The 72089-nt window shown below is 44.2% G+C and overlaps 3 non-coding genes across 3 annotated transcripts; all 3 read left to right on the top strand.

Moving 5' to 3' along the window:
• The first annotated feature begins 33482 nt into the window (after nt 1–33482).
• On the top strand, nt 33483–33564 carry trnal-uaa (transfer RNA leucine (anticodon UAA)). The gene has a single exon. It is a non-coding gene; the product is annotated as a tRNA-Leu (tRNA).
• A 21320-nt stretch (nt 33565–54884) lies between these two features.
• Nucleotides 54885–54966, top strand: trnas-aga (transfer RNA serine (anticodon AGA)). The gene has a single exon. It is a non-coding gene; the product is annotated as a tRNA-Phe (tRNA).
• Nucleotides 54967–58606: 3640 nt separating this feature from the next.
• Nucleotides 58607–58688, top strand: trnas-cga (transfer RNA serine (anticodon CGA)). The gene has a single exon. It is a non-coding gene; the product is annotated as a tRNA-Ser (tRNA).
• The last annotated feature ends 13401 nt before the right edge of the window (nt 58689–72089 follow it).

Below are 72089 nucleotides of genomic sequence, written 5' to 3'. Positions count from 1 at the left end.
CTACGGTGTTGCCCTGAATCCATCCCCTCTATCCCAGAAGAATGATAGATTCCTCCTTGTCCACACTTCTTCCTGCACGAGAATCCACATTCCCATAATCATCTTACGCCATTTCCACCATCGCCAACAGGACAGCACCATCAAATGCATCTTCCCCTCCCGCCCACTGTCTGTATTTCGCAGGAACCATTTCCTCTCTGTCCCCTCCATCACCCAGAACACTTCCCCACTCCCCCATGGCACCTTCCCATGCAATTGCAGAAGCTGCAACACTTGCTCATTCACCTCTTCCCTCCTCACTGTCCAAGGCCCCAAACATATCTTCCAGGTGAAGCAGCATTTCACTTGTAAACTTTCAATCTGATCTCCTGTCATTGCTGCTCATAATGCAGTTTCTTTATATTGGCGAGACCAAACAGAGATTGCTTTGAGGACCACTCCCACTCTGTCTGTAGGAATAACCCTGACCTTCTCATTGCTTCCCATTTCAATAACGTACATTGCTCTCATGCTAACATTTCAGCCCTGGGCTGCTGCAATTTCATAACTTCACAGTCTGACCCCATTATAACTGTACTCCAGTTTCCGTACAATCTCCCTCCTGGCCTCCCGATGATCTTGTGTGGTTGCATCTTCTTTATCTTTCACTGAATCGAGAGAACCCCTTTTCCCCATTCACATCTTAATATAAAGCTATTTCACATGATCTTCTCGTTCACCACTACTAAAAGCATGTTTATCTTTTGCCACACCCTCTTTTACCCGTCAACCCACTCCGCACATTTGTCAAGGGATTATAAAGCTCATTTTCCAATCCATTTCAGTTCTGAAGAAGTATCATACTGGACTTGAAAGTCTAACTCTGTTTCTCTGTCTCTGCAGATGATGCCAGACCTGTTGAGTTTCTCTAGAAATGAATAGGCTCAGAACAAGTTTTCAATTAAACAAATAACAATGGATACTGGAAATGAAAATGCAAAAATTGCTGGAGAAAATGGGAGCTTTGTAGAAGGGTCACTGGTCCTGAAAGATTAACTCTGCTTTCACTCCACAAGATGCTTCCAGACCTGCTGAGTTTCGTCAGCAATTTCTATTTTTGAACAAGTTCCATAGACGTGTGTTAAAGCTGCTCAAACGGCCTGGCGCACACAGAATGCGCTGGGAAGTGACCGATAATGCAAGGTGCACAAATTCCTTGATCTGAAACTGCATAAGGCTGGCATCACTGACACTGCAGAGCTCTTAATCATGCTCATCTAGAGAAACAGAGGGGAACACATTCACATCAAACACAAAAGATGGCATTGGGGGAATGGAAAAGATTCAGATGCATATGTGAAGGGGTTTGAGTAAAGTAACAAATTGGAGGTGTGACACCAGAGAGAGACCCTCAGCAGAATCAGAATAGGAAAATGGAAGTGTTATCACATCAGAAACCAGGTTTAGACACTGAATACAGAGCTGATGGGTGAATGGGTATTGGTGTGAACTGAGGGATAGTTAGTAGAATTGAATTGAACATATTGGAGCTCAAAGTGGGCATTCATGTGATGCGGTAGAGTCACAGCAGCAGCAGAATTGTATTCAACTACAATCTGTAACATTTTCCCCAGGATAATCACTCAGCCTACCATTACCATCAAGCTGATCTATGTTTCAGCGACGAGTGTGGGTGAACATGATTGGGTCGGAACCATGTGTACCTAAACCTGATGACAATCCATTAAAGCTACCGCACTTGACTGGTTATATTCGAAACAGCAGGACTAACATCTGATACAGAGGACGAAATGATCCCAAGACTAACAGATCATATCGAAGTTGTGCAGTGCTGCCACATCCAGACATAAATGTCGCTGGACTATTAAACAACTCACTGGAGGAGAGGACTCCATAAATATCACCAACCTAAATAACGGGACAGCCCTGTACATCAGTGTAAAAGACATGATTGTATTACCTACACCTTCCTCAGCCAGAAGTGTTGAGTTGATGATCCACCTCACCCTCGCCATGCTGCCCGTAGAATCACAGATGCCAGTCTTTAATCGATCTGATTCACTGCACGTGACATGAAGAAACAGCTGAACACAGTAAATACGACAAAGGCAATGGGCTCTGACCCCATTCCTGCAATAGGACTGAAGACTTGTGCTGCACAACAAGCCGTGTCCGTGGGGAAGCTGTTTCATTCCACCTCCAACTCTGACATCTCCCTGGCAATGTGGAAAATTACTCAGCTATGTCTAATCCCATAACAAGGGAATAACTACAGTTTGACTATTTACCACGCCCTGAGTCCCGTCGCGATAGTCACATTGGTGGGAGTTCTTTTTGACAGAGCTGTCAAGCAGCACAGAAATAACCAGCTCAGTGTGGTTTCAGAGAGGTCCCCATGTGGAGATGATGTTTTTGTGGAAAAGTCACTGGATTACTAATCCAGTCCAGGCTAATGCTGTGGCAGCTGGTGGACGTTATAATTAATAAAATATGGAGATGTAAAACCTGGAGTCATTAACAGTGACCTTGAAGCCAATGTCGATTGTAAACACCAATATCCTTCCTCAATGTACTTTCAGGAAGTGAATCTCCCGTGCCTTCCTGGTCTGGCATAAACGTGACTCCAGACATACAGACATGTGAAGCACCCTTCAATGGTCTCGGAAACAGACAAGCAAGACACTCTATTGTATCAAACTGTTCCGGGGTCTTAAACTATAAAACTGTACAGGTCACTCGGCACCAGCCTCAGTATTGGAACGGGAAATACTACCGTGTTGACTCTGCAGAGATTACCTTCCTAACATCTGAGAGCAGGTGGCAGGATCTGCAGAGCTTTCCCACAGACTGCACAGAAACATCGGGAAAGGAGTAGGTCATTCAACACACTGAGCATCCTCCATTCTAGTTCATGGTGAAAATCTCCTCAATTCAGTTTTCCCCACACAGTGTTCGTATCCTTTTAGTATATTTAAACATCGGAACATATAAAATCGGAACTGCTGTATTCCCTTTGGTCCATCATTTTTGATCCTCCATTCAATATACAGGCAGTTATCCAGTAAAGGTGTGTTTATTAAACGCAATTTCGCTGCAACACAATTAGTGAAGTGGGCCCCTTTCTTGATAAAGTGAGCTCCCGTTCACCAGTCGAACAGTAAATCCCAGCCTTAGGATCTCTCTGTCTGCCAAATGCACCCTCAGTATGTTCAGCTAAAGCAGGAATATAATCCGCTCTGCAAGCCTTGAAACTGGGCCTCAATGTGGGATTTGTAGTCTACTTTTAAAAGAAAAATAATTTCAAAACCGGGAGAGGAATATCTTGGAGAGAACTGGAATTCCGCATCGTCATCACGTGGTCAGTCAATTCGCCTGCTTTCTGAAGAAGATCTTTTTGAAAGGTTCAGGGTTGTAGTCAGTAACTGTAGTGTTAAAGTGTGACATTTACTGTACTAATTCATTACAATATACAGTTTAAAGCTTTATGCAGCCTCGGTTTGGATGGAATGGATGAGGGTTGCTGAGGGATAGACCATAAATCTTTTAATCTTTTTAATCTGTCTTCCCTGTATGTGGGAGTATTGTTGGAACAGTGCACCGTTGTATATGTTTCACGCTGTTTATAAAAGGAGGCAGGAATAAAATAACACTCGGGCTGCATAAAATGTTTGGTGGAGAAGTTTCCAGATCCCTTTGTCTAATGGTGGTCCAAGTTTGAAATTCCCTGTTATCAAGTCCTTTCTTAACCTAGTGACATCATTCAGAGCATTCAAACTGCTGCTCAGGAACAGGGAGAAACAGGAGGTAATCACTCAACTGCTCGATTCTGGGACATAGGGACAGGAGACAGTCTTTCAACTGTTCGAGATTGGGACACAGGAACAGGAGGTAGTCACTTAACTGCTCAATACTGGGACACAGGAACAGGAGGCAGTCACTCAACTGCTCGCGACAGGGATACAGCTAAACATGGAGGCGAGTGAGGCCTCAGATTTCTGTTCCCCAGGAACAGGAGACGGTGACTCACTACCCACCAGTCTGGGGCACTGGGAGAACAGGGAAATCGGCGTGTTACTAACAGAAAAATCTGAGTAAGTTGCATGAACGAGCCATTTAATCCTGCTCCAACATTCTTCAAATCCATGACTGATCTGATTGCAATTCCCTCATTCCATTTTGCAGCGACTCCCCTCTCTGCAGCCTCTGCTCCATTTGTTGGTCCTGTTGCAGATCCAGATGCTGCAACTACAGTCACCATGCTTCATCCAGAGTTGGATCACCAAAGCCTCTGGTCTTCCTGAATTTCGAGAGCAGTTTAAAACATAGCCTCCCGGAAACCATCCACAGCACTTTCACGAATGTACAAAAACTAGAGTTAAGTCAAATGTCAGTGAAATGCAAGTGAGAAGACTGGTCTGAATCACTAACAGTTGTGGGGATTCCTCATGTTACTGAACACCTGAGCAGCAGAGAATGATTAAAACAGGCGTTCAATGGTAGGCACAGAGCAAGTTACAAAGATGTGCCTCAAAACTGCTAAAACCCCATTCTCCAACATGGAGCACAGGGCAGGACACTGGAACACACACAGAGACAACACATGCACACAGACCCACACGGACACACAGACACATTAGCATCTTTAGGATATAACTAGATAAGCTATGCTTAATGATGGGATCAAGGCTTGTTGTGAGAAGGTAGGAGAATTGGCTTGAAAAGCATGTCAGCCATGATCAGTAGCTCAGTCGACTGGATGGGCCAAATGGGCTTTTTTTCTGCTCTAATTATTTACGGTCTACGGTATATGCATTTGTCTGTGCTTGTGCACATACTTGTATGTGCATGTGTCTGTGTGTGTGACCGTGTTTTTGTGTGTTTGAGTGTGTCTGTGTGTGCATGTCTGTGTGTGTGTGTTTGAGTGTGCTTGTCTGTGTATGTATCTCTGTGTGTGTGTGTGTGTATATGTTTGTGCTCCTCAGTATTTTCAGAAACTGAAATTTCAATGTACATTTTTTAAAAAATTCTATTCTGTTTGACATTCCCCTTTCCATCATAGTTGGAGGAACTTTGTTTTCGTCATGATTTTGTTATTTTAACAAATGAAGGAAATCAACCTGACCTCCTCCAAGGATGACCCTGACCCAATGTGAGACCTATAACATTGGCCATTTCATCAACCTGGTTACAGCGATAATTTATTGTGACCAATGGAAGAGTGGCAGTAGAAAATAAAATAGTTACCCAACAACACAATAAACTCTGGACCAGTGAGCCTGACATTAGTGGTGGGTGAGTTGTTGGAGGGGATTCTGAGGGATAGCCAATTGCATGCATTTTCAAAGGCAAGAATTGATTGGGGATAGTCACCATGGCTTTTTGCATGAGAAATCGCGTTGTACGAAATTGACTGAGTTTGTTAAAAAGGTGACAAAGCAGATCGATGAAGGCAGTGTTGTAGATGGTTTGCATACAAACTGGAACTAATTGTTTGACAAGATTCTGCATATTAGGCAAGTTAGTAAGGTTAAGTCACATGGGAACCAGCGCATCCAAGCCAATTGAATACAAAATAAGATTGCAGGGAGGAACAGAGGTTTGTAGAGGATTGCTTTTCAGACTGGAGGCCTGTTTTAAGGTACGAGGGGAAATATTTTAGAGGGAGGTGTCCATATGGAATTACTCCCAGAGGAAATGGTGGAGTCTGGCATCTTGATGGGTATTGGAATAAGGAGGTTTAGAGGAATATGAGACAAATGCTCGCAAATAAGACTCGATCATAATGGGATGTCTGGGCAGCACTTACACATTTGCATGCTTTATGACTTTATAAGAGGGATGAGCAGAAATTCTAAACAGGCATTCCAAGTGGGAATTCTCATCCCCACAGCTTTGAGATGTCTCTTTGTTTTATTTATTCAACGCTGAGTTAGTTAAATATTGGACAGAGAAGTGATTCTTGGATAATAGCACACAGACAGAAAAGTGGAGCTGAGACCACACCCTGATCAGCCACAATCTTAGTCCCTGGTACAGAAGGCTCAAAGTGTCCAATGACCCACTCCTGCTCCTCAGTCCCATGTTTCTGTGTTCCATTCAGCCCATCAAACCTACTAGATGGAGCAATTGGAGGCTACTTACTCCTTTCACAGAAACAGAGGAGACCATTCAGCCCCACAACACTGTCAAACCCAGTTTTGAAAGTGGTTTTGAAAGTGTAATAGGAAAACCCAGGCAGTGGTATGAAAGAGGGTCGTCATCACTCCTGACTGAGCTTCTCCTTTCTGCAACCTGTGCTTTGTTTGTTGGTCAAGTTGTAGACCCAGTTCCACTGTGAATACAGCCCCCATTCCTCACCCAGAGATGGTCCAGACAATCTGGTAATACTCAATTACACAGCCTCCAGGAAAATAACAGCCTCTACTTTCCAATAATAGAATGTGAGAAGGCCACAAACAGGGATATGTCATTCATCCACACGCCACCCACCTCCCTCCCACTCCCCCCCCCCCCCACCCACAAGCAGGTCTTCTCCCACAGTAAGATCATAAGATCTAATATCCTCTTTCGTGTCCAATTCGTGTCAGAGCCCTCAACTCTGACTGGTCAAAAAGCACTCCCTGCCCCACACTGTGGCCTATTGATATGAGCAAAAGACGTGAACACAAGGGCTCAGGGAAGAGAGAACGGACCTGACATCAAGGCATCATTTAACTAAGGACGGTCTCAAGGAGCCTGAGCAGGATTGCACTTAATGGGAATGAGTTGTAAACTTCCCTGGTTAGAATGATTTAAAGCATGAAGCACAATGATTGTGGTTTGTGTAAAGAAATCCATGCAGTCCTGGACATGTCTGCAAACGATCCTCAAGGTAGCTTCCTCAGCACAAATATCTTCAGCTGCTTAATAAATGTCTTGCCCACACCATTAGATTAGAAGTGCAGGTGTTCACTGAAGATCACACAATATTCAGGAAAAAATGTCCCCCTTCAGCTCCTGAACTAGTCTGTATCCATGTGCAGCAAGACCTGGACAACATTCAGGCTTGTGCTGTTGGAAGTATTGGTAACATTCATGTAACAGTGCTGCTGGACACGGCACATTTCCACAGTTAAAAGGAGGAGATTTTCAGCTCCTCACGTTAGCTTCACAGGAATATGAGGAAGTCATTCAGCTCAATGAAATTATTAGAGAAGTGTAGAGATAGCCCATTTAGTGCATCCAACCAATTGTACAGGAAGAGAAGGAGTCACGTGTTATGGACGACAGCAGAGCTCCACAAAAACATTTGAAGGCCTTGGCCTAGACGCTATTAATAATTAAGTGTTCTGATACAGTAATATCCCATAAACATGCACTTGGCAAGAAGGAAAGATCAGACACAGATTCTCAAATGCAGTTCTCCAATCGAGGAGGGAAAGCAAATCAAGTGAAAATTTAGAGAGAGTTGCAACTCGGAGAGTTCCACTGAAGCTTCCAACTCTGTGAAGACCCCAATAGCTTCTGATGTTACTGAGAAACCAAAACCCTTCCTGTAATGTGGCTGCCAGAACTGCACACAGTATTCTATCTATGGCCTAATCAATGGCGTGTTTAACTCATATTATGTCGCCTCGATGAATAAACACTGTGCCTACAGTCCCGTGTGATTTTTTAACTGGCTATTACACTGTCCAGTCACATTCACGGATGTGTGGAGAAACACACTCTGACGTCCCTCGTGTTCTGTTATTCATTGAATTCTCCCCTGTCTGGTTACTTCTTACAAAGTGCATCACCTCATATTTATCAGGGTTCCATTCCATCTGCCATTGATCTGACCATCTGACCCTTCCACTTGTATTTTCCTGGAACATAAGACCTTCCTCCTCACTGCCAACCACCTGGCTAACCTTTGTGTCAAACACAAAATTCCTTATTATGCTCAGCCTCCACCCGCACCCCCCCCCCCCCCCCCCACCACCACACCCTCCGCATTCACATTTACATCATTTATGAATACCACAAATAATCTGGAATCACAAATAATCTGTCTGTGGTACAACACGAGGCACTGGTCTATCTCTACCACCTTTCCAGTAACTTGGGACCACATAGCTGTTCTCCAGTCCTCTAGCACCTCCCTTGTGTGGTCAGATTCGTCTAAAACATTTTGGTCAGGACATTTCCTTTCTTGTCTCCAACAGCATCCTGCGATACAACTCATCTGGACTTTACATTATCCCAAACCATCAATCCCAACTTGCATCTTACATCAATTTGTTCGAGAGCTTCCCAGTCCATCTTCTTGAATTCTGTACCAGCATCTTCCTTATCCCAACTAAAACAGATGTGAAGCTCTCGTGTTACAGTCTATCTATGTTTCCCAGTTTCACATACTGATTACTCGTTTGGTTTCGAAATGGATCCTAATTTTACCCTGGTTATTCAGCAATGGAGGAGACCTGAACCATGCTGGAACTGATCTCAACCAAGCTGCAGAAGCATGACCAGGAGATCCAGTGTCTCGGGCCACATGTCGTGGAGGTGGAAGAGTGGACTGCGGCTTTGGAAACCATGGCAGAATCCTCAGCGGGTCGGGTCCAAGCCCTAGAATGGTAGGTACAAACCTTAGTAGAGCAGGTCGAGGACCTCGAAAATTGGAGCCATCAGAAGAACATCAGCTTGGTCAGGCTGCCGGAACGATACAAGAAAGCCAGCTCGTCAGCTTCTTGGAACAGTGGCTCGCACAATTTTTGAAACTCTAAGTCAGGGCAAACTGGGTGCAGGTCGAGCGGGCCCACCGGGTCGCAGTGTGCAGGCCCGGATCAGACCAGTATCGTTGTCTGGTCCTTGTGCAACTCCAGCACGATAGAGAAAAACAGGTGCTGGAAGCTTCTTGAGCCTTGGGGCACGTCGTACAATTAAGGAGAAACTTTAACTGACGTGTGGATCCGGAGGTGGATAAGATGTCGAGGGATATCGGAGGTATTTCCCCGCCACCCAGGCAGCTGATGGACCTGAACAGGGTTGGTGGATGTGTGAGATGTCTTCATCCTGAAGATAGGGACTTCACCTTCTTTTCTAACCCACATAAATGCTACACTAGGATTGACATGTTGTTTGCCTCATTGCTCTTTTTAAATTCGATGCTGTCCGTTAGAATTGGGAACCATTTCTGATCATGTGGCATTGTACATGGAGGTCAAGGATAGTGGCGATGGGACAGGCTCACTGCACTGGCAAGAGGATTCTTTCCTCCTGAAGGATAGCAAATTCATTGAGTATTTTTCGGGGGAATTTAATTTTTTTTGGAACATGAACTTGTGCACGACTAGTAATCCGACGGTGCTCTGGGAGACTGCCAAAGCCTATACAAGGGATTTGATTATTTCTTACTCGGTGACTCAAAAGCGGCAGAAGGGAGAACAGCAGTATATGCTTGAGGCTCGGCTGAAGAGAGCTGATACACCATATTTTGTCAGATTGTCCATAACTTAATTGCAGCAGATTACAGCCCTGCGGACTGCTCTGAATGCTGCACTCGCCCAGAGAGCAAAGAGAGAGATTTCCTTTGCGAAACAGAAGGTATTCGAGCATGGTGATAACCAGGTAAATATTAGGCCAGAAAGAAGATTACTGCTATTATCACCCGCGATCTCCAAAAGATTAATGCAGCGTTCAGGAAGTTCTACTCTTGGTTGTTCCAGTCAGCGGGCTGGGAGGACTGATTGGCGACGGTGGAGTCCTTTATTAAGATCTTGGACCTCCCAGGTGTAAGTTCAGAGCAGGCGTCTCTTTAGAGTGCCCCTCTGATAATCCGAGAGATACAGGAGACAGTGAGGCAGTTCCAGAGTGGTAAAGTCCACAGCCCAGATGGATTTTCAGAGTGAGATTTAGAAGGAGTTCATAGACATGCTGGCTGGGCCAGTGTTGGATATGTACACTTATTGTACAGTCAGGATTGCCTCCCATCCTCTCTGAGAGAAGGAAATATTCATCTTATTCTCAAGAGAGGGAAAGTCGCAGAGGATTGCACTTCGGCCTATTTCATTATTAAACGTGGACTTTAAAATTCTGTCGAAAATGCTTGCTTTGAAGGTCCATTGAGAAAGAGGATCATTTTTTATTAGGGGCCATAGGTCCTCTGATAATATTAGAAGAGTGCGAAATATGGTTCCAGTGTGCCAGCAAGGTTCGATTCCAGGCTCGGTAGTCTCCCTGGATGCAGAGAAAGCAGTTAACCGGATGTGCACCTTTTATGTCCTTGAATGGTTTGGTCTTGGAAGGGTCTTCGCCAGGTGGGTGGCAGTGTTATATAGTGACCCAAAAGCAGCGAATTTCACTCATGATATAAGGTCTGACAATTGTAGTATTGACAGTGGCAGCCAACAAAGTTGACCTCTTCCACTGTTACCATTTACATTAATGATTTATCCGCTGGCAGAAGCCAGCCGGAAGGACGCCAATATCACTGCCATGGAGGTAGGATCAGGAAGGCATAGGATCGCCCTTTAAGCAAATGGCGTTCCTCTCTTTCTAACTAACCCAATGATATATGTGTCCTGTTTAATACGAATGATTAATTTATTTGGATCTTTCTCAGGACATAAAATCAATTTAATGAAATCGGAGGGCATCCCTGTTGGGGGTCTTTTTGGAGTACCCGACCTTGGGGTGGAATCTGATTCCCTTCCAGATGGTCACAAGGAGGTTTAGGTATTTTTATCATCCAAGCCTTTGATCAATTATATAAAGCTAACTTCGTGCAGTTTCTAGAGAAGATAAGACAGAATTTTCCAATATTCTGTTTTGGTTAGCTCTGGTTAAAATGAATGTCCTTCCTTGTGTATGGTACCCCATGCCAATTCACCCTTTGACGCTGCCCAGGCAGGCGCTACGGAGGCTTAACAGTTGGCTTTGATTTTTCATCTCACGTCACAGATGTCGTCCTATTAACCTGGACAAATTGCAGCTTCCACAGTGAATGGGGGCGTGTCGATATTCCAGACTTTTTAGAAATACAACCAAGGTCCTTGCTTTCCGATGTGGCTGATTGGGCTTGTCAGTACCCATGGTAAATTTGGCTGGACATCGAGGCCTTTTTGGCAAATTGTCCCCTCATTAATCTGTTGTTCATGAACAAGATGAGGACTGTTGTGGAGAATTGCAGAAACCGATTGTCCTTAACACATTGAAAGCATGGAGAATGATGGGACAAGTTGAGGGCACTTTACAAAACAATAACTTCGGCTTTCACTCTCATTGTAGGATTGGTAGGATTCCAGCCGGGATTGATGGATTCTGGCTTAAGGCTCTGGGAGTCCAGATGAGTTTCATGTTTGGGAGAATTTTTTGACAGGGAGGTCATGATGATTTTTGAGCAGCTGAGCCAGGAATATGAGGTATCTGGGAGGGGCCTCTTTAGTTACTTTCAGCTTCAGGACTTTATCCAGAAAAAATATTAATGGTTCGTCTCTGTAAGTCAGATATGGAGACGAGAGTGCTTCAGAGTACGGGCACTCTTTCGTTCAGCACCTTCTGTCATTTATTAGGATGCAGTGTGTCGAAGGACATTGACTCTGTTCCACCAGAACAGGAAGAGGCTATTCAGCCCCTGGAGCCTGATATAGTTACGGGAGGAGGCCAGTCAGCTCCTCGCGTCGATAACACTGGACCCAGAGTAGGCCATGCAGCACCAGTACCCTGTTTTGCAGCAATAGGATCAGTCTATTCAGCCTCCTCAAGTCTGCAACTTCGGAACTCGAAGAGGTCACACAGGGACTGGAGATTGATGCAATGGGATACCAGGAGGATATTCAGTCCCTTCGAGCCTATTGCACGGAAATTGGAGAAGGATGCAAACTGTAAGATGTCTTGTGGGAAAGGAGGACGAAGTTTATCTCACATGTCTGGTATATGGGTGCAGAAGAAGGCCAACCATTCCCTCAGTCCTGTATCAGGGATTCAGGAGAGACCGTTCAGTATCTCCAGTCTGTGATGGAGGAATATGAGTAGGTTTTTTTCAGCCCCTCAAACTGTTACACAGCAACAGGAAGATTGCATAAGCCCTCACGATTGTTATGCATCAACAGGAGGAGGACAGGCAGACCATCGAGATGGTGATGTGGAACACCAGAAATACATCAATCAATCGATTTTGTGCACAAGGAAGAGAATGAGTCCATTCAGCGACTCAGACCTCTTAGAGAGCAATCAGAGCAGGTCCTTTCACGCCATGTGCCAATTATACAGGATTGCAGTGAACAAAGAGATTATAATGAGGTAAGAATTTAGAAATATCACGTTTGCGATGGAATATATAGTAGTGATAAAACTGTTCAAATTTTAAAAATGTTATTAAAGTCGATTCTTCAGGAATTAATGACAAGAAATTTGAAAAGTCAAATCACAACCCAACAGAATCAACATGATTTCGATCATGGGGATCCGAGAGACGAAATATTTGGACTTCCAGAAGGCATTGAATACCTCTGCACAAATGATTAATCTGCAGAATAAGATCGTTTAAGATTAAAAGTAGTTTATCAGCTTGGATACAGGCTTAGTGAAGCAACAACATGCAGTGAGATGGAAAGAAATATCAGTCATTTTCTGTTTGGCAAAATTCAACTTTTAGGAAACCATATGTCTTGGCCTCCAGGCCCCAACTATTTACAATCTATCGTCTTACGTACTTGAGAGGACAGAACATGTTATAACCAAATTAACAGATGACTCAAACTCAGGTGAGAAATTGCAATGAAGATGGAAGAAATTAGAAAATGTATATGGATAGGTTGGGGCAACACTTGACAGAAGAAACTGAACAACGAAAAGCATGAGTGTATCCGTTTGGATCAGTGTAGCAGAAAGGCAAATTATTATCCAAATGGAGAGAAACTTCAGAGTGATTAGCTGTAGAGGAATCTGGCTGCCCGCGTCCGTACGACAAAATACTCCGCTGTAAGTACAGCAGATAATGAGAAAGGCAAGTGCAACTTTGGCATTTATTTCTTAAACAATGGATTATAAAGGGAGGGAGGTGTGAGATCGCAACTGAGTACTGTGTGCAGTCTTGGTGTCCTCACTGTAGGAGGGATGTATTTGCCATGGAGGCAGTTCAGAAGTGGTTTAGTCGATTGACTCCAGAGATGAGGAGTTTGTCCTCTGAAGAGAGATTGAGCAGTTCAGGCCAACACTGCCTGGAGTATAGAAAAATGAGAGGAGATGTCAGAGATCTGGACGATGTTAAAGGTGATTGACAATGTAGATGTGAAGTGGATATCTCCTCATGTGGGACAATCTCGAACGATCCTAAAACCATAGTTTTAGGATGAGGTGGGGGAGAATTTAAACTGGGGTGAGGAGAACGTACCTTTGCCACAGGGTTGGGAATCTGTGTAATTCACTGCTCCAGAGTGCAGTAGGTGCTGGGATGATATATCTGTGCAGCATCTAGCAGTGTTCAGACCAGGCTCAATACAACCCAGCAATCTGTGCAGACCACACCAGTCCATGAACTGGGAGCTATGTAGTGAACAGCAGTAAATTGTTGTGTAAACCAGGAGCAGGTAACCTCCCAGCATGTAAAGCAGTGTACACCACCCCAGGGCATTGATCTGTAACCCAGGAGCTTTTATTCTCCCAGCATGTAGAGCAGTGTACGCCAGCCCAGTGCATTGAACTGTAAACCAGGAGCAGTTACCCTCCCAGCACGTAGAGCAGTGTACGCCACCCCAGAGCATGGATCTGTGAACCAGGAGCAGTTACCCTCCCAACATGTAGATCAGTGTATGCAAGCCCAGTGCATTGAACTGTAAACCAGGAGCAATTACCATGCCAGCATGTACAGCTGTGTACTCTGGCCCAGTGCATTGTTCTGTAACACTGTGTTAGATCACTGCCCAGCGCGGGGAAACTTGCAGCCATGCTGGAAGTGACAGGATGTGCAGCTCATATCCATTTACAGCTCCATATCTCCATTTTGTCAATAGAAGTAGGATATCTCAAGACGAATGAGGAAGATGACTTAAGGCTAAGTAGGTAAGAATCAGACAGGGCTCTAGATGGTTAAAAATTAGTCACGAAGGAAGTGAAGAATAATCTCAGGAGAGCAAGAAGCGGGCATGAAAAAGACTTGGTGAATAGGATTAAGGTAAAACTTAAGAATTTCTACAGTTGTGTGAGGAACAAGATGATGGTCTAAGTGAGGGTAGGGCTCATCAGGATAGTGGAGGGAACTTGCGCCAGGAGTCGGAGAAGATAGGGGAACATAGAACATAACAGCGCAGTACAGGCCCTTCGGCCTTCGATGTTGCGTCGATCTGTCATACCAATCTGAAGCCCATCTAACCTGCACTATTCCTTGTACGTCCATATGCTTGTCCAATAACGACTTAAATGTACTTCAAGTTGGCGAATCTACTATTGTTGCAGGCAAAGCATTCTATACCCTTACTACTCTCTGAGTAAAGAAACTACCTCTGACATCTGTCCTATATCCACCACCCCTCAATTTAAAGCTATGCCACCTCGTGCTCGACGTCACCATAATTGGAAAAAGGCTCTCCCTGTCCACCCTATCTAACCCTCTGATTATCTTATATGTCTCTATTAAGTCACCTCTCAACCTTCTTCTCTCCAACGAAGACAGCCTCAAGTCCCTCAGCCATTCCTCGTAAGACCTTCCCTCCATACCAGGCTACACCCTAGGAAATCTTCTCTGCACCCTTTCCAAAGCTTCCACAACCTTCTTAGAGTGTGGTGACCAGAACTGTACACAATACTCCAAGTGCGGCCACACCAGAGTTTTGTACAGCTGCAGCATAACCTCATGGTTCTGGAACTCGATCCCTCTCTGAATAAAAGCTAGAAAACTGTAAGCCTTCTTAACAACTCTGTCAACCTGGGTGGAAACTTTCAATGATCTGTGTACCTGGATACCGAGATCACTTTGCTCACCTACACTACCAAGACTCTTACCATTAGCCCAGTAATTTGCATTCTGGTTACTTCAACCAAAGTGAATCACCTCACTCTAGTACGCATGAAACTCCATTTGCCACCTCTCAGCCCAGCTCTGCAGATTATCCATGTCTCTCTGTAACCTACAGCATCGTTCATCACTATCCACACCTCCACCGACCTTAGTATTATCTGAAAATTTACTAATAAACCTTCCATGCCCTCATCCAGGTCGTTTATAAAAATGACGAACATCAGTGGACCCAACACTGAACCTTGCGGTACATTCCTGAAGAAGGGCCTGTGCCCGAAACGTCGAATCTCCTGTTCCCTGGATGCTGCCTGACCTGCTGTGCTGTTCCAGCAATAAAGTTTCAACTTGCGGTACACCACTTGTAACTGGACTCCAGGATGAATATTTCCCATCAGCCACCACACTCTGTCTTCTTTCAGCGGAGTCAATTACTGATCCAAACTGCTATATCTCCCACAATCCCATTCCTCCGCATTTTGTACAATAGCCTACTGTGGGGAAACTTATCGAACGCCTTGCTGAAAGCCATATACATCACATCAAACGGTTTTCTCTCATCTCCCTGTTTACTCACCTTCTGAAAGAACTTAATAAGCTTTGTGAGGCACGACTCCCCTTCACAAAACCGTGCTGACTATCCCTAAAAGAATTATTATTTTCTAGATGATTATAAATCCTATCTCTAATAACATTTTCCAACACTTTACCAACAACTGGAGTAAGGTTCACTGGTCTATAATTACCAGGGTGGTCTCTACTCCCCTCCTTGAACTGGGGAACCACATTTGCTATCCACCAGTCTTCTGGCACTATTCCTGTAGACAATAACGATTTAAAGATCAATGCCAAAGGCTTTGAAAACTCCTCCCTGGCTTCCCAGAGGATCCTAGGATAAATCCATTCTGGCCCAATGGACGTATCTATTTTCACACTCTGCAGGGTTTCTAATACCTCTTTCTTGTGAACCTCAATCCCACCTAGTCCATTAGCCTGTATCTCAGTAATCTCCTCGAAAGCATTGTCGTTTTCAAGAGCGAATACTGTTGGAAATATTCATTTAATGCTTCCCCTATCTCCTCTGACTGCACACACAACTTCCCACTACTATCCTTCATTCGCCCTAACCTTACTCTTGTTCTTCATTTATTCCTTAAATTCCTATAGAAAGTCTTAGGGTTTACCCTGTTCCTATCCGCCAACAACTTCTCATGTCTCATCCTGGCTCTTCTGAGCTCTCTCTTTATGTCTTTCCTGGCTACCTTGTAACCCTCAAGCGCCCCAACTGAGCCTTCACATCCCCTCTTAACATAAGCCGCCTTCTTCCTCTTGACCAGAGTTTCCACTTCATTCGTAAACTACGGCTCCCGCGCTCTGCAGCTTTCTCCCCACCTGACAGGTACATACTTATCTAGGACGCACAGTAGCTTTTCCTTGAATAGGCTGCACATTTCTAAAGTGCCCATCCCCTGCAGTTTCCTTCCCCATCATATGCTTCCTAAATCTTGCCTAATGGCATCGTTATTGCGTTTACCCCAGCTGTAACTCTTGCCCAGTGGTATACACCTACGCCTTTATATCACTGAAGTAAACATAACAGAATTGCGATTGCTATCAAAAAAGTGCTCACCTATTTCCAAGTCTAACACCTGACCGAGCTCATTACGCAGTATCAAATCTCATGTGGCTTCGCCCTTTGTTGGCCTGTCTACTTACTGTGTCAGGAAGTCCTCCTGCACACACTGGACAAAAACTGACACATCTTTAGTACACGTAGTATAGCTTTCCCTTCAATATTTCGAAAGTTGAAGTCCCCCATGACAACTAACCTGTCTCTGTCACTCCTATCGAGAATCATCTTTGCTATCATTTCCCCTACATCTCTGGAACTATTCGGAGGCATTTAGAAAACTCCCAACAGGGTGACCTCTCCTTTCCTGTTTCTAACTTCAGCCCATACAACCTCAGTTGACGAGTCCCCAAACATCCTTTCTGCAACTGTAATACTGTCCTTGACCAACAATGCCACACTTCCCCTTTTTTACCATATTCTCTGTTCTTCCTGAAACATCTAAATCCCGGAACCTGCAACAACCATTCCTGTCCCTGCTCTTAACCATTTCTCCGTAATGGCCACAACATTGAAGTCCCAGGTAACAATTCATGCTGCAAGTTCACCCACCTTATTCCAGGTGCTCTCGGCGTTGAAGTGGACAAAGACAAGCTGACTCCTCGACGCAGAATTCAGCAAAGTATTTGCGTATTTCAGCAAAGTATTACATTTTGCAAAACATTATCTGACAGATTTCACAGTAAATGTTAATTTTGTTAATTTTCCATTACATTTTCCAAATTTTTGTCATTTTAAAACAAGGACAACAACCAAAAAAAAACAGATAGCTATATATCAAAAATATTTTATGAACACCAGGCATTTCCTCAGACACCACCGAACTCGAACAAAGCTTTGTGGTGGTTTTTCCACTTCCCTGGTTTGCCCAACACACAGCCCATCTTCACACGTCACATTCGTCAACGTCGGTGTAGGGTGCGGAAAAGCAATCGGATCTTCCTTCTTTGGGGCCACGGATAGTTTAACATTTCGTATCTTACTGCATTCATAAGTAAGTGGTGTAGGCAGGTACACAACTTATTCAAAGCAGTATGAGTAAGACCAGTCCTACAACTAGTTGAACGATATGGGTCAATTACCCCCATCCTCCATAAGGGACGTGAGCCATCGGGAGCAGGAGTCCTCTGCTCGTGGAGGCGGTCATATAGCTGCCTTCATACCATTTATTAAACCAGTAATATTTTGGGACTCATCAGGAACATTAATACAGTAGGAGGTACGTAACGTTTTGCAGACGCCCCCTCTCTCGGCCGTCAGGATGTCTAGTCCTAATCGATTTTGTGTCACTGCTTCCTAACCGCCATTAACTCAGTGTTAATGAGTGCTCGGCCTTCCTCCGTCTCATTTGCGAATACACCATATGCGAAGATGTTCTGCGAGTGTGTACCCATTCCAATGCAGAGGGATACCCTTCGAGTTCGGCGATTTCTGCCTTTCAGGGCGAACACTGTTGTGTTGGTGGACAGTATCGCGTTGTAGCAGCATCCCGTTCTCCCCGGGGGAGTGGTGGCACCCTTTTTCGCCACCTGCCCATATTAAACCTGCCATCCTGATTAGATTAGATTACTTACAGTGTGGAAACAGGCTTTTCGGCCCAACAAGTCCACACACACCAGCCGAAGCGCAACCCACCCATACATTTACCTTACATCTAACACTATGGGCAATTTAGCATGGTCCATTCACCCGACCTGCACATCTTGGTGACTGTGGGAGGAAACTCACGCCGACACAGGGAGAATGTGCAAACTTCACACTGTCAGTCGCCTGAGGCGGGAATTAAACCGGGGTCTCTGGCGCTGTGAGGCAGCAATGCTAACCACTGTGCCACTGTGCCGCTCATGGTCTGACCATTGATAAAGGAACAAGCAATGTTTATGGTCGTATCATTTGCGTATATTGCTGTACAAGAGTCATTGTTCAAGTACTGCATCAAGGTACACTGGGAGATACCAAAAGGAGTCTCCCCCGATTAGTGCAAATACACGTTTCTACCCTGCAATCCACAATCTGGAATGCTTTGGTCGGTAGAGTGTCAGGCTTGGGGCTGTAGTTAGCCTGGAGTTCGGGTGGTGACACGAGATTTGCCCAAATTGCCCCCCACTATCAGGGTCAGGCTCGTCGCCTCCCGTGGAAGCAGACAGCTGGAATTTCTCGCCAGGCTCTCAGGAATTTGCTGGGCAGTCTACCTCTGGGCTGTGTGCAAACATATCCAACAAGTGTAGCCAACGTCTAATCTCTCGTTTTGTCTTATGACCAAAGCACATGCTCTGTTCCCTTCACATCTTGCAATGGCCCTTCGCAGCTCCCAACCTACTGGCGTCGCATTTACGCCATTTATCTCCAGCAGGCAAATTCGCCTCCTGCTTTAAATTCGCTCTCTCACCACGGCCGTCTCCCTTCGGGTTCGGGTGTGTCATTAATGACCTTTGCCCGGCTTGGGGTTAGGTCCTTGATCTGGTTTGATTGGTTGCCATGCCCCACTACTCCTATCGTCTGTAGTACATTCTGCACTGCATCTCGGAGGGCGGATGTGTGGCGACTGCACTACTATATTCACCTGTCTACAAATGTCAGAGACGGATCTATCTATTCCACACCACGAGACTCCCTCATTGCTCTTCTGAGTCTTAATTTGCTCATAGAATATCTATTTCCCATGTCAGGTGCCCCTTTTTCCGTGGTGGCTACTATTAAGTGCCAGTCACCGGCGCGGCATGGATCCCTGAATAAATCTTAATTATCGAATTTATAGTCGCCGTTGTTACTGAACGGCTATGGGTCGCATGTAAAGATCCATTTCGTCCTATCAGTTAAGATTACCGTCAGCTGCTGCATCCCAGACGCCCCTGCCCTGATGAATATTCCTACCAGGGTGCTTGCCAACAGAGTGAACTGGGGAAGCCCCACATTTGCTTAAGTCTTCTAATAAATACTTGCTCTAAATTGGTTTTGGTGTTGTGCGATGTCTCGTCAGTCCCAGCTGCAAGTTTGTAATGGCTGGCATGTATCCACGTGGCTGTTCCAGCGATCTTAACAGCTATCTGTGCTGTAAGGCGTACTTGAAACGGTCCCAGCCACCTCTTCGCCTACCTGTTTTCCCTCCTGAAGTCTTTCGCCATTATTCAGGCTCCAGGTTATAGATCATACATCTTCCCTTCTGCTGACTGGGATAGTGCTGTCTTCACTTGATTCTGTATTTGGGACAGAAGTGTAGAGATTTTCATGCAGTAACACGACATCTCATCCTCACAGTGGCCTGTTATTTGGATTCCCTTACGTCTCGAGACAATTCCTGTGTTTGGGGCCTACCAAACAAAATCTCAAACGGGCTAAGATGAGCTCTCCCTCTCCTCCTAGATCTCATACACATTAGCACAACTGGAAGTGCCTTTGTCCATGCCATCCCTCGTTCCTCACAGCATTTTGTCAATTTATTTTTTAAGGTAGAATTTTCTCTTTCCGCTGCCCTACCGCTCGTTTGGTGGTAGGCACAGTGTTATCTCATGTTTATTCCCAAATACTCACTAATCTGCTGGAGGGCATTATGGACAAATGGTGTCCCACTGTAACTACTAAGCCTAGAGTGTAGATTTGCTCGCTGAGCTGTATGTTTGATATCCAGACGTTTCATTACCTGGCATATGGAGGTTAGTGGGCTAGTGTAGGTTAGGTGGGCTTGGATCGGCGCAACATCGAGGGCCAAAGGGCCTTTACTGCGCTGTATTTTTCGATGTTCTATGTTCTAGGTAACATCATCAGTGACGAACTCCAAGTGAAGAGAAGCTGTTATCTCCTGCTTTCTAGTTATATGTTTGTCCAGGATGGGGTTCCTGGGGTTTGTGGTGATGCCATTTCCTGGTCGTTTTCTGAGGGGTTGATAGATGCTATCTAGATATATATGTCTTTTTATGGCGTTGTGGTTGGAGTGCTAGGCCTCAAAGAATTCTCTGGCATGTCTTTGCTTAGCCTGTCCCAGGATAGATGTGTTGTCCCAGTCAAAATGGTGTTTAAATTTCATCCGAGTGAAGGGCTACGAGGAAGAGAGGGTCGTATCTTTTTTGTGGCTAGCTGGTGTTCTGTATCCTGGTGGCTAAGTTTCTTCCTGTTTGTCCTACGTAGTGTTCGTGTCTTTCCTTGCATGCAATTTTGTATAAGACGTTGGTTTTGTCCATGGGTTGTACTGGGTGTTTTAAATTTGTTAGTTTTGTTTGAGACTGTTGGTGGGATTCCGAGGGGTCTTAGTAGTCTGGCTGCCACTTCTGAGACTTCATTGATGTATGGAAAGGTCGATAGGGTTTCTGGCTGTGTTAGGTCTACTTGTCGTGCTTTGTTCCTGCGGAATCCGTGGATTGTATTTTTGAAGTATCCATTCTTCTTGAATACGTTTAATAGGTGGGTCTCCTCTGTTTTTCGAAGTTCGTCTGTGCTGAAATGTGTGGTGGTTCGTTGGAATAGTGTTCTGATACAGCTTCCTTTTTGCGTGTTGGGATGGCTGCTGGTGTAGTTAAGTATTTGGTAAGTGTTTGTCAGTTTGCTGTATATGCAGACACACCAGAGAATTCCGAGAGGCCTCGCACTCCAATCACAACACCATAAACAAACACATAGATCGATTTACCATCTGTCAACCCCTCAGAAAACGAATAGGAAATGACATCACCACAAATCCCAGGAACCCCATCCAGGACAAACATATAAGTAGAAAGCAGGAGTCAATATCTTCGCTTCTCTTGGAGGTCGCCACTGATGATGTTACCTCGTCAGGTAATGAAACGTGTGGATAACAAACGTACAGCTCAGCGAGCAAACCTACACCCTAAACCTCAACCGGAGCTATAAACCTTCACAAACCTTGGGACTACTAAGCCTCTCAGGGATGCTCCATCTCGGAATTATTTCAGTTAGGAAGGCTTTGGTTACGGCACTGGCATTCTGTTTTGCCGTGGGGAATGCTTGCACCCATTTGGAAAACATATCAACTATTACCAGACAATATATTTTCCCTTTGCAGGGTGTTAGTTCGCTAAAATCCAATTGTAAATGTTCAAATTGTTTTTGGGATTTCGGAAATGCTACATAACTCATCTGTATTCCCCTCCCCACATTATTGTGGCACAGATAATGCATCGTTCACAATATTTCTGGAAGTAATGAGTAAATCCCTCAGTGCACCACTGTTCTGAAATGCTGTCATATCTCCCCACTTTTGACACATGTTCCTTACCGTGTGTCAGTTTGACATAGATTGGAAATAATGATCGTGGTAGAAAAGGTTTAACATTGGAGCCACACCAAACCCCTTACCTCAAATTGCACTCTGCTTTTTCCCACTCAAACGTGTCTTCAAGCCTGGACTTCGACTGTGACTCCCGTACGTCTGCTGTTGGGGTAAGGATTTTTGTCATTCCCATGTCAGACTGATCATTTACCGGCTGCTGGGCTGCCGTCCTTGCCGCTGACTCTGCCCTTGCATTTCCTTGAGAAACGGAATCGTTATTTTTCGTGTGGGCATCATGTTTACACACAGCGATTGATTTGGGCAATAGGACAGCTTCCAAGAGATCAGAAATCTGACCACGGTGTGTGATGGGCTTTCCAGTGAAGGTCAAGAAGTCCCTGTATTTCCACAGGGTTCCAATATCATGTGCAACTCCGAATGCATATCTGCTATCGGTTAAATATTCGCTGTGTTTCCCTTAACCAATTTACATGCCTCAGTCAAGGCAATCAGCTCCGCAGCTTGTGCTGACAGTTGAGAAGCGAGTGATCCCGCTTTGAATACCTCATGGGTAGTTACTACAGCATACCCAATAAAATTCTGCCCTATCTCCTTGCTCCTGAATGCTGACCCATCCACAAAAAAACCCGCCATATTTAGATGCTGCAAGTGTTGTCACATTTTATTAATTACAGCGATACAATCATGTGGGTCTCTGTCTCCTTCTCTAGTGAGAGGATTAGCAGCATTAAGGACGTTACATCATTTTATTGCAATGTTAGGCTTCTCCAATAACACAGTATTGTATCTGAGTCAATGCGCTGCCGACGTATGTGCTGTCTTTTGCTCGGAAAGCAGTAAGGATACCGCATGTGCGATCAGTTTGGTAAAGTCGCCATAGCCGATTATATCCCTGGACACTGCAACAGCCTTTTCAGCTGCAACCACAGCTCGCAGGCATTTACGCAAACGTGCTGCTACGAGGTCAGCTTAGCCGAAAAATAAGCTGCCAGCCTGAATTTTCCCCCATGATCCTGCAACAACACAGATGTCATGCAGCCATGTTTCTCATCTACCGTTTGACCGAAGGCTTGTTTGGATTCGGAATCCCCAGTGTAGGTGTACTTTGAAACGTCTTTTTCAATTCAACTCGGCCGCTGGGATCCATTGCAACGGACCTTGGTTCTGCTTCCCTTTTCCATGGGCCATGTCACTTAAGGGCGCCTCAAGATTTGTGTAATGTGCAATAAACGTTGTTCAGTAGGAGCGTATACCCAAAAAGGATAACAATTGTTTGTTCATGTGAGGCTTTGGAATTTGCTGAATTACTTGCACTCTGTCTTCACCAATGGCCTTCCCTTGTTCAGATATTAAGTGACTGAAGAACTTCACCTGTTATTGCATAAATCGAAGCTTTGCAGACTGGCTTTGTGCCCTTCCGTCGTGCAATGCAACGAAATCCTTCTCACATTGTTCCTCTGTCGGTGCTACTATTAAGCAATCATCTACAGATTGCAGAAGCGCAGACCCAGGGGTTAAAACAAGAGTCTCCAGACTCCTGCGTAGAGCCTCATTATATCTGGTGGGTGACTCACAGTAACATTGACAAAGTCGTGTGAACTCATAAGATTTCCCTTTGAATGAAAGAGCGAACCAGAATTGACTATCTGGATGCACCGTTACACGAAAGAACATATTTGCTAAATCCACAGCAGGGAACCATTTACTGTCCGGTCGAAATTGAACTAATACGGTATAGGGTTTGGGAACATTTGATGCGCGCGGGACAACACTGTTATTTACTGCCTGTAGGTCTTGAACAAACCTGCATTCCTCCGTTTCACTTGGAATTTTTTTGCCTTTTTGATCTGAAAAATGGGAGTTCTCACTGGTGAGTTTACATAGGGGATTATCTCTCTAGCCGTTGGGAAGGATTGAAAGACTGGAGTAACTACGTTCATGGCCTCGGGTTTTAACGGGTATTGTGCCCTGCAAGGACGATACTCCGACTTAGTGGTTACTCGTATTGGTTCACAACCTCGTATAAGCCCCAAATCATGTTTTCCTTTTACGCTTAATTCAGTAGGGACCGTTATTAATCTTGGGTCTGAGAAGTTTATCTTAGGGAAACGCCAGGCCAGCCTTCTAGGCTCTTCAGGGCTCGCGGGGGTTACCTCGACTGTTCTATTGCCTGAGTTAGACAAATTAATTTCTTCCTATATGTCCGCACATCTGCATTAAACCACATACCCACATCGTCCTAGAACACCCAACATTCTGTTCTTTATGCCTTTAGTACCCATGACCCCAAATCTTGCCACCAGTCACTGGACACCTTCGCCAGTGACACGCGAGGACCGTAGTCTTCCACATCAAAAATATAGAGTTTACTTGCCGTCACAGGTATTTTACATAAGTTCACACTGACTGCACATCTGCCAGCCCTTCAATAAAATTCGCACAATAACAACTGACCTGGTTAACCAATCTCCTGAACCAATACTTCTTTTATGGTTCCTCAGGGCCATCGTGGTGTACGTGTGCTGTGCAGTGCAGCATATTCCCGCAAAAAAAATCGGTGTTAATAGGATGAACATGGTTACCTGCTTCCTGGGCGAGTGAATTGCTCACTGAACTCATTGCTCTCTGGCTTATTCGCCACTCATAGACATACACCAGGGGTCGTGGACTGTATTTTGCAGTTTACACTTGTGAATCTTCCCTTTGAATTACCTGCAAACCCGTCGGAGTACTGAGCAAATGCAAGCCCAGTCTCACTATGAGATTCCGAGCCATCAAATGTAAAGGACAGAATTCCGCTAACAAAATTGAGAATTAGAATTTTTACACATTACTGATTTCACACAATATGGGTGCGGTAAAACCCTCTCATATCACGACGCTTGATGCCTCCATTGAGTTCAGGAACATTCCACTCATCTTTATTGGCGTCAACTCTCTGGACTGTCTTGATTTGAGGAGTGAATGTGCTGGACGTGTATCTACCAAAAAGGTAAGTGGTGTACCTTCCACATGTAACATAGAGGTAGGCATCGACATATACGCATCATTGTTATATTGAACATATTGTCCACACTTCGCAATCTCAATGTTCAATATAGAGTTGGGACTCATCTCAGTGCCCGTTAGGTTAGTAGAAGTGATCATCATAAGGGATTCTTCGTTGCCAAGTATAAAGGAAAGAGGTTAACCTGTATCTTGTGGCCTGCCCACCTCAACCTCAGTCGTCCCCTATCAGTCACCATGCTGTCCAGCCTCCAGGACCGATTGAGGCTGTCTGTGCGGGCACTGTCTCGACCAGTGGTCCATTGCTCCGCAAACAAAGCACCAACCAGATCTATCTCGGCAAGGGCGAAGGGTCCTCTTTTGCAAACTCCACCTGTGCCTCTCTCTTTTCCCGCAGTTCCTCCCTCCAACGGCTGAACGACCATTTGCATCATAATAAGCTGAGGTTTATGTGATTGCTGTTTCATCTTTAATTTCCGGTTATGGTTCTCTTGAGCCAGCAATTTTTCAGCATGTATCACGTATTGTTCTATCCAATTCAGCTTTACCGTGTCCCAGGTAATACACGTATATTGTTACCTATTTTGTTGTTTCGTACTTCATTCCATTGATGAAGCTGCTCCTCAGGTGTGCCTCATACGGTGTGATCTCTGCCGTCGTTATGTCCTTGGGTGGTATCAATCCACAATAGACGTTATCAACTTTCGTGAGGCGCTTAAGGTACTGGGACATTGTCTCGACTTCTTTAGGGATTATTGCTTCAATTGATTGTGGGTACGATATGCTATTGATGATTCAGCAGACCCTGAGGCGGCGACCGTTGACTTGGAATCTTCACGAAGTGGATCTCGTAGGGGGGCTGTAGATCTTCGAGGGCACCGATTAAGGTTAGGATCTGATCCAGTCTTAAGACACTGTCCAGCTTCATTAGGTTGTTTTCCGTGTGTGTGTGTGTGCATGTGCGCTGGTGTTTGTACGTATACTTGACCTATCTTTTATTCGAGATTTTCTTTCCCTGAAATCAGGCTCAGCCTTCAACATGTTATAAGCACTCCAATTCACAGGTTCGATTTTTCCCTTCCGTTTCTCCTTCTCTCTCTCCTCGAACAATGACCTCAGCATTTGCAAATGCATGTTACTAAAACTTCCTTCCTCCAGAAAACCACATTCCTTGATTTACGTTTTTGACTGCTTTACAGAAACTGGGCCATAATTATTTAGCGTATATTATATTTTTTCTTAACCATTCCGAGTTGTCTGTCGAACCTCTCTTTGTTCGCTCTTGCTGGAGCCGATTTTCATGGATATTGGAAAAGTGTTCATCTCTCTCTGTCTGTCTCTCTGTCTGTCTATCTGTCTATCTATCTCTCTCTCGCCCCCCCCCCCCCTCTCTCTCTCACGATACCATAATCTTCTCTTTGCCAATATAACTTGCTTTTACCTCTGGAGGTCCCCTCTCATATGGTGCGACCGCCTCATTGCCTTGGTTTTCACAAACCAAGAACCCACGTAACCGGTACAGCTTTGGCGACTCCAACGCTGCCCATGGTGGCTCCAAGTCTCAAACCACCGTTAATCTTGCTGTCTCTTAAACTCTCCAGAGACGGCAATCCTTTCCCTTGAGTTTTACTCGAATACCGCGCGAGAGTTCACTGGTCCCTCTTCCTGGTTCATTTATTCTCTTCGAACGAGTCTCTATGTCGGATTACTTTAGCCATAACTCTTACCCCGACCCTATTCGATTCGGAACGCGCCTCTGGGGCGATCCACTTATCCCCGGTCCTCTCAGGCAAAGGGGCCAATTCAGCACTCACGATGCAGTGAAAAACCGTCAAGGCAGTGGCGCGTACACCTCCTGGGAATCTTCAAAATCTTACCCAGTCTCAGGGTCCCAGGCGAGCCCCCTAGTTTACTGCCGTGGAATTTCAATCGACTCGACGCAAATGCTACCAAGAGCAAATAAAAAGTTTATTTTTGAAATTTGCAGAGTGGACCCGACACATTTGCAAGACGCCTCATAAAATGGACCTCTGACGGTTTTCACATATTCCCTTTATACTATATATCGCCTTGCCTTATCACACCTCAAGCCAGAAACCTGGATCAGTCGAGTTCCTTTCCACACATGGAGTTGCATTTTCGAATTCACTGACTGCTGATATAATAGATTATTGGCCTTGAGAGTCGGCTGTAAATTAGTTTGAACTTTACATTTTTTCTGTCTTTTTGCAAAGTTAGGTCCATACTTCTTTGTTTCAACCATGCTTTCACAGATTTCACAATAAATGATAATTTTCCATTACAGGGGATCAGGCTGACAGTGACTCAATAAGTGTGATGGAGTGAGGATGATAGTGACACAGTAAGGGTGAGGTGTCAGCGTGGTAGTGACGGAGACTGTGTGAGTGGATCAGGCCGATAGTTACGAAGTGAGCGGGGTCAGAGTGATAGTGATGCAGTAAGTCTGAGGGATCAGACCGATAGTGACGCAGTAAGTGAGGTGGTCAGGCGATAGTGAAGCACTTCGTATGAGGGGTCAGTGTGATAGTGACGCAGTAAGTGTGAGTGGTCAGGCTGATAGTGACGCAGTAATTGGAAGGAGATCAGGCTGATAGTGATGCAGTAAGTGTTACTGTGTCAGGCTGATCCTGACGCATAAAATGGGAGGGGACAGGGTGATAGTGACGCAGTAAGTGTGATGGGGTCAGGCAGAGACAGACGCAGTGAGTGTGAGACAGTCAGGGTGATAGTGAGGGAGTAAGTGTGTGCGTTCAGGCTGGTAGTGACACAGTAATTTGAAAGCGTCAGGCTGATAGTGGACAATAAAAGAGAGGTGTTAGTGGAATAGTGACACAGTAAGTGTGAGGTGTCAGTCTGATAGTGAAGCAGAAAGTGTGAGGGGGTCAGGCTAATAGAGATGCAGCTAGTGTGGTGGGGTCAGGCAGATAGTGTCACAGTATGTGTGAGGGGTCAGGCTGATAGTGATGCAGTAAGTGTCCGTGAGTCAGAGTGATCCTAATGCAGGAAGTGAGAGGGACAGGATGATAGTGACGCAGTGAATGTGAGGGGGTCAGCGTGATGGTGACGGAGTAAGTGTGAGTGTTCAGGCTGATATTGATGCAGTAAGTTGAGGGCGTCGGGCTAATACTGGCCAGTAAGTGTTAAGTGACAGGGTGACAGTGATGCAGGAAATGTGAGGAGTCAGACTGATAGACACGGTGAAATTGTGAGGGGTCGGGCTGATAGTGATGCGGGAAGTGTGCGAGTATCAGGCTGACAGTGACGCAGTAAGTGTGTTGGGAGAAGAGTGACAGGAACGCAATAAGTGTGAGCGTCTCTGGATGATAGTGACATGTCAGCATGAGGGGGAGGATGGTAGTGATGCGGTGAGTGTGAGATGTCAGGATGACAGTGAAGCAGACTGTGTGAATGTGTCATTTGTGATGGTGACATGGCAAGTGTGATGGGGTCAGTGTGACAGTGACGCAGGGGGTCAGGTTGTAGTGATGCAGTAATTGTGAGGGGTCAGGGTGATAGGGACGCAGTGAGTGTGAAATGTCAGTGTGATAGTGACGCAGAATATTTGAGGGGCCAGGCTTATAGTGACGCAGAATGGGCAAGGGGTCAGGGTAACAGTGATGTAGAAGCACTCACAGGGCCAGGTTGTAGTAAAGCTGTAAGTGTGAGTGTCTCAGGCTGATAGTAATGAAGTAAATGGGATGGAATAAGGTGGATAGGGATGCAGTAATAGTGCAGGGGTAGTGCTAAAGTGACGCAGTAAATGTGAGTGTTGAAGCTGATAGTGACACTTTCGTTTTAGGGGATCATGCTGATCTTGACGCAGTAAGTGTAACGTTGTCAGGATGATAGTTATGCTGTAAGTGTATGGGGGCACAATGATCTTGACGCAGTAAGAGTGGGGAGTCAGGGTGATAGTGACGCAGTAAGCATGAGTGGGTAAGTCTGATAGTGACGCAGTATATGTGACGGAGTCAGCCTGGTAGTGGCGCAGTATGTGTGAGATGGTCAGGCTGATATTGATGCAGTAAGTGTGTTGGGGTCAAAGTGATAGTGACGCAATAGGTGTAAGTGGCTCAGGATAATAGTGACACAGTGGGTGTGAGATAACAGTGTGAGAGTGACGCAGTAAGTGTAAAGGGTCAGGATGACAGTGACACTAAGTGTAAGGCCCTCAGTGTGATAGTGCCGCAGCAAGTGTGGGGTGTCAGGGTGTAAATGACGTCGTAAGTGAGAGAGGGACATTGCGATAGTGAAGCAGTAAGTGTGAGGGGGTCAGGCTGATAGTGACACAGTCAATGTGATGGAGCAGTGTTTTAGAGACAAGATAAGAGTGAGGCGTCAGTCTGATAATGACACAATAAATGTGTTGGAGTCCGGCTGATAGTGACACAGAAACTGTGAGGGGTCAGACTGATAGTGACACAATAAGTGTAAGGATTCAGGGTGATAGTAACATGGGAAGTGTGAGGGCGTGACTGAAAGTGACACAATAAGTGTGTGGCGGTTAGGCTCATGGTGACGCAGTAAAACTAAGGCCGGCAAGGTGAAAATGGCAAAGACTGTGTGAGTTGGTCAGGGTGATAGTGACGCAGTAAATGTGAGGAGGTCAGGGTGATAGTGACGCATTAAATGAGAGAGGATCAGAGTGAGAATGACGCAGTAAGTCTGAGGGGTCAGGCTGATAGTGACACAGTCAGTGTGAGGGGGAGAGATTTAGTTACACAGTAAGTGCGAGGCGTCAGACTGAAACTGATACAAAAAGTGTGAGTGGGTCAGGGTGATAGTGACACAGTACGTCTGAGTGGTCAGACTGATAGTGACGCAGTCAGTGTGATGGGGCAGAGTTTTAGTAACATGGTAAGCGTGAGGCTTCAGTCTGATACTGAGACAAAAAGTGTGATGGAGGCAGGCTGATATTGACGCAGTAGGTTTTAGGAGTGACGGTGATATTAACATAGGAAGTGCGAGGGCGTCACTGATAGTGACGCAATATGTATGTAGCTGTCAGGTTGATAGTGACGCAGTAAAAATGAGGATGTCAAGGTGAAACTGGTGCAGTAAGTGTGAGGATGGCAGATGGACAGTGATGCAGTAAGTGTGAGGGGTACACGCTGATATTGAGGCATGGAAATGTGAGGGGCCAGGTTGATAGTGACGCTGTGTGCCGGCGGGTCTGGCTGATAACGACACAGAAAATGTGAGTGTCTCAGTGTGACAGTGACGCATTATGTGTGAGAGGGTCAGGGTGATAATGACAGAGAAAGTGTGAGGTAGTCAGCTTGATAGTGATGCTGTAATTGTGAGCTTGGTCAGCGTGATAGTGAGGGGCTCAGGCTGATAGCGACACAGCAATTGTGAGGGGGTCAGGATAGTAGTGACGCAAAACGTGTGAGTGGGTCAGGCTAATAGTGATGCAGTACGTGTGAGGTGTCAGGCCGATAGTGACGCAGTAAAAGTGAGAGTGTTGGTGTGCTAGTGACGAAGTAAGTGTGAGCCGTTCAGGATGATAGTGACGCCATAAGTGTGAGGTTTCAGGTAGACACCAATGCGGTAAGTGTGACGTGTTCAGGGTGACAGTGATGCAGACACTTTGAAGGTGTCAGATTGAGAGTGACACAGGAAATGTGAGGGGACAGTTTGATAGTGACACAGTAAGTGTAAGGGGAGAAAGTGAGGTCTGCAGATGCTGGATATCAGAGATGGAAATGTGTTGCTGGAAAAGCGCAGCAGGTCAGGCAGCATCTAGGGAACAGGAGAATCGACGTTTCGGGCATTAGCCCTTCCTGAAGAAGGGCTAATGCCCGAAACGTCGATTCTCCTGTTCCCTAGATGCTGCCTGGCCTGCTGCGCTTTTCCAGCAACACATTTCCATCAGTCAGTGTAAGGGGTCAGGCTGATAATGATATACTAATTGTGATGGAGTCAGGATAATAGTGGTGCAGTGAGTATGAGTTGTCAGGGTGATAGTGATATACACGGTGTGAGTGGGATAGAGTTATAGTGATGCAGCAAGTATGAGGAGGTCAGAGTGATCGTGTGCAGGGTCTGGCTGAGGGTGACGCAAGAAGAGTGAAAGGTTCAGGGTGATCTGGATGCACTAAGTTTGGGGGGTCAAGGTGATAGTGATGCTGAACGTATGAGTGGGTCAGTCTGATAGTGACACAGTATATTTGAAGGGATCAGGCTGGTAGTGATGCAGTAAGTGTGAGGGGGTCAGGCTGATATTGATGCACTAAGTGAGAGAGTGTCAAGGTGATGGTGACGCATTAAGTGTGAGCAGGTAAGAGAGAGAGTGACGCCGTTAGTGAGTGGGGTTTCGCTGATAGGGATGCAGGAGGTGCGCATGTGTCAGGGTGTGAGTGATGCAGGAAGTATGAGGGTGCCAGAGGGATAGTGACGCATTAAGTATGAGGGGGTCAGATTGATTGTGACGCAGTAATTCTGAGGGGCTCAGAGAGATACCAACACAGAAGGCATGAGGGGGTCAGGCTGTTAGTGACGCTGTCAGTGTGAGTGCCTCAACCTAATAATGATGAAATAAATTTGAGAGAGTTATGCTGATTGTCAGGTGATAAGTGTGAGTGAGTCAGGATGGTAGTGACGCTGTAAGTGTGAGTGTTGAAGCTTATAGTGGAGCAGTAGTTGTGAGGTGCTGAGTGTGATTGTGACGCAGTAAATGTGAGAGGGTCAAGGTGATAGTGACATAGTAAGTTTGAGGAGGCAGTGTTGTAGTGACACGGTAAGTGTGAGGCGTCAGTCTGATACTTATATAATAAGTGTGATGGAGTCAGGCTGATAATGACACAGTAAGTGTAAGGAGTCAGGGTGATAGTAACATGGGAAGTGTAAGGGCGTGACTGATAGTGACAAAGTAAGTGCTTGGCAGTCAGGCTGATAGTGACGCAGTCAAAATGAGGGTCTCGAAGTGAAAGTGGCGCAGTAAATGTGAGGGCGCCAGATGGATAGTGATGCAGTATGTTTGAGGGGTTCACGCTGATATTAAGGCGGTAAGTGTGAGGCGTCAGGTCTATAGTGATGCAGTAAGTGTCGGCGGGTCAGGCTGATAGTGATGCATTCAAAGACCAAATATCCAAGGCTCACTGTAGTGCTGAACAGTGAGACTTCCCAAGGCTAAGACAAAAATCAATACTTCTTATTCTGGTCATAAATCGCAATGCTTCATTTTAATATTGTCCTCTCCTGCTTCTAGATTCACCAATGAGGGAACAAAATTTAATTGCACCACCCTGTTTATCTCTTCAAATATTTTGCAACTCTCAATGAGATTACCTCTCTTGTTTTGAAACTGTTAAGAAAAGGCAAGATTTGCCCAATTTCAATTCAGAGGACTAACGTTCATCCATGATATCAAGTCTAATCACCATTCGTGGTATTCCTCATATGGCATTAGTATCTTTCCTAAATTGAGGATTATAATTCCTCATACTGTAGTCCAAGTGCGGTCGAACTGAGCCACCATACATTGGAAATAATGCTTCGTTCTCATGCCCTGAAATCCTTCTGGAGCTTTCACAACAGACTTCTACAACTGCTACTAGACTTCAATGACTTATTAAAAACTTCTCCAAGATGCATTTCTAAAAATCTGTACATCAGACTTTCTACTTCAAACCTTCGACAAATGATCTCCACACATTTCCCTCCTGACAAGTATGATAAAGTCAAATCGTTGCTATTTATTAGATCATGAGGGACATGGATAGGTTGACTCGTCAAGGTGTTTTCCGGTAGGTGGGGAAGTCAAAATTTAGAAATCATCGGTTTAAAATTAGTGGGTAAGGATTTAAAAGGGATGTCAGGGGTAACTTTTTCAGACGTGTCCAGAATGAGATGACAGAGAAATTGGTGGAGTCAGGTACAACTGCAACATTGAATGGCATCTGGATGGATATATGAGTAACAAGGTTTAGAGGGATTTGAGCCAAATGTTGGCAAATTGGACCTATTAATTTAGGATATCTGTCCACCATAGTCAAGTTGGAAAGAAGGGCCACTTTCCGTGTTGTATTGTTCAACGACTTGATGACTTTGGAACAACCGCAAAGACTTTGCAAATAATTCCGTCAAGACGATTTCAAGTTCCAAATCTTCAGTTAATCTTCCTCTCTTGTGCTCACAAGTTCATTACCTGATGTCATAAATTACAGATTAGTTGCTGGATCCATTCCTGTGAATTGGTTCTGCATTCTTTCTAATTCCGATTTTTTTTTTACGAATGTAGCTAGTGTTTATGGACTTAGCATCAATGTTTCTAATACCATATTTCGATGAATTTTAAAACACAACAGCATATCTAATTTGGCACCAGATGATGAGCAATTGAGTCAAAATCGATCGGACGCAGTGAGACAATGATCCTCTCTTCGTGGTGTACATCCGTGATTCTATAATTCGACGAAGAATCATTCCCACAACTTCAGCTGTGTCAGAATCTAGTTTGCGGTGAAAGCCTGCCAATCTGCTAAGGTAACGTTTGTCTGGGTCTCTGCAAAGGGTTTGGCGAAATCTTTGGGTCTTGACAATTTGTTCTTCCAACAAATGAATTCAGTTGTTTTACTGTGAAAATTGGGATTCTTGCTGCAGCTGTGATGGCCAAGAGGTTAAGGCATTGGATTTAAAATCTAATGGGGTCTCTCTGCGCAGGTTCGAATCCTGTTCATAGCGTAGAATCTTTTAAAAGTCATTAATTCCTTTGCAGGATTTGGATTTCGTGGAGCTTGAGCTTTGCATTCAATCGAAAGTAAATTTTCAACTGTGAAGAATCCGAAGTAATTTCAAGACTTACCCAGTCATCTACTTGAATAAATTATATGTCGAGACTCAAAAAGCCACCAACTTCCAACACGAATCAGTTTCAACACATTTGTCGAACTATCGTGAAATTTGGATGTTCGGGGGGTGGAATTCAGCAAAACAAGAAGCAATGCAATACATTTCCCTTCAGGTGATGAATTTTTTTTAGGATCAGTTGAAAGTCAAGCTGAGAAAGTTCAACCTAATTTACAGCTGACTCTCAAGGCCAATAATCTATTATATCAGCAGTCAATGAATTAGAAAAAAGCAACTCCATGTGTGGAAAGGAACTCGACTGATCCAGGTTCCTGGTTTGCGATGTGAAAAGGTAAGGCAATATCAGCGGAGTAGAATTTTCTGGAAATACTAGAAATGGAATGTTAACGGTCTTCTGCTGTCCACATTCCTGAGAAACTGTGAATTAAGAACTGAAATTGAAAATTAACGATGAAAATCAGACTTAGCCCTCTGCTTGTGGTGTAGCATTGTTCAGAACAATTGGTTGCTGTGGAGGCTAAAATAGACCAAAATAATCGATGGGGAACTTATCCATGGCCTTCGTTGGAGCAGTTGGTGTGGAGAGCTCAGCTTGAAGAACCAAATGCCAATTATTCATCCTGGCTGTCTGAATTGCTTAGTTAAACATAATCCCAGTTTAATGAAAAAACCTTTGCTATCAGAGTTAGATGTTTTCATGTCAGCATGTTCCGATATGAGTAGACACTCCATGGAGTAGATGTGACTTAAATTTTGACTCTAACATCAGAGATGTTGACACATTTCTGCACCAAAACAGCACTACCATTGGTATTAAATCAAACTGAACAAAGGACTAGTCACTTAGACATTTCCTGTCTGCAGACACTGCCAATGGACCGTTCAGGTCCGATGTAGGAATAGGGCGTGGTGACATCTGTTCGCAAGTGGATCACTTCATTCTTGCTCACGATCCATAAACCATAATTCATTTTGAACTTCTCAGCCATCAGCATAATATGTGGTACATAATGCACAGGTTTGCTTCTCGAAAGAAAGAGCGAAATCTTATTCAATTCAGACGCAAATTCAAGTTGTCCCTGGTCGACCAGAAGACAGATATCGCGAAACAAAGTGAATACAGAAAGCAATCAATGTTTTCTGGAGTCAAAAAGATGTACTGGAAGAACGGAAACATATATTTAGAACTAAAGTCACATATCACTTCCACAGACTAAAAGTTCTTGAACCGTTATCTTAATTTGACCTTCATGTCCACCATTGCTGCAAAAATTATCTTACCAACTCAGAACTTTGTGTTCTTTGATATTCTCTCCTTCATGTTTCTCTTGATTTTGAAACTAAAACCGAGCAATAGTAATGCACCCTATTTCACTTGCAAAGATCAGAAGAAGATCAATTTATAAGAGAACAGAAATAAAGCTACGTCTGTCTTGCGAGAGAAAACACAGCTACCATTTCGACTCCAAAAAGTCTTCTTCAGAAGTCTGCGCAATGACCTCGAAATAGTAGACCGAAAATTAAAAAAAGAAGCCAAAATGCCGCGAATACACCACCCGCAAGTGCCTCAAGTCCTACTCGAATATGCCGAATTACTCCCATCAACATCAGTGGAGAACGGAACAAAGCTCATTCTGCAGTTGTCAACCTATTATGACGTAGTTTGTAAAGTCAGAAATATGATGAGGTAAAAAGCGGGATGAAAGCGGGATATAGGAAGTCTGAAAAAAGCAAGTGCGTGCTTTGCTTTGAAGAAGGTTGGCAGTGATGAAAATGGAAATTTACTACAGTGAGGGGGGCTTAATTAATACTCAGAATCGTTGCAACACACAGGGGCGCAATTCTTTTTGCTAGGTTTCTGTTCTGCCATTTTATAATCACGACTGCTGTCGGGTTTGGTTTCCATTCCAGGCTTAGGTGACAGCCTGATGGAAGTTTGCACATTCGCCCAATTTCTGTGTGGTTGCTCTGGTTTGCTGCCACATTCTAAACATTTGCAGGTTATTTGGAATCGCCATTGAATGCACGCGGTTACAGAGACAGTGATGTCTCTGTAATAGGAGTGTCTGGATAGGACGTACTTCAATGGATTTTTGTGAACTTAAATAGACAGAGTGGGGTAAGTCTGCTGTTTCCTGGGTGAGCTGCATGGACAGAGAGTGGTCAGGGTCTTCTTCCCTGAGGGAGATACATTGACAGAGTTTGGTTAGTTGCTCTTACCTGTGTCAGTCACGCAGATACAGTAGTGTCAGTCTGCCCTTCCTTGGGCGAATTTCTTTCACAGAGTGGTGACAGTCTGCTCTTCCCTGCCTGAGTGAAACAGATAGAGGGGGGTCAGTATTCTCTTCCCTCGATAATTTATGTTGACAGTCTGGCTTCCGTCTGCTCTTCCCTGGCGAGTTACATTGGTAGAGTGGGGTTAGTGTTCATTCATTGGGTGAGTGCCGTAGACAGAATGGGATCAGTCTGCTCTTCCCTGAGGGAATTACATTTGTAGAGTGGGGTCAGACTGCTCTTCAGTGAATGACTTATATTGACAGTGTGGGATCAGTCTGCTGAGTTACACTGAGAGTGTGGGGTCAGTCTGCCCTTCCCTGGGTGAGTAACACTAACTGAGTGGCGTCAGTTTGTTCTTCCCTCAGTGAGTTACATTGACAGAGTGGCGTCAGGAGTGGCGTCTTTGAGGAGTTGACAAAAGTAACTCGTCCCCTACATCTTTGGGATAATTATGGATGGGCAGTGAATCTTATCTCATTGAAAGACAACTGTGTCCCAGAAATGCATTTCTAATAATTGCATGTACTAATTCGACACTGCAAGCGGTCGGGAATAACTTGAGGAGAGGTGCAGGGTAGAACAATTAAAGTCAAATGCACTGATGCCGAGGAGACATGACACAAGATGTGAGTGTGGAGCTGATGGTGCAAGGCTCAGTGTCAGTGCTATTGGTTCAGCATTTATTTCTCACTGTTCGCAATGACTCACACACCACTGCTGTCAATTCACAATAATGAGCCTGTTCATCTTGGTTTGAAAATCCCTGCGTGTGTATTAATGTGGTTAATGGGACGCGAGAGGAGATGAGCACATCCGCTTTATTCTGTCAGTTGAAACAGATGAAAATATCTGTTGGATGCCAATGCAAGAGGATACTGTCTTTTTCTGTGCCTCTTCAGTGGGGAATGCTCAGCATTGAAATGTCTGTTTTTGCACAAGCAGAGTTTGATTGCCATTTATACTGAGCAACGCTAATACAGAAAATGCGTTTTCGATTTCCTGTGATCAAGTGGTTCAGACATTGCACATATGGACGACAAATCTGGCTTTTAACGTGGCGCCGTGGCTTAGCTGGTGAAAGCACCTCCCATCACACTGGTACCTGCTCATTGTATTGAAAGCTCTTTATTTCTCGCAAGTATTATGTTGCTGATCGAAACACTCAGTGTCCTGTTTGAATTGCTATATTTTCTGATTTTGTGTTCCGGCTTCATTTTCCAGGTTTAAATCCAGTAGTGTATGTTGCTCTTTTTAACTACTATTTTAACCTGGAGATTCCTACCGCAGTTCCACAAGCACTTCTGCTTCTCATCCTCTTATTCTCATTCCTTTATTTCCAGTTTGGTGGAAATTAAGTGGTGAAGCAGGAGACACTGCAGCATTCCCGGGGAATGTAGTGGTAATGGCACTGACACCACGACCTGATCACCCTCATTCTCTGCTGTCACCATTCATTGGTTGTACACTAACAGTAAATGAATCCTTGTTCTTCTTCAGCTATCATGTAATTACTTTCTTTTTATGTTGGATAAGGAATTCAACTTCAACTTCGAAAGGGTCTTTAGATTTTGAGGAAGAAATGGCTCCTTGCTTCAGGTCGAAGTGACAGAAGCATTATACAGAGAATGTGAGACTCATTCGACAGATTCCAGCCAGGCGTCAGAAAGCCTCTCAGCAGTTCGAATCTCAAGCTGTCTCTGACTGTCAGGCTTTTCAAAGAGCAGAAATAAGAAATGAGGGATATGGACAGCTAGAGTGTCGGAGAATGTTAAAAATGCCCAGTAGGATACAGAGAGAAATATAGAAAAACAGAGACACGTATTGAGGTAGACACTGGAAGAAACAATTCTCCATTCGACGTGACTGCTAAATAACAGAAAGCAAAAGGAAATGTAGCCACTAAAACATAGCCTTCCACCAGCTCAGGAAAATGAAAGTAGCATGACAACTTATTAAGTTCTTTTAAGATTGGAAATTCGACATTTGTGAGCTCAAGAGTGATTTTGATAAATGCAATGATTCGACAGGTAAGATTATCATTTTCCCAACAGTATAATCTAGAAATCAATAACTAACCTGCTTCTGTCGCTCTAAAAAAAAATCTGTTTCTCTCTGCAGATGTTGCCAGGTGCAGCGGGTTTCTCTATCAATTCTCGTTTTTAGTTCAGATTTCCAAAACCTGCATCTTTTTGATTTTTGATAACCTGGCACAAAACCAAGCATTACCAGGATCGGACCAGTGGTCAGAAATACTGGTACCACGATATATTTGCACAATAAAACATTCATTCCCTGTCCGAAAATAGAACTAATGTCATGGCAGTTCTAGTTCCAAATCCTACCTACGGGATTACACTGAATGAAGACAGACGCTTTTGCACTTATTCTCAATGAAATGGTTTTTTCCTTTCATTCCTGATCAGTTTCACTGCAGATTAGTTTTCTACTCGTCTTCACGTTTTGCAGAATGGAAAAGTCCATTTGGCCCATGGTGCAGTCTGGTTTAAAGACATTCATCTATTCTATTCCCAGTTTCCAGCTTTGGTCCATAACCTTATGTGTTCTGATGTTTCCAGTGCAAAAGGCAGTGAGGTTCTCACTTTGATCTTAGATGACACAACAATGTGATTGAAGTTTGAAATAGTCACATTGTGTTCTTACCCACGTCGTGTCCTCCACAGAAAGAGACACACAAGAGTGGCAGAGTTCTCAGGATTTGACCAGCTCCTTGTGCTTCACTTCAGCTGTCCGCTCCAACATGCAAGTTCAACCGCTAAAAGGCAGCTTTTGGTTAAACCAAAGCCAGTTCTACAGACAATGAGAGACGTTGCTCTGAGCTCGAACTTAAAGTGGACGAAAGAAACAGTAAATTCGAAAACCCAAACCCTTCCGTTCCTGACAGACAACAGGAATGGACTAGCACGCTGCATCCTCGTGATTTTAAATGCGAACCGACAATCCCCTAACTCGACATAAAAGGCGTGTTACCAATTCCGTCACTGACCCAAAGACCAGGTTTGGCTGTGACAGTTTGTCTATTTGTAATGTAAACGTCCACATCATGGAAACAGCAATCTCAAGGTGAAAAATCAGCAAATATAATCACCGTCACTGTTTCACTTGGAATTCCACACTCTGTGAACCGTTACCTTTCGCTGTACTTTCATAATGGAAGTTTTTTACATTCCAGACCATGAACTAATTCAGCAAGAAACCACTGGTCATTTCGAGCCCGTCATCCGGAATGAGGCGAGTTGAACGATGCCTTTCTTGTTGTCGACACATCACCACAGCTCAAAACGAGCTCGTGTTAGCATCAGTTCTTTACTTAACTTGCTGCAGTATATCTGCTGAAAAACATCAGATTCTCACAGCATTGCCTTCTTCACATTGAAACCAAGGGTGATAATATGAACCGACTTGGAAACTTGGAGAGAGAAACGCTGCTGAGAAGACGATTATGACGTGAAGAGCAGGCACAGGCGTTTGTACAGGTCAGGTCCCAAATGCTATTGCAGTATCAATGGACATCCCTGCATACGAGTCTGAGTTTATATTGCCCAGAACAGACTTTAATTCCCAGTCAGGAAGTGAAGATTTAATTCTCTTCTTGTGAATTATCCGAATGAAAACTAAATCCTGATTGCACACAGAACACACACACAGAGCCTGCCAGAGCAATTCAGTCATCGATCAGCATCTGTCTGGAAGGACAATGGCAGCAAATACAAGCGAAAGCTATCACCGCAATTATCCCTCCAAAGATCTCGCGATTCCCGGTTGAAAATATCTCGCTGTTCCTTCAATGTCACTAGGTCTAAATCCTTGCCTCGTGGCATCATGCCTGTACCTCTGCACTGAGGACATCCAGGGTTCTGCGGAGTAACTCAAAATCTCAATCTCTCGGGTAATTATGGATTGACGGTGCATCCCATCCCATTGAGTAATGACTTTATCCCAATAATACGTTTCCTAAAGCTGCAGCTTCTAAAGGAACACTTGCAAGCAGTCGGGAATAATCAGTGCTTGGGAGCCTCCTGCGAAGCGCTTCTTTGATGTTTCCTCCAGTGTTTATAGTGGTCTATAAACACCGAAGGAAACATCAAAGAAGCGCTTCGCAGGAGGCTCCCAAGCACTGATGATGTCGCCTAGCCAGGGGACGAAACGTTTGCAACAAAAACTTCCAGCTCGGCGAACAGAACCACAACAACGAGCACCCGAGCTACAAATCTTCGCACAAACTTTGAACACTTACAGTCGGGAATAAGTTGAGAAGTGGAACGGACGAGGGGAAAATATGAAAGGCAATGATGACTGGGAGGCATGAGACAGCAAGTGAGAGAGGAGCTGGCGTTGCAACGTTCAATGTCAGTGTCAGTATTTACTGACCACTATTCACTCTGATTCACAAACCACGCCTTAATAATTCACCACAATGAGCCCATTCCTCTTAGTGTGATTTTCCCTTTGTTAAAGGTACCCAAGACGATGGACAGACCTTCGTTATCCTGTCAGTTGAAACAGTCGAAGTTATCAGTTTAAAACAAAAACAATAAGAGATTGCCTCTCCCTGTGCATTTTCAGTGGAGAATATCCAGCTTTGAAATCTTCTGCATAAACGGAGGTTGTTTTAAATTTTCTCTGAGTAACTGTGAAACACACAAAAATGAGTCCGAATTCCTGTGTTCGAATAGTCAAGTAAATGCACGCATGGTTTTGAATCGTTGAGATTGGGCAGTCCCTCTGCCTTAGTTAGTGAAAGTTCCTGTCAAAAAATCAGCCGAATATGGGATCAAATCCTGACATCTCAATGTTTATAGCTCTTTCACGAAAAACAGAGTTCCCGTCTTCACCTGTGGTTCTGGTCGTGGTGGGAATTCAAATCAATGGAGGTTATAGTTTAAAGACAGCTCCTTCGACACCTCTGCCATGCTGCCACACAAATCCCCGCAACCACGTTTTTCAGGATGAGTGTTTCAGCATCGCCTCACTTCAGGCACTTTAACACACGCCCTTTCAATGGCGAACTTGGCGCAAGTTCGATAATATGTATGAGGATGTTGCAAGGCTTACAGTGTTAGGATTGTAGCGTAAAGCTGAGTAGGATATGAAAATTTTCCCTGGAGCTTGAGGGCTTAGGGATGGGCTTACAGAGGTTTATAAAAATATGAGGGAGACTGCAGAGTAAATGGTCAATGAATATTTATTCTCAAGACAGGCACGTTCAAAACAAGGGAACACAGGTTTAAGGAGAGAGTGGTAAAATTTAAAAGGGATCTGAAGGACATTTTTTTTTTCACACAGAAAGTTTTGCGTGTTTGGAATGAATTGTCAGATTTAGTGGTGGAGTCTGGTACACTCTCAACATGTCAAAGGCATCTGGATCTAAATACTGACAGGAAAGTTGAAAAAGAATAAACGTGAAAATTTGGCAAATAGAGTGGTTGAGATACTGCAGTGGCGATCATCAGTTTGAATAGGCACTCATCACTTGGTCAGTGCGTTGGGCTAGTTTTCTGGAAGATGGTTAGATTAGATTCCCTACAGTATGGAAACAGGCTCTTCCGCGCAACTAGTCCACACCGACCCTACAAAGAGTAACACACCCAGACCAATTTCCCTCGAACTAATGCACCGATCATTATGGGCAAATTAGCATGTCAAATTCACCTGCATTGCACATCTTTGCAGTGTGGGAAGAAACGCACGCAGACGCAGGGAGAATGTGCAAACTACGCACAGGAATCAAACGTGGAACACTGGTGCTATGAGGCAGCAGTGCTAACCACTGAGCCACGGTGCCGCCCTAAAAGGGGATGGAGAATGCAGCTAGCAACCCCGCACTCTCGCATGCAAAGACAGTACTCTCCCATTTGAGATAACTCCCACAGGCTGCTTCGGTTAAAACCAGCAACGAATCATTTTTTTTCTGGTCTTAGGCTGCCAATGACCATTCTTCTTGACACATTCCCAACACATTCCCAACCGGCAATGGAACATACCTCAAAAATCATGTTGCCCGCGCAGCTCTCCAGCGAAACCAAAACCTGACAACTGATGAACAGAAGCAGAACTGACAAGGAGAACCTATTTTCAGACACACGGACTCATGAATGCTGTCTGTGAGGCAGAGCGAGTCGTCTGGGTCATGAGCTGCTCACACAAATTGCAGCGAGGCAATTCCAAATGGTGCTTTCAACGTACTGGCGCCTTAGTGCACCAATACTTCCAGGAAAGTGCTCAAGTGATATGAATCAGAACTGACTAACAATGAACCATGAAAAGTGAAGATTACCAGTTACAGTCACGATTAGATGAGGTTAACAATTGAGCTGACGTCTCCACCGGATCGAGAGGACCAATCACCAGCCTCTCTCATCAGGACAGAAATTAAGGAAATTAGGGAAAAGTAACCAAGTTTCATATCGCAATTTCCCTCCTTTTCGCAACAATAACAGAAAACTGCGAGCAGATTCAATGTAGAACCTAATTTCACATAAACAGGAAAATAAATATCTACATTCACTTTCAGAGAAACGGTGAAAAATACAAATTGTCTGGAATATGAAAGATTGGCGCAGCCTGTTTTTGAGTCGCATATTATGCTGGTGGCCTTTCGAGCTGGAGGGGAACGTGACAACTACAGCAGAAGGAGAAAACATGGGCACTGCCATATTGGTTGTTTTCTGCTGTGCCACATCACAGCCGGGTGAGAAGAAATGACTGGTTTTTTTTCTGTTCAACTTTAACAAAACTCATCCCTGCAAAACGTTGCCAGCTTAATCCATTAGCACAGGTGGACGCGCAGGGATGCAAACACAAGCCTTCTTAAGAAGTGGAATCTGAAATCAGAGTCTCAGGTTGCTCAGCCCCGCGAGCACACAGGCCAAAACCGGAAACCCAAGAGCATGTACCTGATGATACCCTGCAGCATACTCACAGCAACTGCACCAGATCTGCAGAATAAGCGGTGGGAAGGAATTGCTCTACCTGAGCGGTCGTGCTTGTTGTTCTCATCAGCAAATCTGGCTTTGAATTTGCTAGCCCATACCTGCTACCATGCTGAAACGGAATGCAATTCCGATTAGTCGCTGTGTGAAACTTTGTTCATTTTCTCTCCTCAGATAAAGTGATCACTGGAGATGATGAATTATGCTCCTGCCAGAAACGCCGACTCTCCTGCATCTCGGATGAACTGAAAAACTGGTTTAGCACTGGAATCCGAGAATGGCAGAACACGTAGCAAGATTATTCGAAACCCAGAGCCAATAAGAGTTCCAACTTTCCTTTTCTTTCTCCATAATAGTGCATTATCCAGCAGAGCCATGAGCAACTGCCACCTGGCTGCAAGCTGAGTTGGAAACCTATGTGGCAATCAAGGAAATGCGACTCACTTATTGTCGGTAAATCAAACACTTCTCACTTTGAGGTGTACAAAAATTAGTTTGTATACATATTCAGGGAAGGTCAAAGGCGATCTGAGATGTCAAAGACGTGGTCACTGTTTGTGATTGCTCTTTGTTCGAGTTGTGAAAAGGTTTCCCGCTTTAGTCGCATTCAATTTTCTTGTTGATGACTGAATCAGACAGAAGGTGTTTCACCAGAGCTGCACTTGACTTGCATTCCTCTCCCTCGCTGTCATACTTTCCTGGAACTCTGTGAGAACAAGAAAACAAAATACACACTGCGTCATTCGGCAGCCTGTCTGTGATTTCCTCATTTTTAGTTACAACATGGCTTAGACTTCAGCCCACGGTAATATTAGTAACAGTATGAGAACAAGACTCGATAGTTCATCTGTGCCTGTAAATCTTTTCATTCCTGTAGTTGACTGAATGAACTGTATTCGTGTCTGCTGCTTCGAAACTCGAATACGTGAACTGCTCCAAACTATGACTGAGGATTTCTGGTTTTGGTTGACGCACGTTGAGAAACGCCAGACAGCGTTCAAATTAATCTTTCAGAGCACATTTTCGGATGCATTTGACAGAGACTAACATCATGAATCCAGTGTTCGCTGTGACAGAAGGAAATGAATGCTCTCCTTGTTACTGATCCAGGCCATCTTCGCATGTCAAGCAAATGCGGTACTGTTGTTACAGAAAGGATCAGTGCCCGGTAACTGTGTCCTTAAAGAGGACATGATTGAAAAAATAAAGAATACCATGTTGAAATATCCAGGAAATATTGGCTGAAAAGGCGCAGACAATTTTCCCTGCAGCGTCAAGACAGAGGAACATATGTAACGGCACGCTTAAACAGGATGGCCAGCAGTGATATAGACATCGCCACATATGAAGGACCACTGCGAGTAGAAATTTGAAAATGAATTTCACGCAGCAGGTATTCGGAATTATATTCTTTTCACCGCTACAGTAGTATTGGGCGAGTAAATTCAAAAAAAGGTTTGTTGTTGAGAATACAATAAAACCCCATCGATCATGATATGAAAGACTGTCGTCCATAAAGAGGGAACAACAATGTTTCTTCTAAGCTTTGCACTGGGCCACTTTCGCACAAACTGATACTGCTACTCTCCAGAAAAGATCAGGGCCCGTGGCATGCACTCTTAGAAATGGTGACCATCAGTGCTGGAAACTCCCTGCATATTCAGAACAAGGAAGACACATATCGAATAAAAGCGTAGATGGCAATTAATTGGACTTGTATTCCCTTTCACCACAACAGCTAGAATGTGCGGGGATATGCAGAGAAAGGTTTACTGACCAGGTCAGAAAGCAATTACCTCCACATATCTTGATACACAAGCCTATCTTTCTTTCTGTCCGTTTGTTTTTGAAGCGCGATCATTTCCGTAGGAGTTGTAGGTGATTGCTGCTCCCCTGCAGGATCACAGTGGGGCCAGAGACCCGATCGAGCTGCTCAGAACAGTTTGTGTTTGCCAAGAATCACTGAAACCGAGATTGATGACACGTAGACACGGTGTAACAGCTGCCAACACATGTGGAGGGTTTTGCGACGGATTAGGACCCACTCTGGGAAAAAGACTGGATCCTAAGACTGGGGAGCTAGTGTTCAGGTAGAGGACTGGAGAATGGGGTTAAGAACGATATTATCCAAGATCGAATGGTGAAGCAGACTAGATATTCTGAAAGCGCGAAGCGCTCCTATGTCTTCCAATCTCTGGCCGCCTGGTATCTAAGGAAATAGAAACAGAGTTATTTGTTCAGTTGGAAGCTCTGGGCAAAGTGAGAGATAGAACAAACATGATACAATTTTAGAGACTGGGAAAATGTTTGGAGAGGAAGCAATAGAAGTGAAGCTGAATATAAAGTTTGAAGTCAGGACATATTCAATAAAAAGGAAGTTTGTAGAAAGGCAGAGGAAGATGGAGATGGAAGAAGAAGTGTCACCAGTCCCGAAATCTCATTCGGTTTTCATTTTCAAGATGCGACTGGACCTGCTGAGATTTTCCAGCAATTTAATTTGTTGATTCTGAAACAGAAGATGGGAGTGATCCTGGGCCAATCAGCTCTCTCATGTTCTTGGAATATTTAACTTACCCGTTCGATCAGATCACGTCTGTCCCACACTGAAACCTCAGAATCCTTCCCCACCCCCACCCTCGTTACTGGCAATACACTGTTCATTACATAAACTTACATGAGCACACAGCAAGAACAATTGCAAAATGTACAGGGAGAGCTCCGTTCTCTTCCATCAGCATATTCCAATCTCTTGATGCCGTTTCCAATTTAAAATGGAAGTTTTGTTCCTTTCCCACGGGAAGAGTAGTTAATGAGAAAGGTCTTTCCACGAGCTATGTCCCAGGGTTTGGCAGGAAGCCCTGATTGAAGCTGCAGTGGCCGCTTTCAGTTGGCATCGAGGGATTGGAGAACATTGTGTCGTATTCTGATGCGTGTAAACGTCTTGTTCCCTGTGGACTCGGGGTGAATCATGGATGAGTTTTCGGAACAACACTGCCTTCCACTCTCTGGCCATCTGCTATCTAAGGAAATAGAAACAGAGTTATTTGTTCAGTTTGAAGTCCTGGGCAATGTGAAAGATGGAACATTTCTGAAACAAAATTAGATATTCTGACTAGATATTCTGAAAGCGCTAACCGCTCCTATGTCTTCCAATCTCTGGCCATCTGGTATCTAAGGAAATAGAAACAGAGTTATTTGTTCAGTTGGAAGCTCTGGGCAAAGTGAGAGATAGAACAAGTATGATACAGTTTTAGAGACTGGGAAAATGGTTGGAGAGGAAGCAATAAAAGTGAAGCTGAATATAAAGTTTGAAGTCAGGACATATTCAATAAAAAGGAAGTTTGTAGAAAGGCAGAGGGACATGAAGATGGGAAAAGAAGTGTCACCAGTCCCGAAGTCTTAAATCGATTTATATTTCCAAGATGCTACCCGACCGGCTGAGATTTTCCAGTAATTTCATTTGTTTGTTTAGAAACAGAAGATGGGAGTGATCCTGGACCAAACAGCTCTCCCGTGCTCTGGTGATATTTGACTTACTATGTCTATGTCCCATACTGAAACCTCACGATCCTGCCGCACCTCCAACCTCGTTACTGACAATATACGTTCATGACGTTAAACACAAGAAGAAGAATTGCAAAACGTTGAGGGAGAATTCCCTTCGGTTTCCATCAGAACAATCTGAATCACTGAAAATTGGTTCAGGACCCATGTGACATTGATCCGTCTCTGTCAGACCCCTAGCAAGTGGCCATTCGCTTTCCGTGCCTTTGAAAACTTTGGGTGGTGCACGGTTGGTTTGGAACCTCACGTTTTGAAACGGACATCATTCATTGTATTTTCGGCTGCACTGATAAAGTTGTCTCTGGCGCCTCCAGTAGAATGGAAACAGTGTTCACTCAGAAACCGACGTGTGATCAAAAGCAGGCGGACAGTGAAAGCAGCAAGAACATTCCCCTGTGAAGGGTTGCAATACTGCACGTGGAACGAAGAGCCGGAATTGTATTAAGCGGTGAAAGCGCCCATTGTGAGACTTGCACCCACCACCCTCAGATTAAGCATCTCACACTGCACCGACTGAGCTAACCAAGAACGGTGCACTGTGGATTAGTTTGCTATTACATTGCGAGCATAATTCATCAGCAATTTGTTAGGATCCAGTTCATTCCTCCTAATCACAAAAATATAATTCACACCTTTCACTTCAGTTATTCCTTTAAAGCATTACAATCTATTCAGCACTTGTCCCGGGATTTAAGGTTCAACCTTAATATCTTCATATTTTTACCCTCACATTTATGTCGCTGATGTAATTTCAAATCACTCTGGCAGACGGTAAATGAGTCGGGAAATTACCTAAGGAAACACAATCATTTCCGTTTACAGTGTTGGGCATTTCCCATCTGCTGACGAGACAGAGTCGTCTCAATCAACACTTTATTTGTTCTTTCTACCTAAAACCTTTACCACTTCTTATGTTCAAGTCAGGAGTTTTATTTATAACATGTTCCATGGACTGGAGCGACATTCCAATGTCCTGAAGCCCTTTCCAATTTAAAGTGAAAGGTTTGCTCCTTTCACACGGAAAGAGCTGTTACTATGGAAGGAGTTTCCACGAGCTGTTTCCCATGGCTTGGCAGAAAGTCGCTGATTGAAGCTGCAGTGGCCACTTTCTGTTGGCATCGGGAGCTTGGAGAAAGTGATGTCGTATTCTGCTGCGTGTAAACGTCTCTCTCCCTGCGGACTCGGGGTGAATCATGGATGAGATTTCCCAGTTACAATGTCAATATATGGTGGGAGTAAATGGTTGGGCTGAAATATTTGAGGCTTATTCCCTGGGTGGGCTCGAACCACCAACATTTCAGCCAACTGCGCTGACCATTTGAGATACAGAAACTGGCAACGCAGATATCGACGGGATATGAGGATACGTCGGATAGCAGGAACTTGCGTTGTTTTCAGAGAAGGTCGCTGATTTTATCACTGAGAGGGTAAGCACACTGAGGAGCTGCAAACACTCAAATTAAAAGGCATCCACACATGCGCAGTTCTCTCGCATACATCTCCACATAGTAGCTCACTTACGATGCTGGTATTTGAAGCCACGATTCGATAGAAACTGAAGCTTAAAATCCAGCATCTTAAAACCCTCGATCCCGCTACCACACAAAAGCCCACATTCAGAATTTTTATGACTAGTGTTTCAGCATCGATTCACTTCAGGCACTTAGACCTCGCACATTCTGTAATGAAATTGGCGTAATTTAAGAAGAAAGACCAAAGAAAATGTACAGACAAGGAACAGGCCCTTCATCCATTCAAGCCTGAGCCGATCCAAATCTACTGTTTAAATCTGTCACCCAATTCCTAAGCATGTGTATCCCTCTGCTCCCCACCTACTCATGCATCTGTCCAGACGCATCTTAAATGTATCTACCGTGATTACCTCTCCCGTCTCTGCTGGGAACGCGTTCTAGACACCCAGTACCCGCTGTGTCAAGCAGTTGCCGCGTGTATCCCTCTTAAACTTTTCTCCTCTCACCTTGAAAGCGTGACCTCTCGGTATTTAATCCTTCAACCTGGGAAATAAAACTTTTCTCTATCGACGCTGTCTGTACCCTTCATGATTTTGTAAGCCTCAAAAAGGTCCCCCTCAAACTCCTTGTTTCTAATGAAAACAAACCTAACCGACTCAACCTCTCTTCCTAGATTGCACCTTCCATACGAGGCAACATCCGCTTAAAACTTTTACACGCCCTCTCCAAAGCGTCCACATCCTTTTGGTAATGTGGCGACCAGGAATTTACACAGTATTCTAACCAATGTATTGTTCTATTTTAACATGACTTGCCAGCCATTTTATTCAATACCCCATCCAATGAAGCCAAGCATACTATATGCCTGCTTGTCTACTCTATCCACCTGTGCAGCAACCTTCAGTGTATAATGGACCTGCACTCACAGATCTCTCTGTCCATCAACTTTTTTTTTCCCCAAAGCTCTTCCGTTCATTGTATAACCCCATCTAGAATTAGACTGACCGAAATGCGTCACCTCACATTTGTCTGTTTTGAACTCCAGATGCCACTTTTCCGCCCAACTTTCCAGTATACCTATATGCTCCTGTATTCTTTAACAGTCACTTATACTTTCTGCTAGTCCAGAAATCTTCGTGTCATCTACAAACTTTCTGATCATTCCAACAGTGATCTCTTCCAGATCATTTATGTATATCACAAACAACAGTGGCCACAACACTGACCCCTGTGGAGCACTACTGGTCATCTTTCTCTATTTCCAGAAACTCCATTCAACTGCCACTCTCTGTCTCCTATTGCTCAACTAATTCTTAATCCACCTGTCTAGAACACACTGCACACCATGTTACTTTACGTTCTCTATTTGGTTACCATAGGGAACCTTATCTAACTCCTTACTGTAGTGCATGCATATGATATCAACAGCCTTTCCTTCATCTATCAACTTGGGCACTTTCCCGAAAAACTCTATGCCTCTCACTGATATGCCCATTCTTTTCTAAATATGAATAGATCATATTCCTCAGTACCTTCTCCAGCAAATTTCCCAACACCAATGTTAGGCCTATTGTTCTGTAGTTATCCGGAATATCCCTACTATCCTTCTTGTACAGGGGACAATATGAGCAACGTTCCAGTCGGCCAGAACCTCACCTGTGCTGAAGGATGCCACGAAGATATCTGTCAGGGCCCCAGATATTTCCTCTCTCACATCCGTCAGGAACCAGGGATAGATCCCATCCGTTCCTGGGGATGTGTCCACATTAATTACCCCTAGCCTGCCCAACACAGCTTCCCTACTTATGTCAACATGGTCCAGACTAATCAAATGTCTTACTCTACACTCAATATTTATCATATTCCTCTCCTCGGTGAACACTGATGCAAAATAATCATTCAGAATCATACCCACTCTCTCAGATTCGACATACAGCCTTCCTTCATTTTCCTTTAGTGGACCAATCCTTTCTCTAATTACCCGCTTGCTTCTTATATATGAATAATAGGCTTTAGGATTCTCCTTAATTCTGCTAGCGTGATGTTGTTTCATGACCCCTTTGAACCCCCTTGATTCCTCGTTTAAGACTTGTCCTACTCTTCTCATGTTCCTCCAGCGACCATTATGTTCTTAGCTGCCGGGGCGTTATGTATGCTTCCCTTTTCCTCTTGGCGAGTCGTACAATTGTCCTGTCATCAACAGTTCACGAATATTGCCTTTCAAATCCTTTGCCTTCAACGGGACATGCCTATCCTGCACTATATTTAACCTATCTTTGAAAGCCTGCCACATATGAACTGTGGACCTTCCTACAAATAGCTGTGCCAATCCACATTTCCGACCTCCTGCATAATTTTGATATAATTAGCTTTGGCCCAGTTTAGTACTCTTTCCTCAGAACCACTCTCATCTTTGTCCATGAGTATTCTAAAACAACAGAATGTTGGACACTTCCCAAAGAAATCACCCACGGCAACTGCTATCACCCGCCCTGGCTTATTCTCCAATATCAGTTCCAATATGGCCTATTCTTTCGTCAGACTATTGATACCCGGCTCCAGAAAACTCACCTGGAGGCTTCTAACAAATGATGTCCCATCCAGACCCCTGACGCCAAGAGTATCCCGGTCAATGTTGGGAAAACGGAAATCTCCAATCAACACTAAATTATTGCCTCTTCATCTTTCCATGATTTGTTTAACTATTTTTTCTTACACCTCACGCTCACTGTAATACAGCCCCAAAATCTAACCTCACCCTTCTTATTTCACTGCTCCATCCATAGTGTCTCATGACCCAAGCCCTACATGATGTCCACCTTTCGCACAGCCATGATATCATCCCTGACCAGCAATGAACTTCCTTCCCCTTTTACTTCCCTCCCTGTCCCGTCTGGAGCGTCTATATCCTAGAATATTTGGTTGCCAACCCTGACCTTCCTTCAACTAAATCTCTGTGATCGCAATAACGTCATATTCCCAGGCACCAACCTAAGCCTTAAGTTCATCTGTCGAAACTCCATGCATTAATGTAGATGCATTTCAGGCCACCAGTTCTTTTGCATTCATCTGCTCTCTGCCTACTCTTCCCATTATTAATGCTATCTTCCAGATTTTTAGCGTTTGCAGTTTCCACCGCACTGCCGACTTGTATAATCTTGTGGTTCCCAGCGCCCTGCCACATTAGTATAAAACCTCCCCAACAGCAGTAACAAAATCTCCCGAAAGGAGATTCGTTCCCGTCTGGTTCAGATGTAGATCGTCAATTTTCTTATACTCCCACATTCCCCAGAAGTAGTCGCAAAATCCAACAAATCTTAAACCCGCCCTGCAGCACCGTTCCTCAAGTCACGTGTTCCTCGTGCCTTTTTTTAATTCATTTCTACGCTGGCAGTCACATGGCACTGGCAGTAATCCCGAGATTACTACCTTTGAGGTCCTCCTCTTTAATTTCTCTCCTAGCTCACTGAATTCTCCCTGCGGGTCCTCATCTCGTTTTTTTTCCGTTGGTGCCTGTATGCAACAAGACAACTGGCTGTACACGATCCCCTTTTCGAATGCTCTTCAGCCGATGGGCAACATCCCTCGCCTGAGCACCTGGGAGGCAACATAACTCTCCAGAATTGCTGATGCTCCACAGTGAGTCCACCCGCAGCTCCAGAGTGGCCACGCGGGCAAACAAGTTCTGCAGCTGGACACACTTCTTGCAAGTGTAAGTTTAGAAAATCTTTACAAGGATTTGCAAGATTTTCACTGCTTGGATATGAGAACGAAACTGAATAGGCTTCGTCAGATTCCCAGGAGCTTCAGGGCTTAGAGATGGCCTCACAGACTCTTATAAAATCCTGAGGAAGACAGACAAAGTAAATAGTCAGGGAGCACTTTTTCACAAGACACGCGAGTTCAAATCTACATAGCAAACATTTAATGTGAGAGAGGAAAAATTTAAAAGGGATGTGAGGGACACATGTTTTTCACACAGCACTTTCCTGTGTGTGGAATGAATTGCCACATTTAGTGGCAGAGTCTGGTGCACTCAAAACATTACAAAGGCTTCTGAATGGGTGGAGAGACAGGAAGACCTCGGAGAGATAAGGCACAAATATTGTGAGATATGTATGGATTAATTTCGGTTATCTATTTAGCAAGGGCAAGTTGGATCGCGGGATTTGTTTCCATGTTCGACAACTCTGAGATGCTCCAGCCACCGGCAACGGTTTGAATAAACCATTTGCAAAAAAAACGCATGATGTTTGTTACTCAGTCAGCGAGTTTGGCTATTTTGTTTGGAGGGTGGATGGGCCCAACCGATCCAAAGATTAAGGTTTTCCGGATATTTGCTGCCAATGACCATTCTTCTTGACACTGTCCCAAGTTCGCCATCAAATATTTTGGCTAAAGAAAAATACCTCACATATCGCATTACCCACTTTCCTCTCCAGCGAATCCAAAACCTGACAGCTCTTTATGTGGAACAGAATCAGAACTGAAAAGGCAGTACCATGATCAGACACACCGAAGCTTAAGTGCTGTCTGTGATGCACTGTGAGTCGTCTCTGACATGAACCGCTCGCACAAGTAATAGCGAGGCAATTCCAAACCTACTCGAGATTTAGTTGATTGCCAAGTCCCAGAAAGTGCTCAAGTATCATAAAACAAAACAGAACAACAACGAACCAATAAAAGTGAACATTTCCAATTGTATCCGTGATGAAATTAGGCCATCAATGCCCCGGTGATCACCTTTCACCCTCACCAGGACAGTAATGAAGGAAATGAAAGTATAGCAACGTTTCACATCGCGATTGCCCACCTTTTCACCACAGCATCAAATAACGTCGAACAGATTCAATGCAGGATCTTCTTTCGAAATAACGGTGAAATAACTATGTCTATTCACTTTCAGAATAAACGGGGAACAACACAAGTTGTCTGGAATATGAATAACCAACATAGACTACTTGGGTTACAGATTCTACTGATGCACAGATTTTCATATGAAAAGGTACCTTGGGTGACTGCCCTACACCCAGAAATCTTCTGGCTGCCTTCTGTTTGCCCAGTCACATTAACCTTGTGCTGCTCTAATCGAATTTGCAGTTCTTGCCATTTGTCCGTATTGCTAGTAGGGATAGGTGGTCGTGGCAACTCGTGACTGCCACACAAATTATTTGCCAAAATTGGATTGTCCCGCAACGTGATTCGCAGTGCACGAACTTCGCAACGAGGATATGCCACGCGGCAAGTTACAAAGCACGCTTCCATTTATTAAAGTCAGTTTATGGGAATTGACAACCAGATTCCTCCTTACACTCGGAATTATGACAACACATAAACCAACAGCCTCTCTCAGAGACAAGCGACCAATGCCCATCTTGTGCCGGACAAACGTAGTTGACAAGATTGCACGCAGGGACTGCACAGAAAACTATAGAGGAGAAGCAGACAGACGACCATCGATAAACCCCATGCACAGCTGTTCCTTGTAGGTACACACAGGGCACTGAGTCTCTCTGACTCCGGGACTTGGGACTCGGATTATATGACCGTCTGCAGCACTGGTTACTTCCTTGTGTGAGGTAACTCCCGATGGAACATATGTAAAACACGATAGCTGATTGAGAAAAACGTCCAAAATAGTACCCAAGAGACGTATTTCTGTTGTGTTTCTGGTCCTGTTCCTGACATGACATCCAGCATTGTACTTATTGTGTGCTTCCTGACGATTCGGTGGATGCTTCCGTGATCGCATTGTGTGCAGTAATCTGCGTTTTAGCTGCAAATACGTGCGTTTGAAACCCAGGACCACCTGCCTCTATTCTGTTTTCTTCTTCACATGCGCAATTGCAACACAGTAAACGATCAATTAATATTGGAAAATGACATACACAGGCGTGTGAAAAGCCCAGTTTCCGTGGCAATTATGCAATGGTTAGAGATTACATTGATTCAGGAGATAAGGATGGAAAATGTGTTTGGGTAGAGATGAGGAACATTGAGGAAAGAGGAAACCAGCCGGTGTAGCTTACAAGAACATTAACAGTAACCACAGTGTAAAAAAAAACGTACAGGAAAAATACCGCCTGTGAATGCTAACAGAAGGCAAGAATTATGGGAGACATTCATTTCCCATCTTCCACTCCCGTTTCAATTGTAAAGAAACTTTGAAGAAAAACAATCGAAAAGTCATATATGTAACATCGAACAACCTGCGTCATACCTTGGCCATTGATTACCGTAGATTAGAATACTTACAATATGGAAACAGGTCCTTCGGCCCAGCAACTCCACACCGACCCGCCCCAGCCCAAATGCATTCCTCTCCATTCACCACGTCAATTTAGCACGGCCATTTCACCTAACCGGTACATTTTTGGACTATGGGAGAAAACCAGAGCAAGGGCACGCAGCCACGGGGAGAATGTGCAAACTCCACACATTCAGTTGCATGAGACGGGAATTGACCCTGACTCTGTGGTATTGTGAAACAGCAGCGCTCAGATGGTGTCAGCGTGAGATGGGACTTATTTGCCGTCTTTTATTGGGAAAAATCTCTTTCATTGTGAGCATCTGGAAAGACCAGCTCCTTCGCCAGAAAAAGAAATGAATATGTCACTAACCTTGGATTGTTTCATGTCCAAGAACACTCAGATCAATACCTCTCTTGATCAGCTCTGCTGATCATGTTTGCAAAGAGATCTAGCAAATTGCCAAAGTGGGATTGTCCTTTCAATAAATAATTTTGACTCAGTTTGGCTGCAAATAACTTTTCCTAACTTGTGTTTTTCTTCCTTTACATTGGTGTCTCGCACCTTACAATTCACAGCAGAGGTGGGAGAGGAGAATGGAAGCATTGAGCTCATCAAGTCAACAGCAGCTTTCAATGAGATTACGGCTAATTTGGTCAATGCTCAACCCACCTGAGCTGTCGGTAGTCATGGCCGAGTGGTTAAGGCGATAGATTAAAAATCCATTGCGTTTTCCCCACGTAGGTTCGAATCCTGCTGACTACGTTATGAATGCTTTCCTGCTGGTACAACTTTCGCTCAAAGTTCAGAAAAACGATTTTGTGAACCAGGCCGGTAATTTGATTAGACTTGGGAACCTCGAGTTCTTCATCAGAAATGTTCCATATTTAAAACGTTATCTCTGTTTCTCCTTCCAGATACACTGCTCGACACATCGGGTTTCTGCAGCTGTTATTGAACGTCCTGAGCAGAAGTGCTGCTTTTCATTAGATTCCTTTAATCCCTGTCCACTGTTCTCTGACTCGGGTCAGTGGCAACACTTCCTCCTGCTCGTCAAAGTGCTCATTCCCCACCGCTCCCTCTCCCATCATCAGAAACAACCGCAGGAAATCGCCACTTAACCATCTTTGTTCCAAAGTGAAACTCATCAGCCTCGGGAATCTCTCCACCAAACGGGACTTCTCAACCCTGGACATGGTGCAAGCCAGAGGATTGTGAAGAGATACTGTGAAAATATTGTCAGTTGGCAGTTGAAAAAATGTTTAGGAAGCAAACCATATAATTTAGGCTCCAGCTTTGTAAATCTTGAGAAACTCTTTGGGAAATGGAATCAGAGGAGAATGAAGAAGTGTGAACTGTCGGACCGAGTAGAGGACGGGACATTGACTCTGATGTTCTCGGGACAGGAACTGATCTGAGACATTGAAATCATTCTCGCTCACGTACGTGAGGAATGCAAACTTCATCTGGACTCTGGGACAATGAAAAACTCTGGAACACTCAAGACAATATCCAAATATTTACTGGGATCACTACAGTACGAGTACTATAGATGAGTCATTTTTTGCCCAGTGTGTGCAGGAGGGCTTCCTGACACAGTACGTACACATGCCTTCAAGGGACGAAGCCACTTTCGATTTAGTACTGGGTAACGAGCCTGGCCAGGTTTTAGATTCGGAAGTAGGTGAGCACTTTGGAGACAGCGATCACAATTCTCTGAGGTTTACTTTCGTGATTGAAAGGGATAGGTGTACTCCATGGAGCAAGAGTTTCAGCTGGTGGAAGGGAAATTACGATGCAATGAGGTAAATTTAGGAAGCGTAGAATGGGGTAGGAAACTGCAGGGGGTGAGCACATTAAAATGTGGAGCTTATTCAAGGAAAAGCTCCTGTGTGTCCTAGATAAGTATGTACCTGTCAGGCAGGGAGGAAGATATAGAACGCGTGAGCTGTGGTTTACTAAGGAAGTGGAATCCCTGGTCAAGAAGAACAAGAAGTCTTATGTTAGGACAAAATGTGAAAACTCAGTTAGAGCGCTCGAGGGTTCCAACGATATCAGGAGAGACCTAAAAAGAGAGCTGAGAAGAGCCAGGAGGAGACATGAGAAGTTGTTGGCAGATAGGATCAGGGTTAACCCTAAGGCTTTCCATAGGTATGTCAGGAATAAAAGAATGACGAGAGTTAAATTTGGGACAATCAAGGATAATAGTGGGAAGTTGTGTGTGGAGTCAGAGGAGATAGGGGAAGCACTAAATAAATATTTTTCTACAGTGTTCGCTATAGAAAATGAAAATGTTGGCGAGGAAGATACAGAGCTACTTGCGTCTAGACGAGAAGAGATTGAGGTTCACAAGAAAGAGATATTAGAAATACTGCAGAGTGTGAAAATAGATAAGTCAGCTGGGCCGGATGGGAGCGATCTGATTTTGTTTAGCAAATGCACTGCAGGAAGGTACAAATCAAGCTGATGCTTACAATGGCTCGTTTTGAGCCGCTAATTTGCTGTGAAGTGGCGGCGCCAGTAAAAGGTGTCACGCATCTCGTCTAATTCCACATCCTGAGCTCGAAATGACCAGAGGTTTCTCGCCGAGTTTCTGCAGGGTCTTGTTTGGACGACACCATGACACTTTTTCACTGGAGTGGATCATGAAATCGCGTCGTGACTGTGAATAAAACGATGGAAACTTCCAGCAGAGAAGGACGCGACACTGAAGCAGGCAGCTGAGGACAAATATTTCTCCTTTGCCAGTGAAAGGCACTGCTTCACAAATTGGAAACTTCGAGGTGAAGCAATGTTGGTGAGTATCTTCGGTGCTTGTTCACCTTTTTAATTCTGATTCCGTGAAAGTCCATGGCATTACATATCGACATTCTGCCAAGTACAGGCTTGTCTCTTGGGCCAGTGGCGTAATGGATAACGCGTCTGACTTCGGGTCAGAAAATTAGAGGTTCGAGTTCTACCTGGCTCGAAGGGTTTTGCTTTGCTTTAACCGTGGTATACGTTGACGCTCCCCTATAAAGTTCTCTCGGGACATCGCCTCTGTGCTTCCGCATGTAAAGCTTGCATTTGTCCTATTGTCCATTTCAAATTCCAGCTCTCCACAACGGACACCTCCGTCAGTTTGGCGGTATCTTCTGGTGTGTCTCCCTCTGTGGGTGAAAATGAGCATGAGTTCCTCAAAAGAGTTACAATTCGTTATACTTCTGTCCCATTATTGTGCCATGTAAGAACATAGGATAACCTCATTGACATTTGCCCTGGAAACATTAGAACACATGAGACTTTGGGCCAAAGTTCGAAACTGCGACTAGAATAGATGGCTCTATGATTAGCCGCAATGCACACGGACGGAATGGCCTTTTCCCACTTTGTAAATCTTCGAAGACAATTTGAAAAAAATCTGCAACGAAAATGTTCAGACAGGCTGTTTTATTTACACCAAATACGATAGTATCTATCGCCTTGTTTTGTTATTTACTTGTGAGGTTTCGGTATTCTCAGCACCGTGGCCCGGATCGTATTCCCGCTCATGGAATGGTTGTATTGTTCAGCAAACATATCGGTGTACCAGTATTTCTGCCGATTTTCCGATGCTGGCAGGTCATTGGTTTTGTCCAAAACATTATGAAGGTTAACATAAAACAAATAGCTGCAGGTGCTGGAAATCTGAGCCAAAAACGAAAATTGTTTGCGCAGCGGAGCATGACTGGCAACAGAAACGTCGACTCTCCTGCTCCTCGGATGCAGCCTGACCTGCTGTGCTTTTCCAGCATCACTCTGATCTAAAGTCAGGTTTCCAGCATCTGCAGTCCTCACTTTTGCCTAGTTTCTTCAGTGTCTCTGGTTCCCAATTCAAGAACTCCATCTCTAGCGGTTTCATGTTTGTACCTCCGTGCTGAGGAATGGAAGAGTGAAGAAAAGTAACTCACCTCCTCCATCTCTGGGGTAATTAGGGACTGAAAATGAATCGTGTCACATTGAAATATATCTACATGCGAATTAATCTCTGTCTTTTATTGGGAACCATCTCTTTCATTGTAACCATCAGGAAAGATCATTTCGTTCGCCAGAAAAAGAAATGAATATGTCACTAACCTTTGTTTGCTTCAGGTCCGAGAATACTCAGATCAATAGCTCCTTTGCTTCCTTCTGCTGGTCATGTTCGCAAAGAAATATGGCAAATTGCCAAGTGTGATTTTCCTTTCAATAAATAATTTTGACTCAGTTTGCCTGCAAATATCTTTTCCTACCTTTGTGCTTTTCTTCTTTAACATTGGTGTCTCGCACCTCACAAATGACAGCAAAGGTTTGAAAGGAGATGGAAGCATTTCGCTCATCAAGTCAACGAGAGCTTTCAATGAGATCACGGCTGATTTGGTCAATGCTCAACCCACCTGAGCTGTCTGTAGTCATGGCCGAGTGGTTAAGGCGATGGATTCGAAATCCATTGGGGTTTCCCCACGTAGGTTCGAATCCTGCTGGCTAGGTTATGAATGCTTCCCTGCTGGTGCAATTTTCGCTCAAAGTTCAGAAAACCGATTTTGCAAACCAGGCCGGTAATTTGATTAGACTTGGGAAACTCGAGTTCTTCATCAGAAATGTTCCATATTTAAAACATTATCTCTGTTTCTCCTTCCAGATACACTGCTCGACACATCGGGTTTCTGCAGCTGTTATTGAACGTCCTGAGCAGAAGTGCTGCTTTTCATCAGATTCCTTTAATCCCTGTCCACTGTTCTCTGACTCGGGTCAGTGGCAACACTTCCTTCTGCTCGTCAAAGTGCTCATTCCCCACCGCTCCCTCTCCCATCATTACAAACAACCGCAGGAAATCGCCACTTAACCATCTTTGTTCCAAAGTGAAACTCACCAGCCTCGGGAATCTCTCCACCAAACGGGACTTCTCATCCCTGGACATGGTGCAAGCCAGAGGATTGTGAAGAGATACTGTGAAAATATTGTCAGTTGGCAGTTGGAAAAATGTTTAAGAAGCAAACCATATAATTTCGGCTCCAGCTTTGGAAATCTTGTGAAACTCTTTGGAAAATGGAATCAGAGGAGGATGAAGAAGTGTGAACTTTCGGACCGAGTAGAGGACGGGACATTGACTTTGATGTTCTCGGGACAGGAACTGATCTGAGACACTGAACGAATTCTCACTCACGTACGTGAGGAATGCAAACTTCATCTGGACTCTGGGACAATTAAAAACTCAAGACAAAGTCCAAATATTGACTGGGATCACTACAGTACGAGTATTATAGATGAGTCAGTTTTTGCCCAGTGTGTGCAGGAGGGCTTCCTGACACATTATGTAGTCATGCCTTCCAGGGACGAAGCCACTTTCGATTTAGTACTGGGTAACGAGCCTGGTCAGGTTTAAATTCGGAAGTAGTTGAGCACTTTGGAGACAGCGATCACAATTCTCACAGGTTTACTTTCGTGATGGAAAGGGATAGGTGTACTCCACGGAGCAAGAGTTTCAGCTGATGGAAGGGAAATTACGATGCAATGAGGTAAGATTTAGGAAGCGTAGAATGGGGTAGGATACTGCAGGGGGTGAGCACCTTAAAATGTGGAGCTTATTCAAGGAAATGCTCCTGCGTGTCCTAGATAAGTATGTACCTAGATAAGGAAGATTTAGAACGCGTGAGCCGTGGTTTACTAAGGAAGTGGAATCCCTGGTCAAGAAGAACAAGAAGTCTTATGTTAGGACAAAATGTGAAAACTCCGTTAGAGCGCTCGAGGGTTCCAACGATATCAGGAAAGACCTATAAAGAGAGCTGAGAAGAGCCAGGGGGAGACATGAGAAGTTGTTGGCAGATAGGATCAGGGTTAACCCTGAGGCTTTCCATAGGTATGTCAGGAATAAAAGAATGACGAGAGTTAAATTTGGGACAATCATGGATAATAGTGGGAAGTTGTGTGTGGAGTCAGAGGAGATAGGGGAAGCACTAAATTAATATTTTTCTACAGTGTTCGCTTTAGAAAATGAAAATGTTGGCGAGGAAGGTACAGAGATACTTGCGTCTCGACTTGCCCAGCTGGGCAGGATGGGATCTATCTGATGTTGTTTCGCAAATGCACTGCAGGAAGGTACAAATCAAGCTGATGCTAACAACGGCTCGTTTTGAGCCGCTAATTTGCAGTGAAGTGGCGGCGCCAATAAAAGGTGTCACGCATCTCGTCTAATTCCACATCCTGAGCTCGAAATGACCGGAGGTCTCTCGCTGAGTTTCTGCAGGGTCTTGCTTGGACGACACCATGACACCTTTGCACTGGAGTGGATCATGAAATCGCGTCGTGACTGTGAATAAAACGATGGAAACTTCCAGCAGAGAAGGACGCGACCCTGAAGCAGGCAGCTGAGGACAAATGTTTCTCCTTTGCCAGTGAAAGGCACTGCTTCACAAATTGGAAACTTCGAAGTGAAGCAGTGTTGGTGATTATCTTCGCTGCTTGTTCACCTTTTTAATTCTGATTCCGTGAAAGTCCATGGCATTACATAAGCAAGGCTTGTCTCTTGGGCCAGTGGCGTAATGAATAACGCGTCTGACTTCGGATCGGAAGGTTGTAGGCTCGAGTCCTACCTGGCTCGAGGGGAATGTTTTGCTTTGACCGTGGTCTATTTTGACGCTCCCCTGTGAAGTCCTGGCGGGACGTCCCCTCTGTGCTTCCGCATTTAAATCTTGCATTTGTCCGATTGTCGATTTCAAATTCTAGCTCTCCACAACGGACACCTCCATCAGTTTGGGGGTGTCTCCCTCTGTCGGTGAAAATGAGCATGAGTTCCTCAAAAGAGTTACAATTCGTTGTGGAAGTGTCATACTTCTGCCCGTTATTGTGCAATTTAAGAACATAGGATAACCTCATTGACATTTGCCCTGGAAACATTGGAACACACGAGACTTTGGGCCAAAGTTGGAAACTGCGACTAGAATAGATGGCTCTCTGATTAGCCGCAATGCACACGGACGGAATGGCCTTTACCCACTTTGTAAATCTTCGAAGACAAGTTGAAAATAATCTGCAACGAAAATGTTCAGAGACGGTGTTTTATTTACACCTAATACTATAGAATCTATCGCCTTGTCTTGTTATTTACTTGTGAGGATTCGGTACTTTCAGCACCGTGGCCCGGATCGTATTCCCGCTCATGGAATGGTTGTATTGTTCAGCAAACATATCGGTGTACCAGTACTTCTGCCGATTTTCCGATGCTGGCAGTTCATTGGTTTTGTACAAAACATTATGAAGGTTAATATAAAACAAATAGCTGCAGTTTCTGGAAATCTGAGCCCAAAACGAAAATTGTTTGCGGAACGCAGCAGGACTGGCAATAGAAAGGTCGACTGGCCTGCTCTGCGGATGCTGCCTGACCTGCTGTGCTTTTCCAGCATCACTCTGATCTAAAATCTGGTTTCCAGCATCTGCAGTCCTCACTTTTGCCTAGTTCCTTCAGTGTCGCTGGTTCCCAATTCAAGAACTCCATCTCTAGCGGTTCCATGTCTGTACCTCCGTGCTGAGGAGATGAAGCATGAAGAAAAGTAACTGACCCCCTGCATCTCTGGGGTATTTAGGGACTGAAAATGAATCGTGTCACATTGAAATATAACTAGATGCGACTTAATCTTTGTCTTTTATTGGGAACCATCTCTTTCATTGTAACCATCAGGAAAGAACATTTCGTTCGCCAGAAACAGAAATGAATATGTCACTAACCTTTGTTTGCTTCAGGTCCAAGAATACTCAGATCAAAAGCTCCCTTGCTGACCTCTGCTGGTCATGTTCGCAAAGAGATCTAACAAATTGCCAAGTGTGATTTTCCTTTCAATAAATAATTTTGACTCAGTTTGGCTGCAAATATCTTTTCCTACCTTTGTGCTTTTCTTCTTTTACATTGGTGTCTTTCACCTTACAAATGTCAGCAAAGGTATGAAAGGAGTTGGAAGCATTTCGCTCATCAAGTCAACGAGAGCTTTCAATGAGATCACGGCTGATTTGGTCAATGCTCAAGGCTCCAGCGCTGACTGCAGTCGTGGCACCGGCCCTGACTGTAGTCATGGCCGAGTGGTTAAGGCGATGGATTAGAAATCCATTGGAATTTTCCCCACGTAGGTTCGAATCCTGCTGTCTATGTTATGAATGCTTTCCTGCTGGAACAAGTTTCGCTCGAAGTTCAGAATACCTATCTTGCCAACCAGGCCGGTAATTTAATTAGACTTGGGAAACTCGAGTTCTTCATCAGAAATGTTCCATATTTAAAACATTATCTCTGTTTCTCTTTCCAGATACACTGCTCGACACATCGGGTTTCTGCAGTTGTTATTGAACGTCCTAAGCAGAAGTTCTGCTTTTCATTAGATTCCTTTAATCCCTGTCCTCTGTCCTTTGACTCGGGTCAGTGGCAACACTTCCTCCTGCTCGTCAAAGTGCTCATTCCCCACCGCTCCCTCTCCCATCATTACAAACAACCGCAGGAAATTGCCACTTAACCATTATTGTTCCAAAGTAAAACTCACCAGTCTCGGTAATCTCTCCACCAAACGGGACTTCTCATCCCTGGACATGGTGTAAGCCAGAGGATTGTGAAGAGATACTGTGAAAATATTGTCAGTTGGCATTTGGAAAAATGTTTAGGGAGCAAACCATATAATTTAGGCTCCAGCTTTGGGAATCTTGAGAAACTCTTTTGGAAATGGAATCAGAGGAGGATGAAGAAGTGTGAAGTGTCGGACAGAGTAGAGGACGGGACATTGACTCTGATGTTCTCGGGACAGGAATTGATCTGAGACATTGAAAGAATTCTCGCTCACGTACGTGAGGAATGCAAACTTCATCTGGACTCTGGGACAATGAAAAACTCTGGAACACTCAAGACAAAATCCAAATATTGACTGGGATCACTACAGTACGAGTACTATAGATGGGTCAGTTTTTGCCCAGTGTGTGCAGGAGGTCTTCCTGACACAGTATGTAGACATGCCTTCAAGGGACGAAGCCACTTTCGATTTAGTACTGGGTAACGAGCCTGGCCAGGTTTTAGATTCGGAAGTAGGTGAGCACTTTGGAGACAGCGATCACAATTCTCTCATGTTTATTTTCGTGATGGAAAGGGATAGGTGTACTCCATGGAGTAAGAGTTTCAGCTGGTGGAAGGGAAATTATGATGTATTGAGGTAAGGTTTAGGAAGCGTAGTATGGGGTAGGAAACTGCAAGGGGTGAGCACATTAAAAATGTGGAGCTTATTCAAGGAAAAGCTCCTGTGTGTCCTAGATAAGTATGTACCTGTCAGGCAAGGAGGAAGATATAGAACGCGTGAGCCGTGCTTTACTAAGGAAGTGGAATCCCTGGTCAAGAAGAACAAGAAGTCTTATGTTAGGACAAAATGTGAAATCTTTGTTAGAGTGCTCGAGGGTTCCAACGATTTCAGGAAAGACCTAAAAAGCGAGCTGAGAAGAGCCAGGAGCAGACATGAGAAGTTGTTGGCAGATAGGATCAGAGTTAACCCTAAGACTTTCCATAGTTATGTCAGGAATAAAAGAATGACGAGAGTTAAATTTGGGACAATCAAGAATAATAGTGAGAAGTTGTGTGTGGAGTCAGACGAGTAGGGGAAGCGCTAAATAAATATTTTTCGACAGTGTTCGCTGTAGAAAATGAAGATGTTGGCGAGAAAGATACTGAGATACTTGCGTCTAGAGTACTAGAGATTGAGGTTCACAAGGATTAGGTGATAGAAATACTGGAGAGTGAGATATCAGACAAGGGCTGGATGGGATCTGTCCTAGAATCCTCTGGGAAGCAAGGGAAGAGATTGGTGAGCCTTTGGCTTCAATCGTCAAATCATCGGTGTCTTCAGGAATAGTGCCTATGGAATGGAGCATAGCATATGTTGTTCCCGTGTTCAAAAAGTATCATATAGACAACCCTGGTAATTACAGACCAGTGAGTCTCACTGCAGTTGTTGGTAACGTGTTGGAAAAGGTTATTATAGATAGGATTTATGACCATCTCGAAAAGAATAATCTGATCAGGGACAGTCAGCACGGTTTTGAGATGGGTAGGCCTTGCTTAACGAATCTTATTGACTTTTTTGACAAAGTGACCAAACAGGGAGATGACAGTAAACCGGTTGATGTGGTGTATATGGGTTTCAGAAAGTTGTTCGTTAAGGTTCCCCACAATAGGCTATTATACAAAATGCGGTGAAATGGAATTGTGGGAGAGATTGCAGCTTTGATCAGTAATTGGCTTGCCAATAGAAAACAGTGTTGTAGTTGATGGAACATGTTCTTCTTGGTGTCCAGGTACTGGCGGCTTACCACAATGGTCGGTGTTCGGTCCACTGCTGTTACATGAGACCTAACCTTGCCAATCAGTCTCCTATGGGGAACATTGTTGAACGCCTTACTGAAGTCCCTATAGATCACATTTACTGCTCTGTCCTCATCAATCTTCTTTGTTACTTCTTCACAAAACTCAATCAAATTTGTGAGACATGATTTCCCACGCACAAATCCATATTAACTGCCCCGAATCAATCCTTGCCTTTTCAAATAGATGTACATTCTGTTCCTCAGGATTCCCTCCAACAATTGGAGTATTCTTGGCAGAAGCAGTTTCATGTCGGGAATGCGAGGTCATATACTTTGTTGGGAAGAATCAAAAGACACGCTACTATTAAAATCGATAGAAACACAAAAGATGTGCAGTGCAGAGGAGTCTCAGTGTTCTTATACATTAAACGAAGAAAGGTTAATCACATATTTATTTCTTGCTGGCAAAAGAAAGCCTTTTCTGATGCTCACAATTAAAGAGATGGTTTCCAAGAAAATAGAAAAATTAAGTCACCAGTAGAGTAATCAATTACCAAGATATCCCTCGTGATGTTTTATGGGATATGTGGGATTTTTTTGATTATGGTTCTCCAAACGTTTTTACAATGGAACCGAGAGTTTTAGATGGGAAGTTAAGATCACGCATGACTATTGCCATTTTTGTCACTCACACGCAATATTTTTTCCTTGTACGATTTATTTCGCTTCGTGGTTACTGCGAGTGAGCTTGTAAACTACACATGCTTGTGAGTTCATTCCTCACTGTTCCTCAACTCCAGCCAAACAGACTTTATATCCTTATTTCCTGAGTCAAGGTAATCTCTAACCATTGCATAAATGTCATTAAAACTTCGATATTTCACAGGCCTCTGTATACCATCTTACAATGTTAATTGATCCTTCACTGTATTGCAGTTGCACATAAGAAGAGAAAAATAGCATCGAGAATGGTGGACCTCCGCTTCACACACCCGTTATTGAAGCGAAAATGCAGATTACTGCCCATAATATGATCGTGGAAGCATGTGCCGAACCCTCAGGAAACACAGAATAAGTGCAGTGCCACAGGGCATGTCAGGGACAGCACCAGAAAGACAATAGAAATGCTGCTATGAGCTCCTATTTTGGATATATTTCTCAATGAGCAATAGAGTGTTACATGTGTTCCATCAGGAGTTACCTCACACAAGGAAGTAACCAATGTTGCAGACGGTCATATCATCCGAGTTCCAAGCCCTGGAATCATAGACATTCAATATTCTGTGCATAACTGCAAGGAACAGCTGTCCGAGGCGTTTACAGTCCAGATGAAATTATGAATGCAGCTCTCTAGTTGTCAGCCTCTTTCTCCTATGTCGTGTTTCGTGCAGTCCCAGCGTGGAATCTCGTCAACCATGTTTGACCTGCACATGATGCATGTTGGGCCTTGTTTTGTCGTGAGTTGTTGTCTGAGTGAGGCTCTCGGTTTCTGTGCTGTCATACGTCCGAGTGTTCGGACGAGTCTGGATATCGTTTTCCAGAATTTGTTTTTAATACAGGGAAGCATGATTTAAAAATTACCTCAAAGCATATCCTCGTTGCGAACTTTGTGTGCCATGCATCTGCGAATGAAGGTGTGTGGATATTGGTTCATGGCAAAGATTTTGTGTGGGCGTCAGTCCAGCAGTCCAGAGTAGCAATACGTACAAACGGCAAGGGCCACACATTCGACTAGAATAGCACAACAATAAAGGACAGGGCAAGCAGAAGACAGCCAGACAATTCCTGGAAGCAGGGCACTCATCCACGGATTCCATCCGTTGGACCCAATCTGCAATCCCAACAAACGGAAGCAGCGGGAATGAAACCAAATGAATTCGTACCAAAACATGAGAGCAGTGCTTCACAGGAACCTCTGCAGCGCTGAGAATGTCACCCAGACAGGCGAGGAAAAGTCTTCCTCGCGTCACCGAACTTTTCAACAAGAACTCCAGAAGCATCCGAACTTCACATCTTTCTGCTCCAAAACACTCCCTTTTTCCACAACAGATAATTGCACACTCAACTACAGCGTGTAAAATGAGAATACCAGCCTCTACACTCGCAAGGGCGGCAGTAAGAGCGAGGGGAAACAGCTGACACTGTCATTCCACAGCTACAAACGCTCTCTTTGAAAGGTACATTTTCGTATGAATGTCGGGGCAGCGGCAGAATATGGGAACTAAACAGCCTGCGCTGTGTATTCATATTCTGGACAATGTGAGTTGTTTACAGTTTTCCCTGAAAGTGAGTGGACGTCGTTATTTCACCGCTGTTGTGAAGCCAGATCCTGCACTGAATATGCTCCCTCGTTTTTTGTTGTTGTGGCTAAAAGTTGGGCAATCGCAACGTAAAACTTTGTTATATTTCTCTCATTTCCTTCATTACTGTCCTGGTGAGGGAGGCTGGAGATTAGCTCGCTCGATCAGATGGAGGCACCAGCGCATTGTTGACCTAATTTAATCGAGAATATAATTGGTAATATTCACTTTGCATGTACATTTTTCTGTTTTGTTTTATGTTACTTGAGCACTTTCTTTTACTTGGCAATGCATTAAATCTCCAGAATGTCGGTAAGCTTCGTTTGGAATTGCTTCGGTGCTATTTGTCTGAGCAGTTCTTGACATACATGTCTCGCACTGCCTCACAGACAGAAGTAATGAGTTTGTGTGTCTGATAATGGCTCTGCCTTTTGAGTTTTGCACCTGGTCCACGTTAAGAGCTGTCAGTTTTTGGATTCACTGGAGAGTTGAGGGGATAACACGATTTGTGAGGTTTTTTTTAGTCAACGAAATTATTTGATTGTATCAAGGAATCTATCAAGGAGAATGGTCATTGTCTGTAAATGTCTGGAAAACATTCCTCGCTGTGTCATTTCAAAACATTACGCCTCAAGAAAAAATAAAATTCAAACGCGCTGACTTGGTAACAAACAGCATGCGTTTTTGCAATTGGTCTATTGAAACTGTTGTCAGGTCCTGGAGTGTCACAGAATTTCTGAGCACGGAAGCAAACCTTCCTATCCAACTTGCACCTGCTGAACAGATGACCGTAACTAATCTAAACATATTTGCCAATATTTGTCCCTTATCTATCCGAACACTTCCTGTCTGCATACCCATTTACATGCCTTTGAAGTGTTGTGAGCGCACCAAACTCTGCCACTCAATGTGGCAACTTATTCCACACGCACAAAAATATCTGTATTAAAAACAAGTGTCGCTCACATCCCTTTCAAATTGTACTGCTCTCACATTAAACCTATGCTATCTCGCTTTAAACTCACGTGACTTCTGAAAAAGTGTAGATTGACTATGTTCTCTGCTCGGCTACCTCATGATTTTGTAAACTTTTTCAAGGACATCCCTCAGGCCTGAAGCTCCGGGGAAAATTGTCGAAGAATATTCAGCTTCTCACTAATGTCCACACCGTGCAAACCTTTCAAATCGTTGTAAATATTTTTTTTTAATTATGCGAAGGTATTCGTAGAAAGTGCCAGGGGAAATTGCCTGAAGTGAAGCGATGCTGAAACATTAGTCTTGACAGGTTTGGCGCTTAGTTATCGTCAGGGAGCGTCGCCGAGTGGTTTAATGTAGGTAAAAACAATGAATGCAGATGCTGGAGACCAGATTCTGGATTAGTAGTGCTGAAGAGCGCAGCAGTTCAGGCAGCATCCGAGGAGCAGTAAAATCGACGTTTCGGGTGAAACCCTGTATTCCTGATTAAGGGCTTTTGCCTGAAACGTTGATTTTACTGCTCCTCGGATGCTGCCTGAACTGCTGTGCTCTTCCAGCACCACTAATCCAGAGAAGTTTAATGTGCTGCGTTTAGGGTCCAGTCTCTATTGCGTCGTGGGTTTGAAACCCAACTTTGCAATAGAACAGCAGCAGGCAGCTTTTTATGACAGAACTACACAGGTCCTGATATTATTTTATGGGTGTGTTTGTTACTCCTCGGGTCTCTCACTCTCTCTGCGATAAATACGGGTACTTGAGCAACTGATTCTTAAAATAATGAGAACTACTGCTGTCCACATCCTCTCGAGCACTGTGTGTTTGGATGTGCACACGCACAATTTTGCTGCCAGTTGCTGTGTCTCAAATGGTCAGTGCATTTGGCTGAAATGTTGGTTCTCCTAGCCCAAAAAGAGCACAGAACTGTACATCTCTATGACTCTGTGACTCTAAGTATTGAGACCGACCATGTACTGACAATACAACCACGAGAACTCATCCATGATTGACCCTGAGTCCGCAGTGAGTGAAACGGTCACGTGCAGCAGAATGTGACCCCACTCTCTACAAGCCCTCGCTGCCAACAAAAAGGGGCCACTGCCGTTTCAATCAGCGGCTTCCTGCCCAGACCTGGGACGCAGCTCAATGAAACTCCTTCCTCAGGAACGGCTGTTACCGTGTGAAAGGGTAAAAAATTCTAATTCAAATTGGAAATGGCTTCAGAAGGTTGTTCCTGTTTTTAAAACATTTTATAATCAGAATTCATGTCTCGAATATTAGAAGTGGTAAACTTTGTAGGCAGGTAGATCAAATAAAGTGTTGATAGTGAGGACTCTGTCTCTTCAGCAGATGGGATTCCCTACACTCTATCAGAAATGATTTGGTTTCCTGAGGTATTTTCCCGATTGATTTGCAGTCTGCCAGATTGTCTGGGAATCACTTCGGCGACATAAGGATCAGGGTCAAAATATGACAATATTAACAGAGAATCGTAAATCCCGGGGCAAGGCCTAAATGGATTGTAATGGTCTGAAGGAATAAATCTGAGAATTGAAAAGACTTGAATAATGTTATTTGCAATGGGGAGGAATGAACGAAATTTTTGAAAATTGCCGTGTCAGCTGAATTAAACTCAGTATGAAATGATAAATTAACCAACACCAATCCGGTCCTGGCTCGCTCAGTCGGTAGAGCTAGAGACCTTTAATCTCAATGGTGTGGGGTCGAGACCCACGCAGGGCGCTGTTGTTTGTTAATATGTTTGCCGCTCTCCATTAATGTTGCAAGTGCGAATTCGCTCGCTGAGGTAGGTTTTGTTGACATTTTTTCCTCCGTTTTTGATCATCTCTTGGTTTCTGAGTGAAAACTGTCTCCACTGTACTGCAGGTGCAAGAGACAAGGTTATCAGTTCAGCCGAATATGCTTTAAACGATGTCCCTTCCAAAACGTGAGGTACCATTCCAAACGTGCCCCAACCAAAATGTCCAGAGACGTCGAATGCGATTGGCCACATGACAGTGACAGCTGCGTGTCAAATGGTGCTGCAATAGAATTAACTGAATGTGAATGCTCTGATGGAAACCGAATGGAACTCTTCCTGAAATTTTCCCAATTCACTCGGTAAATGATGCTGTTGTGTACCGATATGGGTTTACATCATGAACAGTTTATTGTAAGTAACACGGGTGGGGGTGATGCAGGATAGTGAGATTTCGGTGTGCGTCAGAAGTGATTTGTTCGAACAGGGAATTCAAACGTCCACAGAGCAGACATAGCTGTATGGTCCAGGATCACACTTCTCCATTCTGTTTCAGTACCAACAAAAGAAATTGCGGGAAAATCTCAGCAAGTCTGGTAGAATCTTGGAATGGAAAACCGAGTTAAGTCTTCAAGACCAGTGACACTTATTTCTCCATGTCCATCTCCGTCTACCGTTTTATTGAATATGTCCTGACTCTCAACTTTACACTCAGTTTCTCTTTTATTACTCTGTCTCCAAACATTCTCCCAGTCTCCAAATTTAATAGCAGAACTGTTTCATCTCTCACCTCGCCGAGTTATGAGAGGAGGACTTCGAAATGCACGATTAACTCTGTTTCTATTCTATGAAGATTTGTTTCTCTTCTTGTGGCTAATCTGAATGAAAACCATTTTCTGCTTCCACAGAGAGCACAGACCCGGTTCTGCCAGAAGGAATCCAGTGATTGATTGCATCCAACTGGAATCATAGAGTCATAGAGATGTACTGCAGGGAAACACACCCTTCGTTCAAACCTGTCCATGCTGACCGGAAATCCCAATCCAATTTGGTCCCTCTTTCCAGCACACGGCCCATATCCCTCCAAACCCTTCCTACTCATATACCATTTAAAATGCTTCTTAAATGTTGCAATTGTACGAGCCTCCACCACATCCTCTGGCAGCCATGGCAACACATACACGAATAAATTGTCACTGCAAATCCACTCGAATGATCTCGCCTTTCTGAGCTGAAACTATCTCGCTCTTCATTCAATGCCGCTATGTCTAATTCTTGGAACTCCCTCCCTATCGACATCATGGCTGTATCACTGTGTTGAGCACTTCGAGGACGAAGTAAAGTAACTTATCATCTCAATCTCATGAGTAATTATGGTTGGGCAGTGAAGCCTATCCCAAATAGTGACGTGCATTCTCCAGAATTTCGTTTGAAAAAGCTGCAGTTTCCAACTGGAAACCCAAAAGTGATCCGGAACAAATGTAAAGTTTCGAAGGGAAAGTAGGATAACCTGAAAGTCAATGATGACTGGGATGAATGAGGCAGAAAGTGAGTGAGGAGCTGTTGGTACAAGGATGAATGTCAGTGCTAATCGTTGAGCCCTTACTGCCCACTGTTAACACCGACTCACACACCACTCCTGGTAAATTCACCACAATTACCCTGGTCTCTTGGTATGAGTTTCCCTCTGTGCATATTCACGCGGTAAATCGGCCCAGGGATGATGAACGCATACTGTTTACCCTGTCAGGTTAAAGAGGTGAAGGCATCAGTTCGAAATCAAAGAAGAGATTGCATCTTCCTGTACATTGTCATTGGAGAGTCACCAGCTGTGAACTTCTTTCCTGCACAAGCGGACGTTGATATAAATTCTCATCGAGCAGCTTTATTACAGAAAGGTGGTCCGATTAACTGTGATCAAATACTTCATTAAATGCCCTTATTGATTTGAAGAACAGTGTCTGTGGTTTCGTCAGTTAAAGCATATGGTAATAATCAGGCGTTAATGGTGTCAAATGCTGTCAAATGTTCTGTACATTGAAAGTTCATTGTTTAAACTTCTTGTAAAAGCCGTATTGTTTATCCAACATCGCGAAAGTGATGGTTCAGCATGCTTCTTGTGTTTGAGCTCAGACCGTTGTTATTTCGTGCTACCAAGCCCTACCGTCTGATGTGGACCCATTACTCTATGTTCTATCCTGCTAATTCAACGCAGAGTTCTTTTTCCTGTGTTCGACAAGGATTTGTCTATCTCTTCTACTATTATTCTCCGTCCGTCTTTTCAAGTTTTTTGGGGAATAATAAAGAGACGCAGGAGACACTGCAGACTTGCAGGACAATGTTGTAGTAATAACGCATCCAATGAGATAATGGCTCTCATTGTCTGCTGTCACCATTCATTGATTTTAGGCAAACGGCAATGGCACCATAGAAATCCTATAATTGGAGTGAAACTGCTTTTTTCTGGTCTATTATGAATACTATTTAGAATTGTAAAAGCTCATAACGCTTTGTGTGAACAAATGTCACCTGATCTC

Source organism: Chiloscyllium plagiosum, unplaced genomic scaffold (genome assembly GCF_037043375.1).
Source record: "Chiloscyllium plagiosum isolate Xiang-an unplaced genomic scaffold, Cpla_swu_hap1 HiC_scaffold_48, whole genome shotgun sequence".
Taxonomy (NCBI): domain Eukaryota; kingdom Metazoa; phylum Chordata; class Chondrichthyes; order Orectolobiformes; family Hemiscylliidae; genus Chiloscyllium; species Chiloscyllium plagiosum.
The sequence above is the reverse complement of the archived record's forward strand: the minus strand, read 5'-3'. Positions and strand labels throughout refer to the sequence as shown.